The 72089-nt window shown below is 39.5% G+C and overlaps 1 protein-coding gene across 3 annotated transcripts; it reads right to left on the reverse strand.

The window, feature by feature from the left end:
• Positions 1 to 30036: 30036 nt before the first annotated feature.
• Positions 30037 to 58671, reverse strand: NREP (neuronal regeneration related protein). Of its 3 annotated transcripts, none has more exons than XM_031935442.1 (5): positions 58489 to 58671; positions 58065 to 58106; positions 56693 to 56753; positions 36170 to 36247; positions 30037 to 31779 (listed from the first exon to the last, which is right to left on the reverse strand). In XM_031935442.1, the coding sequence occupies exons 3-5, from the start codon at positions 56693 to 56695 to the stop codon at positions 31654 to 31656; spliced, it is 207 nt and encodes a 68-aa protein (XP_031791302.1). In that variant the 5' UTR covers positions 56696 to 56753; positions 58065 to 58106; positions 58489 to 58671; the 3' UTR covers positions 30037 to 31653. The 3 variants fall into 3 exon arrangements, with proteins under 3 accessions (XP_031791302.1, XP_031791303.1, XP_031791301.1); XM_031935443.1 differs by lacking the exon at positions 58489 to 58671 and adding an exon at positions 58247 to 58329; XM_031935441.1 differs by lacking the exon at positions 58489 to 58671 and having other exon boundaries at positions 58065 to 58208.
• Positions 58672 to 72089: the final 13418 nt, after the last annotated feature.

The raw sequence follows: 72089 nt of genomic DNA on the forward strand, positions 1-72089 counted from the left end.
TTGCTTATCTGTAAAGGATTTTATTTCTCCTTCACTTATGAAACTTAGTTTGGCTGGATAAGAAATTCTGGGTTGAAAATTCTTTCCTTTAAGAATGTTGAATATTGGCCCCCACTCTCTTCTGGCTTATAGAGTTTCTGCCGAGAGATCTGCTGTTAGTCTGATGGGCTTCCCTTTGCGGGTAACCCGACCTTTCTTTCTGGCTGCCCTTAAGATTTTTTCCTTCATTTCAACTTTGGTGAATCTGACAATTATGTGTCTTGGAGTTGCTCTTCTGGAGGAGTATCTTTGTGGCGTTCTCTGTATTTCCTGAATTTCAATGTTGGCCTGCCCTACTAGGTTGGGGAAGTTCTCCTGGATGATATCCTGAAGAGTGTTTTCCAACTTGTTTCCATTCTCCCCCTCACTTTCAGGCACCCCAATCAGACGTAGATTTGGTCTTTTTACATAATCCCATACTTTTTGCAGGCTTTGTTCATTTCTTTTTCTTCTTTTTTCTTTTGGTTTCTCTTCTCGCTTCATTTCATTCATTTGATCCTCAATCGCTGATACTCTTTCTTCCAGTTGATCGAGTCGGTTACTGAAGCTTGTGCATTTGTCACGTATTTCTCGTGTCATGGTTTTCATCTCTGTCATTTCGTTTATGACCTTCTCTGCATTAATTAGTCTAGCTGTCAATTCTTCCACTCTTTTTTCAAGATTTTTAGTTTCTTTGCGCTGGGTACGTAATTCCTCCTTTAGCTCTGAGAAGTTTGATGGACTGAAGCCTTCTTCTCTCATTTCGTCAAAGTCATTCTCTGACCAGCTTTGATCTGTTGCTGGCGATGAGCTGTGCTCCTTTGCAGGGGGAGATGCGCTCTTATTTTTTGAATTTCCAGCTTTTCTGCCCTGCTTCTTCCCCATCTTCGTGGTTTTATCTGCCTCTGGTCTTTGATGATGGTGACGTACTGATGGGGTTTTGGTATAGGTGTTCTTCCTGTTTGATAGTTTTCCTTCTAATAGTCAGGACCTTCAGCTATAGGTCTGTTGGAGATTGCTTGAGGTCCACTCCAGACCCTGTTTGCCTGGGTATCAGCAGCAGAGGTTGCAGAAGACAGAACATTGCTGAACAGCGAGTGCACCTGTCTGATTCTTGCTTTGGAAGCTTCCTCTCAGGGGTGTACTCCACCCTGTGAGGTGTGGGGTGTCAGACTGCCCCTAGTGGGGGATGTCTCCCAGTTAGGCTACTCAGGGGTCAGGGACCCACTTGAGCAAGCAGTCTGTCCCTTCTCAGATCTCAACCTCCGTGTTGGGAGATCCACTGCTCTCTTCAAAGCTGTCAGACAGAGTCGTTCGCATCTGCACAGGCCTCTGCTGCTTCCCCTGTTATTTTTTAGCTGTGCCCTGTCCCCAGAGGCGGAGTCTACAGAGACAGGCAGGTTTCCTTGAGCTGTTGTGAGCTCCACCCAGTTCGAGCTTCCCAGCGGCTTTATTTACCTACTTAAGCCTCAGCAATGGCGGGCGCCCCTCCCCCAGCCTCGCTGCTGCCTTGCGGTTAGATCGCGGCAGACTGCTGTGTTAGCAAGGAGGGAGGCTCCGTGGGCGTGGGACCCTCCCGGCCAGGTGTGGGGTATATTCTCCTGGTGTGCCCATTTGCTTACAGCGCAGTATTGGGGTGGGAGTTACCCGATTTTCCAGGTGTTGTGTGTCTCAGTTCGCCTGGCTAGGAAAAGAGATTCCCTTCCCCCTTGCGCTTCCCAGGTGAGGCGATGCCTTGCCCTGCTTCAGCTCTTGCTGGTCGGGCTGCAGCAGCTGACCAGCACCGATTGTCCGGCACTCCCTAGTGAGATGACCCCAGTACCTCCGTTGAAAATGCAGAAATCACCGGTCTTCTGTGTCGCTCGCGCTGGGAGTTGGAGACTGGAGCTGTTCCTATTCGGCCATCTTGCTCCGCCCCCTGTTTATCTTATTATAATCAATTGCTTTATATTTATTTTCATTTCCACCAAGTGACAGCAGTCACATAGAAATGTTTCTCAATGACGTTAGAATGTCAAGACTCCACTGCAGTCTGTGTCTACTCTTTTCAGATGCTTCTGCAGTTTGACAATAAACTTAAGGAAATCTTCTATAATTCCCAGGGTGAGGAGAAAAAAAAGTCTTTCTGTTATTGAAATGAATACAGAAATACAGTCATATTAAACAAAAGGATATCTTGAAAGTTTGGATTTAATTAGCTTGTTTATGGTTTAAATTTCCTTTTAGATGGTTTTATTTCTGAATTTAGGAAGGTTTCAAAATGACTTCTCTTTTCTCTTTAAGTCCCTGTATCCCATTTTTTGTTTTTCTATATTTCAGAAACTAATCAATTTAGAATTCTTCACACATGCCAATTCTTTCAATTGAGTTTGGCCTACAAAATAGTAAGATGCAATCAAACTTGTTTTTGTACATAAGATTTCATATGTTTAAAAGTCAACATGCAAATATATGCAGAAACTCTCAAATTTTTTTAATGAGAAAAACATCTCCCTGAATTTGAAATCAAGCCTTATGGGTGGTTCTGGTGCTATGAAGTTAGGTAGCTCACGTACACGTGTGGGTGACGGATGGTGGACACCGACCTCACTGTCTTCCTGAAGGTAGCTAAAAATCAAATATTCCAGGAGACCAAGAAGATGCAGTCAGTGGACTCTCAACAATAATTTTCTAATTGACAGGTTTTATAGATACTTTTTCTGTGAACATAGTTTCATTTACTTGAGTCAATAATACTCCCACAGGAATGAAAACCACAAAATTATACTTTTTTAGCTTGCCTGGCAATACGATGCTTCTATTACAGAATGATAAATCCTATTACCTGTTTATTCAGAATTTCAATTTAATTCAACATTCAGAAACACTGCTGGTTTGACTTTTTTTTTTTTTTTTCTCTGAGTCTCATTTCTGTCACTGGCCATCTTCTCTGCATACAATGTCTTCTATAATGAGGTAAGAATTTCAGTACCTCGCACAATTCTCATAGTAAGAATTTACAAAAACTTTGTTCCATTTACTTCTATTTAAAATGGCTTCCTTTTCTCCAGAATCATAGAAGTCTTATCAGCATGCTAAGCAAAGACTCCAAGCTTAAGGGAGAAAAAGAAAGAAGGGATTTAAGCAGTTGGATTATAAGATATAATGGACCAGAGAATTCTAATAGATTTGGAGTGCTACAGATATCTCCCTGGCCCTAGGCAGGCCCAGCCTTCCACAGTACTACCCAAAGTCCCACCCCCTACCCCCATACCCTCTCACCTTCCACCCATGCACCCTCCTTTCTCATCAACCTTCCCACCTCCTACCCTACTCACCTTCTTACTACCTGTCCACTCACCTAGAAAGGTGAGCTGATTGCAGATGATTCAGGATATGAATTGAGCTGTTCTGGAGATAAAATCTCAACTCACTACCTCTAGGCACATTCTAAGATATAAAGTGACCTTCCTCGGGGTAGAATGCAAACATCCCCTGTTCATCCCAGACATCAAATGGATTGAGTGATTATGTTTCTGAGGACTAAGACCTCCATACATTGGTGAAGTAAGGCCAGTTTTTTTGATGCTGAAGATTTAGGCTCCTGTTTAAACATAGTCAAGTCTCTTACTGGGCCATTAAGGTTTTTGTGAGAGAAAATAAAAAAGATTGAGCTTTTGGATAAAGCAGAAGTTGGAGTAAAGTTAGGGAGGCTGGAAAGAAAAGGAAGGGAGGGGAGAAGGGAACCCTGAACGAGGTGGAGGATCTGCCAGGAGCAGTGCAATCATCAAGGGATAACCAGGCAGGAGACCTTGAGAAGGACCTCTGTAAAGAGATAATCATTTCTTTTTCTTTTTCTTTTTTTTTTTTTTTTTTTTTTTTGAGACGGAGTCTTTCTGTCGCCCAGGCTGGAGTGTAGTGGCGCAATCTAGGCTCACTGCAAGCTCTGCCTCCCGGGTTCACACCATTCTCCTGCCTCAGCCTTCTGAGTAGCTGGGACTACAGGCACCCACCACCACACTTGGATAATTTTTTGTATTTTTAATAGAGACGGGGTTTCACCGTGTTAGCCAGGATGGTCTCGATCTCCTGACCTCGTGATCCACCTGCCTCAGCCTCCCAAAGTGCTGGGATTACAGGCATGAGCCACTGCACCCGGCCAAGAGATAATCATTTCTGTTGTTTTTGTAAAATATGTCAGCCTATACAGCTCCATGTGTGTTTGCAAATTAACCTTAATATATACTCTAGGGGTGTTAATTAGCATATGAAACACCCTAATCAGAAATCCACATATGAGCAATAGCTCCAAATATTGCTATCTAAATATGCACCAGAGAGTTTTTAATTAGGGCAAAGCATATTAGCAAATACTTTTTCTATATTGGAATTAGAGATTTTTCAAGATAGATGTTTGGTCAGGAAGATTTATGCAGATGTTTTTCCCCTGCATGAGTGAGTTATGGGAAACCTAGCAGCCCAACATCTTTGGGGATGGTGCCCTTGATCTGGAATGCTGTTTGGTCCTGTGTTCCCTGGACGCTTAGAAAATGATTCCCTTGCTTGATTCTACCTGAAGGCTCGCTGAGCCTCATCAACATTGTTACTTTTGACTCAGCACAAACCTTTCTTGTATAGTATGTGTTAAGAAACCAGAAAGAATGAAGAGTGAGGACTTTAGCAAGTTTAGAGAATGAATTGTCTTACTGTTTTGGTACCTCTTTGCTTACAAAGATTTGTAAGTGAGGGAGCACTGAGTCTGAGACTAAGTCACTATAATACATTTTAATTGTATTTATTATAATATAGACATAGGTAGAGAATTATTCAAAGAGGGCATATAGCTCTCACCTACTCTAGTAGTAGAAAGCTATGTTTACAAGAAAAACCTGACACCTGGAAAATGTCTGCTTGGCTGAACTGAAATCTCAAAAGAGGAAACTGCTGAAGAACCCAGCAGTGAAGTGAAAGTAAAGTCCTTGTCTGTCAACTACCAGGCTGTATGTGAAGGGGAACCTCATTTCACATTGCCAGCATGCACTGGACAAATGTGAGGCAAGGTGCACAGGAGTTCCTGCACCTCGACTTGGGGAGAGCTGCAAGAACTATCTTGATTCCTCTGCTGGCCCTTGGACACATACTATCTAGGACTGAAACTTCCATGATCCCCAGCCAATTTTGGTGCAGACCCTCTAGCTCTTAGGTCTCCTGGATCACTCTTCCTCCAAATCCAGGATGTGTATGCTCAGACATCTTGGACTGGCCAGTTATGTATGAATGGTCAGTTAAGTGGGGATTGGGAAAAGATAGTTTCTTAAGAGGTGATGTTCTGGTGACAGTATTTTTCATAAGATAAAATGCATTTCTATTATGAATGTTTAGATTAGAATGATTGGAAAAAGAGGGTATCAGGAATAGGCAGTGTGGGGGAAAAAAAAAAGGCCAAGTTTGTGGGAATACCAAACAAAATAAGAACACAAAGAGCACAGTAGCCATTATCAACCATAAGTGCAGAAAGATCATTTTGTCAATGAAGTATTCAGATGAAAACCAGACAAGTTGTTTTTTGCATATTGAAGACAACTAGTGTTATTGATTGGAAGCCTAATTTGTGCATCTTTATGCTGGAATTCTCTTTGATATGGCTTTATTAGTTTTAAAATATATAACTATTTAGTGTTTGTTTCCCCAGGTCTGGAAAACTTACATTTGTGGGTTAGAGAAAGCTGACAATAAGATCACTAATCCACCACAGATAATTGTTGAGAAACCAACCATGAAGACCAGGGACAATACTAGAGGATGTGGTAGAGGAGGAGGATAGCACGAAGGGAGGAAATGACTTAACTTTATAAGAAAATAAGGCAGATATTGAAGACTAGTGAATGAATTTAACGTTGATCTCTGGGGATTCTCCTGAGCACATGGTGAGATAGGGGATGATCTTTTAGAATCTGTCTGCACTATAAGGAGAAGTAATGCTAGACTGTTATTTCTTCTAAGGCTGTGGTTAATCAACAGGTGGATGGGGGTACTGTAGACCTAGTGAGTCTGGACTTACAGCACTGGATAATGTCTAAGTTCTGTCCTTGGTCAAGACAGAGAAACAGAGGCAGCAGCTTTGAAAGCTGGTCTTTGGACTAATGCCAAAACAGCTGCTTAAGAGTCACCTACGGATGTTGTTAAATAGTTCAAGATGCCTGTGCTACAACCCTTTAGGCTAAAGAGTGAAGTCCAAAAGTTGAGTTTTAGTAAGCTGTCCAAATAAGTTCCATGTACAGGCAGGTATGACATCCCTGAAGGGAGCTGATTTATGGACCAAAGACAAACTGAAGAGAGTCTTCCCAAAGTGCCATATGGGGTTCTGTTTCAGTCAACATTCTTATCAATACCTTAGATAACAATGACAAGTTTATCAAATTCAAGGATGACATGAAACTGGAGAAGAGAGCAGAGTTAGGATCCAAAATGATTTCATACTAAGTCAGATAAAAACCAAAGATTAGGTTAAAAACAAGTCTGTCAGTAAAATTTCCATATCAACTATGACTTCCAGTCACATAGGAAACATCCAAAATTCATTTTAATATTTGTAATATTAGAAACTCAATGAAAAAGAATGCAGGGATGTAGCCATGGTCAAAGATCTTTAGGACTGGGCAGGAAGTTCATTTCATATATTGAGAGACAAAGAGTCAATCATGTGATCATTTTGGCAGGAACAAGAGAGTTGTAGATTTCTGTGAATAGACTAAGGAAGAAATAGGTAATGTATATGGCTTAAATCCAAAGACGTAGGCCATGTGCCACACCTTCCTTGAATTTATGGAATCAAATATAAATGAGATTTATTGCATCCCATTAGGGCCCAAGCCAAAAATTCTGGTCATTAGTACCTACTTTAGGATGGTTCTATCCCTCCTTAAGAGATAAGCATCTTTCAATCTCAGAATTGCAAATTAAGTAGAGAAATATTTTAGAAAATTAAAACCCAGCAATATTAATACTTTTGAATTATGGAAATAATCAATTTTTATTGTAATGTTTAGAAATTGCATTTGAGTGATAGCATTGTAACTTCAATTTAAAATGTCTAATTAAGTAATTAATTCAGACTTCTGGCTTGCAGTGAAATTCTTACTAACTATATGTATAATATAATAATGTAGTACTTAAGAGAACTCAGAGTTCACGATATTTATAAGCTTAATTTATTAGATTTATATAGATTATTTAGTCCTTGGGAAAGTTTGCCAATTGGGCAATTGAATTACTCTAAAGAGAAATAAAATGCATTAAACTTATAAATGCAGTATAAAATATGTGAAAGTATTTAACTAGTTTTTTAATGGGATCAAGTATTGTTCAAAGGCAATTAGAGTGATTGCTAAAAGTGCTAGGCATAACTGGAATAACAGGATTTATAAATTGAACTTAAAGCTTAAGGAAGAATGAGGTTATTAAAAATTGGTGACTTTAATAAAGTGAATATCAGTTTTTCAAAATAAAATAAATGACTGAATAGTCTTTTCTAGATAGAAAAGCTATCTTTGGGTGAAACAAAAAAACTCCCAGCAGTTTACCCAGGGTGGAGATGGAACTTCAACAAGTATGAAAGTGGCCTGGATGGAGGTCGAGTCCTCAAGGCTCCATTGGTGATTACAGAATGCTGAACCTGCCAAGAGCTGCTGCAGTCTTAGGCTATGAGGAGAGGAGAGGGTGCAGAGAGAGGAAGCTGATTGCCTGCCTCCATTCTACACTAATTTGATCGCTTAGTCTATTATGATCACTCCTGGAAAAAAAAAAAAAAACCTGACTTTAAGACCAGCTGTTGCTAATTACCCTGAGCCAGCGTGATCATTCACTGACTCTGAGGTTCTTTGTTTATTTTTGTGGATAATGGTGGGTACTTTGGTAGATAATAGTTCGTGGTGAGTGGGTTAGTGATATTAGTTACCTTCTCACAAAATCCCTACCAGGTTATAACAAAAGCAGGTCTCCAACCAAATTCTGCCACACATCTCCCACCAAATTCTGCCACACATCTCCCAGACAATTATGAAACAAACATCTATTGATAAGCAGACCCCAAACAGTTCACACGATCTGAAATCCCAGCTCTCTGTTCTTTTATGTAATCTGGCCATACTTTTTCATAAAGAAATCACTAGAACCAGATGTGACAATATATTTCAGTGGCAGAAATCTATAAGTCTTATGGAACAGCTGGCTTCCAAAATTTAACTCTCGCAAGGACACAGGATTAGACTTGTAAGGCAGTTTAGCAGAACCTAACAAAATCTCAAGAGAAAAGAGCCTGAGACACAGACAGAGACACAAGTCTTGGTTCAAATATTGGTTGTCACTATGCACTGACTGGGGAATATTACACAATTTCTTTTGCTTTCCATTTCTTTACAGGGAAGGTAGGGATAATAAAAACTACCTATTTTGAATGTTGTGGGAACTAAAAAATATAGTATACATACAGTCACATAGTCAGAACTTTTTAAATATAAAGGTATTATTGCCATTATTTCATGTAGTTCCAGAGGGAGAGCTATTGATAGCATTTATGAAGGAGAACAGAAATGAGTCAATTCAAAGTGCGAATTTTCTGGAAATCATAGTATTATAAAACAGATTAGGTTATCTTTGCTGAAACAAATTTCTATCAAGGGTAGAACATAAGGAGAATCTATTCAAGGTCTTAACAGAAACAAATGTTTCAGAAGAGATTTATGCTGAGGGCAGAGAATTAGAGATCTCTCTACTGCTGTCCAACATAGAGATTCTGGGATATTGGCCTATTTTCATTCCTTGTAGGTATAATTTAGATCCTGTTCATCCATGTGTATTCACGGGAGGGCTCTCTAATCTTGCAGTTTTATAGACTGAGAACTTAGTGTATAGAAATCACTTTTTCTTCTTCTAACTTTATACCCTCTTTCTTAAGCACAGTCAGCATTTCTTCAGCACCTTCATTCCTAAGCAGTGTAAGTTCTCTGCTTTTATTCACCAATGAAAGTGCATACACATTCACCAATCTCACATTTTGCATGTCCCAACCTACAACATAATCACAAATGTCTTCAAACAACCACCCCACTGCCGTATTTGTTTTAAAGGCTACATCTCTACTGAAACACTAAAGCCTTGTTTCTGGAATTAAAACTGTGCCCTGGGGTTGCCTCTCTAGCTTTCTGCCATTTGTAATTTTATGTTATTTGATTCTTGCACAATTTTTGTATATTTACCTGCATCCCTGATCCTTCTTTCCACCAGAAAAGGCTACACTCAGCTCTTGGCTTACAAGATTCCTGTTATAATATTGCTATCTATGAATAAATCACTTCCTGACCACCCCCATCAGGCCTTGTCTGGACCCCACCTCTGACTTTGCGTTAGTGTACTGTTCATCTTTTTGACTTCTTGGTTATATTTCACTTTAGGATTCCCCTGACACTCAAACCTGTTTGTTAGTTTCATGGTAACTTTTAACAAATTATAACCAATTTTAACCAGCTCATAGTGTCTTCTGTGCCCACTGCTTCATGCATGAAGAGCCAGAGGAATCCCTTGGTCCTTGATGAATAGACTAATCATAAAATCATACGAATGATTTAAAAACATTTAAAGATTGTCAGCATCAATAACAAATAAGCCCAGAGGCAACAGAGTACTATTTTCCACCTATAAATATTTAGCAGAAATTAAAAACCAGTTGTGCACTCCACACCTGATGAAGGTGTTCTGGGACAGGCATCCATACCTACTCTATTGATAAAGAGTTTAACATGGTATATACTTTTGGAAAAGCAGTTTGCAAAACTATAAAAGAAAAATGACAAATGCATATAAGAAATCATACAGCATATAACTTTGGAGATTGGCATGTTTTCACTCAGCAGAATTCCCTGGAGATTGATTCAAGTTGTTGCATGTATTGACAGTTCATTCCTTTTTATTGCTGAGTAGTATTCCACGGCATAAGTGTACCCAATTTAGCCCATTAGAAGACATCTGGATTGTTTCCAGTTTAGGGCTATTATGACTCAAGCTGCTTAATGTATAGACTTTTACATGAATGAAACAGCAGGAGTACAACTGCTGGGCCATAGGCTGTTTGTACATTTAGTTCTTAAAGAAACTGCCAATCTGTTTTCCAGAGGGGTTGTCCCATTTGGACAACCCCTCTGGTTGCTGGTTGTCCCATTCCCACCAGCAATGAATGAGCGATCCAGTTTTTCCTCATCCTCATCAGCAGTTGATGTCACTATTTCTTATTTTAGTTATTCTGATAGGTGTGTAGTAATAGCTCATTGTGGTTTTTACTTGCTTTTCCCTAATAGCTAATAATGTTGAACATTTTCATGTACATATTTGCCATCTGCATATTATCTTTGGTGAAATCTCATTTGAATTTTGCTGATTTAGGATTGAATTGTTTGCTTTGTTTATTGTTTAACTTTTAAAAATTGATATATAATTAGTACATCATAAAACTCTCCCTTTAAAAATATATGTTAGTAGTTTTAGCATATTCAAAAGGTTGTGTAACCATCACATACTCTATAATTTCAGAACAAGTTAATCAGCTCCAAAAGAAACTCCATTTCCATGAGCAATCACTTCCCATTTCTGCCTCCCTCATACCTGAACAACGTCAAAGCTATGTTCTATCTCTATAGATTTGCCTATCCCATGCATTAAATATATATGGGATCATGCAATATGTGGCCTTTTGAGACTACCTTCTCTTACATGGCTTATATTTTCAAGATTTGTCCATGATGTAGCATGTATCGGTACTTCCTTCCTTTTTATTGCTGAATAATATTGCATTGTATAGATACACCGCATTTAGTATATCTGTTGATAATTCAAATAGTTTCCACTTTGGGATTATTATAAATAATGCTGCTATGAGCATTTATATATAAGTTTGTGTGTGCACATATTTCATTTCTGTTGGGCATATATTCAGGAGTTAAATGCTGTGTCATATGATAGCTCTATGTTTAATTTTTGGAAAAATGCCAAACTGCTCACCAAAGCTATTTCACCACTTTACATTCCTACCAGCAATTGTGTGAGCATATAGGTGAGCTTTTAGAGTTCCTTATATATTCCACATACTATTTCTTTTCAAATGTGGTTGGAAAATATTTTTACTCAGTTTATATCTTATTTTTTCAACCTTTTAATAGGGTCTTTGACAGAAGACTTTAATTTTGATGAAATTCAATTTATAATTTTTTCCTTTTATGGGCCATGCTTTTATGGTCAAGTTTTAGAATTCCTTGCCTAGCCGTAGATTTTGAATATTTCCTCTATGTGTTTTTCAGAAATTTTTAGTTTTGTATTTTACATTTAAGTTTGTGATCCATTTTGAATTAATATACATATAAGTTGTCTGACAGGTAGAGTTTCATTCTTTTTCCATATGGATGTCCAATCTCTTCAGCACAGCACCTTTTCTTGTAAAGGCTGTCTTTCCTAGTCTATTGAAATGTTTTTCCATCTTTAGCAAACATCAGCCAGGAAAATATATATAAGTTTCTTTGGGGTTCTCTAGTCTGTTCCATTGATCTACAAATGTATCCCCTTGTGAATGCTACACAGTCTTGTAGTTATATAAGTGAAATTTCAGAGCCTCATTCCTTCTTTATTATTTTTCAAAATTCTTTTAGCTATTCCATTTCCTTTGCCTTAACATATAATTTTATGATACTCTTGTCTATATCTAAAAATAGTCTTGCTGATACTATTTGCCTATTTTTGGTAGAAGTTGTGTTAAAGCTATTTATCAATTTGAAAAGAATTGACATCTTTACTATGTTGAATCATCCAATCTATGAAAATGGTGTGTCTCTAAGTTTATAATATTCTCTGATTTTTTTCATCAGAATTTTGTAGTTTTCATTACACAAGTCCTGCACATATTTTGTTAGATTTGCATCAAAATATTTTCTTTTATTTTGGGTGATTATAAATGGTATTTTATTTTTAATTTTGGGTCCATGGACTCACTGATGGTATATAAAAATAAAATTGATTTTGTTTATCTCATATCTGTCAGCATTGCTGAACTCGCTTATTAGCTGTAGAAATTTTTTGTGAAGATTCCTTGGAATTTTCCACATAGACCATTGTGATATATGCAAATCAGAACAATTTTATTTCCTCCTTTTCAGTCTGCCTTTTATTGTATCTTCTTACCTTATTTCACCAGCTAGCACTCCACTGAATTAGAGGAGTAAGAGCAGATATCCTTACTTTGTTCCTAATCTTAAGGGTACAGCATTCAGTTTTTTACTGTTTTATTTTTATTTTTTATTATACTTTAAGTTCTGGGGTACATGTGCAGAATGTGCAGGTTTGTTACATAGGTATATACATGTGCCATGGTGGTTTGCTGCACCCATCAACCCATCATCTACATTAGGTATTTCTCCTAATGCTATCCTCCCGTAGCTCCCCACCCACTGATGAGTCCTGGTGTGTGATGTACCCCTCCCTGTGTCCATGTGCTCTCATTGTTCAACTCCCCCTTATGAGTGAAAACGTGTGGTGTTTGGTTTTCTGTTCTTGTGTTAGTTTGCTGAGAATGATGGTTTCCAGCTTCATCCATGTCCCTGCAAAGGACATGAACTCATCCTTTTTATGGCTGCATAGTATTCCATGGTGTGTATGTGCCACATTATCCAGTCTATCACTGATGGGCATTTGGGTTGGTTCCAAGTCTTTGCTATTGTGAACAGTGCCACAATAAACATACATATGCATGTGTCTTTATAGTAGCATGATATATATGATATATAATCCTTTGCATATATACCGAATAATGGGATCACTGGGTCAAATGGTATTTCTAGTTCTACATCCTTGAGGAATCACCACACTGTCTTCCACAATGGTTGAACTAATTTACACTCCCAGCAACAGTGTACAAGGGTTCCTATTTCTCCACATCCTCTCCAGCATCTGTTGTTTCCTGAGTTTTTAATGATCGCCATTCTAACTGGCATGAGATGGTATTTCATTGTGGTTTTCATTTGCATTTCTCTAATGACCACTGATGATGAGCTTTTTTTCATGTTTGTTGGCTGCGTAAATGTCTTTGTTTGAAAAGTGTCTCTTCATATCCTTCACCCACTTTTTGATGGAGTTGTTTTTTTCTTGTAAGTTCGTTTAAGTTCTTTGCAGATTCTAGATATTAGGCCTCTGTCAGATGGCTAGATTGCAAAAAGTTTTCTCACATTCTGTAGGTTGCCTGTTCACTCTAATGATAGTTTCTTTTGCTGTGCAGAAGCTTTTAGTTTAATTAGATCCTATTTGTCAATTTTGGCTTGTGTTGTCATTGCTTTTGGTGTTTTAGTCATGAAGTCTTTCCCCAAGCCTATGTCGTGAATGATATTGCCTAGGTTTTGTTCTTCAGTTTTTATGGTTTTAGGTCTTACATTTAAGTCTTTAATCCATCTTGAGTTAATATTTGTAGAAGGTGTAAGGAAGGGGTCCAGTTTCAGTTTTCTGCGTATGGATAGCCAGTTTTCCCAACACCATTTATTAAATAGGGAATCCTTTCCCCATTGCTTGTTTTTGTCAGGTTTGTCAAAGGTCAGATGGTTACAGATGTGTGGTGGTATTTCTGAGGCCTCTTTTCTATTCCATCGGTCTATATATCTGTTTTGGTACCAGTACCATGCTGTTTTGGTTACTATAGCGTTGTAATATAGTTTGAAGTCAGATAGTGTGATGCCTCCAGCTTTGTTCTTTTTGCTTAGGATTGTTTTGGCTATGTGGGCTCTTTTTTGGTTCCATATGAAATTTAAATTATTTTTTCTAATTCTGTGAAGAAAGGCGATGGTAGCTTGATGGGGACAGCATTGAATCTACAAATTACTTTGGGCAGTATGGCCATTTTCATGATATTGATTCTTCCTATTCATGAGTATGGAATGTTTTTCCATTTGTTTCTGTCCTCTCTTATTTCCTTGAAGAGTTGTTTGTAGTTCTCCTTGATGAGGTCCTTCACATCCCTTGTAAGTTGCATTCCTAGGTATTTTATTCTCTTAGTAGCAATTGTGAATGGGAGTTCACTCATGATTTGGCTGTCTGTCTCTTTCCGGTGTATAGGAATGCTTGTGATTTTTGCACATTGATTTTGTATCCTGAAACTTTGCTGAAGTTGCTTATCAGCTTGAGGAGATTTTGGGCTGAGATGATGGGGTTTTCTAAATATACAATCATGTCATCTGCAAACAGAGACAATTTGACTTCTTCTTTTCCTATTTGAATACCCTTTATTTCTTTCTCTTGCCTGATTTCTCTGGCCAGAACTTCCAATACAATGTTGAATAGGAGTGGTGAGAGAGGGCATCCTTGTCTTTTGCCAGTTTTCAAAGGGAATGCTTCCATCTTTTGTCCATTAAGTGTGATATTGGCTGTGGGTTTGTTATAAATAGCTCTTATTATTTTGAGATTTGTTCCATCAATACCTAGTTTATTGAGAGGTTTTAGCATGAAGGGCTGTTGAATTTTGTCAAAGGCCTTTTCTGCATCTATTGAGATAATCATGTGGTTTTTGTCATTGGTTCTATTTATGTGATGGATTACATTTATTGATTTGCATATGTTGAACCAGCCTTGCATCCCAAAGATGAAGCCGATTTGATTGTGGTGGATAAGCTTTTTGATGTGCTGCTGGATTTGGTTTGCCAGTATTTTATTGAGGATTTTTGCATAGATGTTCACCAGAGATATTGGCCTGAAATTTTCTGGTTTTGTTGTGTCTCTGTCAGGTTTTGATATCAGATGATGCTGGCCTCATGAAATGAGTTAGGGAGGATTCTCTCTTTTTATATTATTCAGAATCGTTTGAGAAGGAATGGTACCAGCTCCTCTTTGTACCTTTGGTAGAATTCGGCTGTGAATCCATCTGGTCCTGGACTTTTTTTGGTTGGTAGGCTATTAATTGCTGCCTCAATTTCAGAACTTGTTATTGTTCTATTGGGGCATTTGACTTCTTCCTGGGGTAGACTTGGGAGGGTATATTATTCAGGAATGTATCCATTTCTTCTAGATTTTCTTGTTTATTTGCATAGAGGTGTTTATAATATTCTCTGATAATAGTTTGTATTTCTGTGGAATCAGTGGTGATACCTTCTTTATCATTTTTTATTGCATCTATTTGATTCTTCTCTCATTTCTTCTTTATTAGACTTGCTAGCAGTCTATCAATTCTGTTGATCTTTTCAAAAAACCTGCTCCTGGATTCATTGATTTTTTTCGAAGGGTTTTCTGTGTCTCTATCTCCTTCAGTTCTGCTCTGATCTTAGTTATTTCTTGTCTTCTGCTAGCTTTTGAATTTGCTTGCTCTTGCATCTCTAGTTCTTTTAATTGTGATGTTAGTGTGTCAATTTTAGGTCTTTCCTGCTTTCTCTTGTGGGCATTTAATGCTATAAATTTTCCTCTATCCATTGCTTTAAATGTGTCCCAGAGATTCTGCTACATTGTGTCTTTGTTCTCACTGGTTTCAAATAACTTATTTATTTCTGCCTTAGTTTTGTTATTTACCCAGGAGTCATTCAGGAGCAGGTTGTTCAGTTTCCATGTAGTTATGTGGTTTTGAGTGAATTTCTTAATCCTGAGTTCGTATTTGATTTCACTGTGGTCTGAGAGACTGACTATTATGATTTCCATTATTTTGCATACTGCGGAGTGTTTTACTTCCAATTATGTGGTCAATTTTAGAATAAAAGTGCAAGGTGGTGCTGAGAAGATTGTATATTCTGTAGATTTGGGGTGGAGAAGTCTGTAGATGTTTATTAGGTCAACTTGGTCCAGAGCTGAGTTCAAGTCCTGAATATCCTTGTTAATTTTCTGTCTCATTGATCTGTCTAATATTGACAGTGGGATGTTAAAGTCTCCCACCATGATTGTGTGGGAGTCTAAGTCTCTTGGTAGGTCTCTAAGAACTTGCTTTATGAATCTGGGTGCTCCTGTATTGGGTGCATATATTTTAGGATAGTTCGCTCTTCTTGTTGCATTGATCCCTTTACCATTATGTTATGCCCTTCTTTGTCTCTTTTGATCTTTGTTGGTTTAAGAGATGTTTTGTCTGAGACTAGGATTGCAACCCCAGCTTTTTTTTTTGCTTTCCATTTGCTTGGTAAATATTCCTTCATCCGTTTATTTTCAGCCTACGTGTGTCTTTGCACATGAGATGGATCTCCTGAATATAGCACACTGATGGGTCTTGACTCTATATCCAATTTGCCAGTCTGTGTCTTTTAATTGGGGCATTTAGCCCGTTTACATTTAATATTGTTATATGTGAGTTTGATCCTGTCATTATGATGCTAGCTGGTTATTTTGCCCATTAGTTGATGCAGTTTCTTCATAGTGTCAATGATCTTTACCATTTGGTATGTTTTTGCAGCGGCTCGTACCAGTTGTTCCTTTCCATGTTTAGTGCTTCCTTCAGGAGCTCTTGTAAGGCAGGTCTGGTGTTGACAAAATCTCTCAGCATTTGCTTGTCCATAAAGGATTTTATTTCTCCTTCACTTATGAAGCCTAGTTTGGCTGGATATGAATTTCTGGGTTGAAAATTCTTTTAAGAATGTTGAATATTGGCCCCCACTCTCTTCTGGCTTTTAGGGTTTTTGCTGAGATAGTCTGATGGTCTTCCCTTTGTTGGTAACCCAACCTTTCTCTCTGGCTGCCCTTAACATTTATTCCTTCACTTCAACCTTGGTGAATCTGATGATTATGTATCTTGGGCTTGCTCTTCTCGAGGAGTATCTTTGTGGTGTTCTCTGTATTTCCTGAATTTGAATGTTGGCCTGTCATGTTAGGTTGGGGAATTTCTCCTGGATAATATCCTGAAAAGTGTTTTCCAACTTGGTTCCGTTCTCCCCATCACTTTCAGGTACACCAATCAAATATATATGTGGTCTTTTCACATAGTCCCATATTTCTTGGAAGCTTTGTTCATTCTTTTTCATTCGCTTTTCTCTAACCTTGTCTTCATGTTTTATTTCATTAAGTTGATCTTCAGTCTCTGATATCCTTTCTTCCACTTGATTGATTTGGCTATTGATATTTGTGTGTGCTTCACGAAGTTCTCGTGCTGTGTTTTTCAGCTCCATCGGGTCATTTACGTTCTTTTCTAAACTGATTATTCTAGTTAGAAATTTGTCCAACTTTTTTTCAAGGTTCTTAGCTTCCTTGCATTGGGTTATAACATGCTCCTTTAGATTGGAGAAGTTTGTTATTACCCACCTTCTGAAGTCTACTTCTGTCAATTCATCAAACTCACTTCCAATTTTGTTCCCTTGCTGGTGAGGAGCTGTGATCCTTTGGAGAAGAGGCGTTCTGGTTTTTGAAATTTTCAGGCTTTTTGTGCTGGTTTCTTCCCATCTTCGTGGATTTATCTACCTTTAGTCTTTGATGTTGGTGACCTTCGGAAGGGGTCTCTGAGTGGATGTCCTTTTTGTTGATGTTGGTGTTATTGCTTTCTGTTTGTTAGTTTTCCTTCTAATAGTCAGGCCTCTCTGCTGCAGGTCTGCTGGAGTTTGCTGGAGGTCCACTCCAGACCCTGTTTGCCTGGGTATCACCAGTGGAGGCTGCAGAACAGCAAAGACTGCTGCCTGTTCTTTCCTCTGGAAGCTTCATCCCAGAGGGGCACCCACCAGATGCCAGCCAAAGCTCTCCACTATAAGCTGTCTGTCAACACCTGCTGGGATGTGTCCCCCAGTCAGGAGACACAGGGGTCAGGGATCCGCTTGAAGAGACAGTCTGACCCTTAGCAGAGTTCAAACGCTGTGCTGGGGGATCTGCTGCTGTCTTCAGAGCTGTCAGGCAGGGATGTTTAAGTCTGCTGAAGCTGTACCTACAACCATCCCTTCCCCCAGGTTCTCTGTCCCAGGATGATGTGGGTTTTATCTATGAGCCCCTGACTGGGGCTCTGCCTTTTTTAAGAGATGCCCTGCCCAGAGAGGAAGAATCTAGAGAGGCAGTCTGGCTACAGTGGCTTTGCTGAACTTCAGAGGGCTCTGCCCAGTTGGAACTTCCCAGCAGCGTTGTTTACACTGTGAGGGTAAAACCGCCTACTGAAGCCACAGTAAGGGTAGATGCCCCCCATCCCACACACACCAAGCTTGAGCAGCCCAGGTCAACTTCAGACTGCTGTGTTGACAGCAAGAATTTCAATGCAGTGGATCTTAGCTTGCTGGGCTCCCTGGGGGTGGGATCCACTGAGTTAGACCACTCGGGTCCCTGGCTTCAGACCCCTTTCCAGAGGAGTGAACGATTTTGGCTTGCTGGCATTCCTGGCGCCACTGGGGTATGGAAAAAAAAAAAAACAAAAAACAAAAAACTCCTGCAGCTAGCTTGGTGTCTGCCCAAATGGCCACCTAGTTTTGTGCTTGAAATCCAGGGCCCTAATGACGTAGGCACCAGAGGGAATCTCCTGGTCTACATTGTGAAGACTGTGGGAAAAGCCTAGTATCTGGACCGGAGTGCAGCGTTCCTCATAGCACAGCCCCTCATCACTTCCCGTGGCTAGGAGAGGGAGTTCCTCAACCCCTTGTGCCTCCCAGGTGAGGTGACACCCCACCCTGCTTCTGCTCACCTTCCATGGCCTGTACCTACTGTCTAACCAGTCCCAATGAGATGAACAGGGTACCAGCTGGAAACGCAGAAATCACCCACCTTCTGTGTTGATCTCGCTGGGAGCTGCAGACCAGAGCTATTCCTATTTGGCCATCTTGCCAGCAATACCCTCAGTCTTTTATTATTAAGTATAATTTTGTAGCTTTTTATAGATGCTTTATATCCAGTTGAGAAAATTCACATCTATTTCTATTTTTCTTAGAATTTTTTTTTCATGGATGAGTTTTGCATTCCATTAAATGATTTTTCTGCACTGATCAATATGATCCTGTAACTTTTCCTCTGCCCTTTCTAAAGCCGAGCACAGGTTCTCATTTTCCTTTTTTCTTCCTGACATCCTCTGCCTGATATTCTACCTGCTACAACTGTTGCTAGGGCACTTGCATCCTTTCCTACTCATTCCAAGTTGGCTTCTTCCCAAAATAAGAGCTTGGTTTACTCCCTGATATGGCTGATATTTCCCAGCTCTTTTCTTTAACAGGAGCCACCTTCTAATTATGGATTTATTGTTCATCTTCTTGTGAATATTCTGTCTTTATTGAGGTTTATTTTTCTGCACATATCACCTTTACTCCTTATCTATCTCCTTCTGCCGTAAGTCCTTTTAGTGCCTCTGCTTCTTTTATCATCCCAGGTAGTTTCTTTGTATTCTGGGTACAGGTACCCTGCTCAGCTCCAGTCCTCCTTTTATGACAAGTTCTTAAAAATGCCAGCCATCCCAGCTGCCCTGTTACTGTGCCATGATCTTTAGCACTTGGAATACACTCCTCATGACTGAAATTGCATACATTTTTTTTTTTTTTTTTTTTTTTTTACCAAAGACTATCTCCCAAGAAGATGGTTTATCTGTGATGATTAAAGTTTTCTGCATTCATCATCCCACTCCTGAAGCTTTGATTTAAATAGGTTTAGTTGTTCCTTTCATTCTGGTCCTGTTTCTCCCGCTAATGCTCAAAGTGAACTTGGCATTTCTACTTATGTGAGACCCTCCTCAAATTTTCTGTTTATAGGAATAAGATGGCAAAACATAGCCCCCAGGGCTCATCAAATTGTGCAATGGCCAGGCTTTCCACATCACACTTCTGTGGGCCATCATACTGACATGCACCTACTCTGGAATAGGAAAGATCTTCCTGCCATTTACTTCCTCACTCCACACACTCCCAGCCCATGGAAGCTGCCTGTGTTCTTGGCCTTCTATCTCTATTTTTCCATGTACTTACAAGAACAAAATTGGAGGCAGGTTGTAGATTTGTTTTTATTTTCTCCTCTCCTCATCTGCCAAAGGACTTTCTGCAGTTGACACACAATGTCACCTGCTTGAAGTTTTGTTTTGTTTTGTTTTCTGACTTCTTTCCTGTTCCTGCCTCTGCCAGTTCTACCATCTTGACCTTTCCAATATTCAGTCTCCTAGGCTGTCTACCTGGATGATTGCCACAGGCCTGCCACCCTTTCCTATATCCGTCCTTCATTCCTTCACCTCTCATTTAGTGGTCAAGAAAAATGCACAACCCACACACCCACCACTCTGGGAACACGCCTTCCATTCTCATAGCATACATTTCCAATAGACAGGCAGGTATTATTCTTCCTATACAACAAATGAGGAAAAAGTCTTGTCAAGATAAAAGAGCAGCTGGTTAAGAGCAGGGCCAGGCTGGGCGCAGTGGCTCAAGCCTGCAATCCCAGCACTTTGGGAGGCCGAGACAGGTGGATCACGAGGTCAGGAGATCAAGACCATCCTGGCTAACACGGTGAAACCTCGTCTCTACTAAAAAATACAAAAATCTAGCTGGGCGAGGTGGCGGGCGCCTGTAGTCCCAGCTACTTGGGAGGCTGAGGCAGGAGAATGGGGCGTAAACCTGGGAGGCGGAGCTTGTAGTGAGCTGAGATCTGGCCACTGCACTCCAGCCTGGGCGACAGAGCGAGACTCTGTCTCAAAAAAGAAAAAAAAAAAAAAGAGCAGGGCCAACGCTGCTTCTGACTTCTAGCTAAATCATGTAGGACTGCAGAAAGCAGAAAATCCCTCCCACATCAGTCTCCATTTTTCTGCTCAGGTAGTGACTTATGCCTTATCTAATCAGATACCTTCTACATAAACATCATTGGCTGGCCCAATGTTATCATCGTTAACTTCCTTAACATAATCATGGATGGATGAAAGACTGGTAATTCTCAGAATCACTATATATAATGCTTTCTGTTCTTGATAGTTCACTAATAGAAAGAGAAGTGTCAGGAATACCCATTGGCCTGAGATTATGAAGATGACTGAGGTGGGAGTTGTAGCACTGATGCCTGTATCAGAAGAAAGTCTTAAGTTAACTAGCAGGACAAAGTCCCTCTCCCCACTTCACCATAAGAACAAGGAAGATGCAGACTGACTAAAGAGGATAGAACCCACATAACACCGTATCAGAGATGGAGTCAGGTGTGAGCTTTGATAATAGCTGCTTCTGGCATGCCTGCAGTTTTGGGACAAACACTGTCTCTTTTTATGCCTTACAAAGGCATAGTATGGGATGTGGAAGAACAAAAAGTTGTCACTTCAATTCCCTCCTTCAAAAAGTAAAAGATTATTTGTTTTTGTCCACTATTAGATTTTCAACAAAACAAGCCAGAGAAGTTTCTCTGTGTGTAGCTGATAGGTGTCCTTGACCAGGGAGTGGCCTTCTTGGTCAAATTGCCACACCACTTTGGGAGGAAGCTGTGTGGAGTAGTGAGGGAGAATGGGGACAGCCACCTAACCAGCCAGATTAGTTGAATTAGCCCTGCAGATCAGCACAGTGACAGATGTCCCAACCAGATGGTGCACACATCCACTTCATAAATACACCGTAGAAGTCTGGAATCTAGGGGAAAAAGCTTTTCTGCCGTGAGGGCTCCTGCCCAAGAACAATTGGCTGACACCACTCTACTGAAAGTCAGGCTCGGAGAAGACCACAGCTTCTCTGCCATGTACGTAGGGGTGAAAATCCTGCCCCATGTTTCTCAATTCCCATCTTTGATGCCTGAAATCTCACCATTAGCACCCTATTCTTTGGTTTAAGGATTTCTGCTATACAAATACATTTGTAAAAACCAAGACAAGTGTTTTCAGTTCTTATGTCGAAAGAATTACAGATACTTTTCGAGAGCAAGTTTACATGTGAGGGAAGTGTGGCGGTTAACTTTATGTGTAAACTTGACTGGACCCAGATGTCTGATTAAACATTCTTTTCAGGTGTGTCTGTGAGAGTGTTTCCGGAAGAGATTAGCATTTGAATTGGTAAACTGAATAAGACAGATGGCCCTCCCCAGTGTGAGTGGCATTATCCTATCCATTGATAGCTGAATAGAACAAAAAAGCAGAGGAATTTGGAATCACCCTTCCTTCTACCTGACAGAGCTAGTACATTAATCTTCTGTCATTGGTACTCATGGTTCTCAGGCCTTCAGACCTGGACTGAAATCTACATCATTGGTTCTCAGGCTTTCAAACACCAACACTAGCTTTCCTGAGTCTCCAGCTTGAAGATGGCAGATCATGGGACTTCTCATCTTCCGTAATTGTGTGTGCCAGTACCTTATAATAAATCTTATTGGATCTGTTTTTCTGGAGACTACTTTTTTTAAGTTTCTAATATTTCTTCTAATACCGTAAGAAAGGTCATGAAAAGGTGGAAGTTTGAATGGCAAGGTTAGGTTTCCTAAGTGGTACTGTGGAAAAGGTGAAGATTAGCTCTGCCATCCTGGATAAGATATTTCACTCTGAGCAATTAATCATCCCTCAACTGAGACAATCATGGTGACCTCACAGTGTTGTGGAAGGCCCATATGTGAAATGATAGATATGACAACCCCTCAAGTGTCCTGCACGTGCAATAAAAGGAAGCAGCTATTTTTCACACCCTTCCTGGGTGCTGCTGTCACACTTTTTAAAATATCCCTCTGAGCTAACTGTCCTCCTCAAGAACTCCCATCGAATACCCCTCATTATCACATCCGACAAAGCAAACCCTAGCTATTAAAGACAAATTGGAATGTTCCAGTTACCTCTCTGTCCTAGAAAGCAGCACTCCTCCGCTCTGTGGGGAACATTTGCTTTTCAGAAACTAGCCCTGGGATTTTAAGGAATGAGCCAGTGAGACAGTCCCTAAGTAGGCCTGATGTTCTTTGCCTACTCCCTTCTCCCAGATACCCGGTTGCATTGTCACAAAACCCAGGGAAAAGAGAAAACAGGAGGTGGTCTGTGGCCCCCAAGAAAAGAAGTGACTGTCTCTCCTTTTCTCAGGGTGCCATGGGACCAACACTATAGTAAGGGGCTGATATGGTTTGGCTCTCTGTCCCTACCCAAATCTCATGTGGAATTGTAATCCCAATGTGTTAAAGGTGGAGTCTGGTGGGAGATGATTGGATCATGGGGGTAATTTTTAATGGTTTATCACCATCACCATCCTTCTAGTGCTGTCTCGTGATAGAGTTCTCACAAGACCTGATGGTTTAAAAGTGTGTGGCACTCCCCTGCTTCACTCTTTCTCTCTCGTCACCATGTGAAGAAGGTCTTTGCTTCCCCTTTGCCTTCTACCATAATTGTAAGTTTCCTGAGGCCTCTCAGTCATGTTTCCTGTCAAGCCTGCAGAACTGTGAGTCAAAGCATATGAAGAAAATGCTTTTCTTCATAAATTACCTAATCTCAGGTAGTTCCTTATAGCAGTGTTTAAACAGTAGAGACCTGGCTCAGGATTGGGACTGTCCAAAGTGATAGGTGGAACACAGCACCTGGGGCTCTCCAGCAGCTGTTTAGACATTAATAGGACTCATAACTCTCTTCTACCTAGTTATGTCTTAGAACCCCCCTAACAACCACAGCACCATACAGCGTGTTCCTCCAGTGGATGCCTCTGTCATTGATTCCTTCCAGGCCTCAGCTATCATTTTTAAAAGGAAGCTGGGTCAGTCGCAAACAAGAGTTTGTGTAAGAGGGCAATAGTGGTGGTGAAAGTCCCAGAAAACCAGTCACAGAAAAACTGCCTAAAGGAACTGAGGTTGCTAAAAGGACAAGGGGAACAGGATGTGAAAAGTTGTTGCATTGGAGAAAGAGCCAGCTCATTCTGTGCAGCCCTGCACTCAGCTGGGACCAATGTGTTGGTGGAAATTAATAGCAGCATTGGGCTCAGAAAGGTTGCAGCTGATAAATAAAGCTGCTCAACTTGAAATCAGCAAATTAATGCATTCTTAGAATTCTCCACTACACTTGATCTTAGCCAAAAAAGATTACAAGCGATTAGAATTCTCTTTCTATGAGGCTTTCACATAGCCACATGGACCTCCTGGTTATAGCTAAGCCATGCATTAATGGCACCATGTACTGTGCAAGGGGATAGATTAATTTCATATTCCTTCTACAAAGTTATGTTCAGAAGGAAGCCTAATGGAGACATGCCGTAAAAGAAAAGATGACCCTCTTTTTCCTGCCCTGATTCATGAGCTGCTTGCTGCTGTATAGGCTTTTCTTAGGGGTACTGGGATCTCAAGTACTACAGGGTTGCGACCTGAGGTATATCCCACTTCTCTCAGTGACTTGTGCCCCCTTCTCCTACGGGAGGAATCATTGACTCAGCCCTTTTGAATATGCTGGATAGAGATATGGTGAAGAATCTGGAGAAATAAAAAAAAAAGTAGCAGTAGAAAGATTTGTGTCAAGGAGGAATGATGTAAAGGCTCTAAGAAGAGCTGCTGATCTGTTATACACTCACTGAACTTGCAGCCCAGAAAGACATCTTCTCTGGGACCCTCTTTGATCACTCCCCTGTGTGGTCAGTGCCTCCAAGCCATCTAGCCTGTCCTGCTTGACCACTGACAGGGAGTCTGGATCTTTCTTTCCCTTCCCTATCAAAATTCACTGGTGCTGTTTCCTCAGGTCTTGGTCCCTGCAGTATAGTAAATTAATAGCCAGTGCCCTTCAAGGCTTCTATCAAAAAGAATTAATGGGAGAAATTTTCAGGCATTGAGACTAGATGGGAAGTATTTCTGTCCAGGAGTGACTTCCTCAAAACCTAGCACCTAGGTTTCTTTCCTAGCTCAGAGGTTTTCAAACTCTTTTGCTTTTATATCCCCTATAAGAATTGTATTAAAGTATGTACCGTCATGTAACTTTTATGAATAGTAATGTCTTTCATCATAAATTTAAACACTTTAAAGGATGTAATTTGGGGCATATTATAAATGTTTTCATGTTAAAATGAAAGTTGAATTTCTCCTATAATGTATACAGTTGAATCTAAACACCATGACAATGGATAACCCACCATCATTCCATTTTTAAAAACAAATACTTCCATAACTTTTAGAAATTTGACTTTCCTTTTCTACTCGAACTTAAATTTTTATTCAATTTCCTCCAAAGAACTTTACCTTAATGTAACATAATTTTGTTTGAAAATACTACTTACATCATCACATTTATCTGCCTAAATTCAAGTTTTTACTTTTATTTTGTTACCATAAAGCTCTGAACATTAAAAAAATCTATGCAATTATTATCAATACACTACTGATTAAACATACGTATTATTAAACACAAAAAGTAAAATTATATTGCAAATGCATCCTTTCATGAGATGATAAACTTTTTTCAGTTAGTTCATTTATCTGTAGATGAACATTACTTACTGCTGAAATAAGGGGTATCAGTTATATTTCTTTTTTGTTTTGTTTTTATAGATGTAAGTTGAAGGAATTGAGAGTGTTTTATTACAGCAATGTAATTCAGTTCTTTGAATTCCTTCTATGTTATATGTCACCATTTATATAATGGCGTATTAGAAAATATTTTTAATCTTCAGTCACATGACAATTTGATAAAGTCCTTCTTCATTTCTTTTAAACAGTGAACTAGGAAGCACCTGACTAGCAAAGAGATTTGTTCTCCAGCAATTTGAATAATTTACTTTCTCAATTTCTGGGAAGTACACCAAGAGAGCTTTACTAAGATTTATCAAATTATTGTTAATTGTGCTGTAACACTTGTACTTAGGCCCACCTTCTAAAAGCCGTATCACCAGAAATGGCAGGAAAAACAAATTTTTAGTTTTATTACATGTTTGCCAAAACAATGCTTTTTCATAAAATGCTTTGATCTTATTTCTTGTTTTAAATGTATTGCCACTAATTTGGAGTTGCATATTTAACTCATTTATGAAAAATATCTGTCATAAAACCTCACTGGCAGGGCCAATCTTCACTGTCAAACCGGTATGCCAAATCAGATACACTTTCTGTCAGAAAAAGTTTTTCATTTTTCAATTCAAATAGCTATTTTGAGCAATATTATAAAAATCAATGAGAACTAAAAGTATGTCTTGTGAAAGTGATCACTAAAAACAATTAAGATAAAGACCTAATATAATTGGTTTTTCCATGTTTAAGTTATAAAAACAAGATGACCAATACACTATTTCTCATATAAAGTAAGAAAATGATAAAAGGCATGGTATATCTCTAGTAAAAATTATGTACAGGTATTGAATGCTGCTGACTGGCTTTGGAGAATGATTAAACAAGAAATATGTTATAAGATAAAATGGTAGAAACAACTATAGTTTGAATGTATTCCCCAAGTTTTATATGTTGAAAAATTAATCCTCAAATTCATATGTTGATGGGGTAGACCCCATGATGGGACCCAAGGCTTTATAAGAGGAGAGACCTGAGTTGAAATGCACTTTTTGCCCTTCCACCCTTCTATCACAATTTGAGGCAGCAAGAAGGCCCTCACCAGATGTTGAGCAAATTCCAGTGCCAGGTTCTTGGACTTCCCAGTCTCCAGAACCATGAGCCGAATGTTTCTTTCTTGAAATAAATTATCCAGTCTGGTGTTTTGTTACAGCAACAGAAAACAGACTAAGACAAGAATATAATTGAATAAATGTTTCATGTTATGGTTTGATACAGTGGGTTCTGACAACTTTATTAATGAATGCACATCAAATCTGAAAGAATCATGTGCAACTTTTTATCCTTGGGTTCTATCTACTGCATCTTCTAAAAATTTGGCATTCCCAGAGGGCATTCTGGTTACATTTAAAATAATCAGCATGGCAAATCTATAGTGCTTTACCTCTTCCAAGTTACTTTTTTTTTCCTAGTCAAGATAAATCCTATGGAAGGACACTGACAATAGTGGAAATAGTTGCTTACAATTATATGAAGAGGGCTTTTTTTGGCATTCAGTGCCTTCTACTAATTTTCTTTATTTCACTCTCCCATGGCTCTCCCTCAAGAGCAAGAAATTCTTTGACAAGAGTCAGGAAGAGAAAAAGAAAAAGCTGTAAAAAAAAAATAAAAATGTCATTATTACCATTACTCCACTTTATCATATATCTGAATTCCGAAAATCTATTTTTGAGTCCAAACCCCCAATTTCTATGTTATCTAACATCATAGCTTCAACATGTGTATAAGAGGTGAAAGCCCAAGGCTCTATGGTTTTATGATTAATCATCAAAGAAACCTTTCGTCTGTTTGCTACATCTGAGGTTTTTGGTGTCATATTAAGAACAATGTATTATATTAAGATCTGGGATGGATAGCCCTGTATCTTTTTTTCATGTGGGAAAAGAAACAGTATGAACAAAGACTCATTCTCAGCAGATCAATTTAAGGGAAGAGTGTATATAGAGGATCTGGAAATTAATTTCCTGAAAACTGTCCTGAGCATGCAATCTGTGAAAAGCCATCACACACCTTTAGGTACACATATCTGTTTGAAAATTATGAATCTATCATACCTGTATATAAATTAACCTGACCCAATCCAAGATTGTTTATCATGTGATCTCAATCCCTGGAGGAAGATAATCAAAGGATTCTAAAGAGGGCCCAGAGAGGTAGAGTTGGAATTGCAGCAGAGAAGTTTTGAGTAGCATTGAGGAAATTCTGATTCCAGTCTGGTGTTCATCATCCTGCAAGTGTTCCTGCTATCAAACAATGAGTACAAAAGGTGCCCTGGGCCTTTGTTGGTGAAAATAAGTGCAGTACCATCCTCCCCAAACCAGAAGATTAGTGTTGCTAACTGCCATACCAACAGAGGCAAGCAGATGATATAAATCAATCAAGCAGACAGGATATAAGAAAAGAGGTGATGAGAGTTTGATAAGAGAGAGGACGTGCCTCATCCACAGGTGGAGGCAGCTATTCACCTCTAATCCCACTTTTCTACCTGGATTTTCATGTAAAATCACCTGATTTGTAAATGTAGGCAATTAAATCAACATTGTTATACAACACATTGCAAAACAAATCTCCAGGTTATGTCAGCTCAATGGCTGTTAGCCGTCTCCTCCGAAAGGCAACATGGTCATATGTTTGCCTCTGGTGAGAGAACAAAGCAGTCTTGAATCAAAGTCTGGGTCTTCTGAAGTGAGCCCAGCTCTCTCTCCAGTTCTTATAACCCTTCACAAAACATTGCTGGATCCTCACACGAGTTTTTCAAGTTTAAAGTGCAGAGTCAATTATTACTTTAAGCTTTATGGAGGCTGAGGAATTGTCATCAGCAAACCCCACAATCCATAGAGTTGGATGGAACTTTAAACATCATTTATTCCAGTTCCCCTGTTTTTACAGCTTCTCATAACATTCTCTCAATATTAGTATTGGGTCTAATCGAACACGGATTAACCAATGGAGGCTATGCAATCCCAGTATTATAGTTCCTAGACGCTGTCCTCATATGCTGCTTCCAAGGACTGTAAAAAATTTTCAATAGAAAGAAGTAGCTGTGATGCTACTTTCAGCCCTTCTTAGTTCCAGACTCTGACCTATAATTACCCTGAGCTCTTCAACTTCAGATCATGTGCTAATTTAAAAACATGTCCATAAATTCTTTGGTATTCCTCCTTTCAGGAGGTAGAAACTAATTTCCTTCATCCTTGAGTGTGGGCTATACTTAGCGACTTGCTTCTAATGAACAGAATATGACAGATGATGGTGACTTCTGAGAATAGATCATAGCATTTTAGCTTGCTCTCAGCTTTCTCTTGAATTACTTGCTCTTCAGGAAGCCAGAAGTTATGTGGACACTCAAGCAGCACTAGGGAGAAGCTCATGAGTAGAAGAACTGAGGCAACCTGCAAACCGCCATGGACTAACCTGTATCGGGAGCAGATTCTCCAGCCCCACGTAAGTCTTCAGATGATGGTTTTTTTTTTTTTTAGTAAAAAATTTTTAAAAAAAGAAAGGTAATTAAATTGAAGGAGAACTTCCCTTATATGCAGAGGTTAATACTCAAAATGGTGGTGGTATGTCATTTTTAAGAATTTTCCTTCAGAATGAACAAATTCTAACAAACAATCTGGTAAGCAGCTAGAATTTGGTTCTGCCCTAAGGCTCCTTTCTCTTAATAAAAGTTGAGGGTAAATAGGAAACTTAACCAAAATCTGAGATGTGCATTAATTTCAAATTAAGCTCAGTAACCCCCAAATGTAAAAGTCCTTCCTGATGTAACACACATATTAAGACCCAAGATTTCTCAGAGAGAATCTGATGCCCACTCTCCAGAAGCTGAGCTCCCACTGCAGGGGAAATGTTCCCTTTGGCTGTTTTTTCTCTCTCTGCTTTTATCTCAGAGGTCTGTTCCTTGGTCTCTGTTGAGGTGAAACTCCAATGTCATCTGAACCCAACCAGCCAAATAAATAAGCAACTTGTGTACAAGCCAAGTTAAAAAGTTTCACTCCCAGAATGGATGAGGAGAAACCAGAAGACATTTCTCATGCACAGAGAGTACATGAATCCCCTGAACTGCCAGGTTTCAGGGTCACATGAGACCTCTAGAAGGCTCTGCTCACCATCACCTTATCATCTGCTAGGTTCCAGGTATCTGGGTACACATGAATTAAGTCTTAATGACTTTAAATTCTGTCTCAAATTTTTATCCTCTTACAAGTTTAAGATTTTTGTCTGAGGAAAAGTGCAAATAAATAGTCCATGAAGAAGTGAGGTCAGATCTCTTTTGGCAGGGATAAAGAATACCACAGAGTGGGTCTTAATGGCAAGGAGTGAGAAAGAGTAAGTAAGTTCTGAAGTGTATGGGAATGCCTTGGAAGGGAGAAAAAGTGTAGAAATAAAAGGATCTTGGTCTAATTCTCCTTTGTCCTGAGGCAGCTCTGCAAATACCATCTTAATGAGCCACTGCCTAGCCCCTAATCTCATAAAATCCTCAAAAGGGAAAACGCATGAAAGGCAGAGCTGATTCTCTCTCTTTTGATATTTGCCCTTGGGTTTGCTGGCCTGACTTCTGGGGCTCTGGGAACACACGAATTAGCAAGAACCAGAGAAGGCATTCAAAACTAGGCCTCTTCAATGATGAGCCAAATCAGACAGTTACCTTACAGCTTGCATATTTATTGAACAAATACTACTAAAATAGCTAAAATACATTGGGTACTTGTCATGAGTGCATCAGTAAAGATCACATTGTTACAAAAGCCTGCATTTTCAGCAGTACACAACTGCAACTCTACATAAATGCCACAGATGCAGAATACTGTTTTCTTGCTCTATTTACACAGCTGATATACCTATTCTAACGAAGGAGGGAGAGGAGGAATGCACAAGAAACTCAGGCCAATGGGGGAGCAAGAAGAAAACGAAGAAGTGCAGTGCATGCGTCATCGGTGTTTTAACAGTCAGAAGCGAAACAGTTCAGAACAAGGCCTGCCCTGTCAAAAGAAGAGCTAAAAGACAGTTATATAAAAATTAAGGTGGGCTTTCAGACTGGCTAACACAACAACATTCCATGAGTAGATGGTATTTTATTTTTGTTTATCCATTTCGTTGGGAGCAAGGACAAAAATGTAAATCTACACCTTGCTTATCAAAATTGCCAAAAACAGAGTGCTCTGCCTTTTAAAAAAGCATTGTGATTTTGTAAAGACATTGTTTTCCAATTTAATATTTGGAAAAGGTGTCATTTTCATATTCCTACTCAGATGCCAGTGTTTGGGGTTTTTTTCAGGGGAATTTATTTAAAAAGGTTTTGCTCTTTTTTTCCACAAGTATCCTTTCAAACAGAAAGAACCCAAAGAGACACCTCAAAATGCCTGTAAAATTATTGCTTTTCTTTCTCTAAGTCAGGCAGGCGAGGCTACGGAAAGGAAGAGATTTGGTAAGTAAATTACAGTTTTGTGATTGCTCCCGCTACCGTGACTGCATGTCCGTGAGTGCCAGTCAACGAGACAATCGTCTCTCACACTCTGGTAGCATTCGCTCAACCTACAACACTGAGGAAGAAAGCCACACTGAAGACACAAGGAATACAAGTCAATCCAGTCTAGAGAACAACATTCAGGGAAACAGAGTACCAACACCTTCTTAGAACATGGAAATAAAAAATAACTCCATCAGAGCTACCTCGCCAAGGAGCATGTTGAAAGTCCAAAATAGCACCATTCATCAGTGTCTCAGGTCCTGTGGCAGCATCTCGGTCACTTACCACAAGGAAACAATGAGTTTCAAACTACTTCTATACATCAAAAGAGTACATGGATAAAATATAGAGATATACAGACAATTGATGAACATAAACTACTAGGTTTGTTACATCTAAATGAAAAAAAAAAGGGGGGGACTCTCAGCCTCTGCAAGAAGCAGTCGGGAGCTGTGTGAGTGAAAAGGCAGGAGTGGACCGGTTGTGTGAGCGCGGTGGGAGTTTGAGTTGTGGAAGACATTGTTGTAGCGAACCAGGCCTGAAGGCCCACCTGTAAGGGTTGTAAACGTGGATTCACAGTGTGAAATTCTGAGCGTTTTCACTTGAGTCAGAATGATTAAAAACTGGTTTGATGATACCTATTTGTCCACTGTAAATTCTCTAAAGCAAGGCTCAGAGTCCCATAGTTTCTTCTTATACTTGATGATTTACACAGAAAAAAATCCCATATATGATACCATGACCTCATCAATACCCATACACCATATGTAATACAAATGGAGGTGTTGCGATTAAAAAAAGTGGAGGTAACTGATTCTTGGGGAGCGGAGTTCACTGCTGCCCAGTGGAGTCAGGGAGGCAGCGTTTGTCTCATCGTTCTTCTTGCGGTTCACTTCCTTTGGGACAGGAAGTCTTCCCTGCAAAGCAGGCAGACCCACACACAGACACACACACACACACACACACACACACACACATAAAAGACAAAATTAGTCATGCTTCTGAAACCATTTTTTAAAATTTTGCTTTTCCTGCCCAGCCCACATTTTACCCTTGAACTCTTGCCGTTTTGCAAAACAGAGTTTACATATTAAACACAGTTCACCTGAATGTAAATATTAGGTCTGTGAGGAAATAAAGTAATTAAACACTAGCCACCTTTGCTTCAGTAGAATGAAGTGCTTCTGTCATGGCGGTGCCAGCCATGTGTGAGGCAGCATTCGCCAGTGTCAGGTTTCTTGGGACAGTTTCTAGTATCAGATGGGGCCCAACCTTAGACTGGGTGATAGATACTCACAGGAGGGTCAGTCGATAATTGGAAAAAAAAAAAAAAAAAAAAGTCCAGAGGGTGTGATGAAGAAGTGTAATAGTCTATTTTCGAATATGTAATAAAAATATTTAAAAACTTATCCAACTTGCATAAATCTTATCTATGTATGGCTTATTCTACATGCAATTGGTACATGCCAGAAGTGGGTACCAAAGATGGGAAGTGTCTGGGAGAGAAATAACGTGAGGGTGCCCAGACAGCGGAAGTAGGAGAGAGGGGGCTAGTGGGAAACCAAGGCCAGAACTGACTGGGGCTAGTCTAAGTCTCCCCTCACAATCCTGATGAGTAAGGTTGTTGTGTTTCTGACTAGAATAACTCAATCTCAGTGTGACTGCTGATCCGCCGCCATGTGGCTTCCCGGATACACTGCTGCAGCGCCAACCGTGGAGAGGAGCTCTCCATCACAACCAGACAGCAGAAGCACAGCACGGTGAAGCCCACCTGCCCACATGATGCATAATAAAGGTAACAACTTACAACAGATGGATTTTATGCCCGTACAGGTATGAACATAGTGAAGATTTGATGATAGTCTCTCATTTTAGCTGAACTCTGGAGTTTTAATTACTGACATTTTCTTGGAAAAAAATATCCTTTGTGGTTTTAAAAGATGTGTGGGTTTTCTTTTTTTGTTTTTGTTTTTTTGCTCAAGTGACATGTTCTAACAAGACAGTTTTAATAAGCCAATTTGACCAGATGTAAAGTACTTGGATTAAAGTGATCATCTTACTTTGTGACCTATAAATTAACACATCTAAATTTCTTTTTAAGAATTCAGAAGCCAGTAACTTCCAAACAACTTGAAATTGAATAAATATTTTCAGCAACCCAGGGGTGAACTAAATGCAACAGATAATTCAACTTTAAAAAGTCTTACTTACTGTATAATTTTCCGTATTTAAACATCTGGTATGCCTCAATTTTTTGCTTAAAAGTCTCAGACTTTGAGAGCACACAACAGTTTTTGGACATATATAACCATTATGTACTTTAATACTCCAATCTTAGGTTGTGATTTTAGAGGTTGTTTTGGTATCATTAAATACCAATGGGACCAAACCAGAAAATTAAATAAAAATATAATTCACCATTCACACACCCTTAAGAGTCTAGATTAAATTTCCAAAAGCATAATATTGGGTAGTTACTTGCATTTCTGAAAAGAATTTCAATCTTGGAATCTTGGTACACAATCCCAAAATTTAAAAAAAAAAAAGGAAATCCACTGTCATACCAGTGTCTTTAAAATAATGCTGCCAGCCCAACCCCATCTCACCCCACAGCCAACCAGTTACCATGGTTCAGGATAGGACAAACTTAGGTTTTGGACAAATGAAGAGTTCAATGGCTGTTAATTGTCACAGGCAAGAAAAGGAAAACCAAAAGTTGATAAATGTTAACTCAACAATTATACTCTTTACACAGCTTGCCTTAAAACTGCTCCTGTTCAGACTTACTCTGTTCAAAAGTGAATATACAGAACGTTAGTGTATCTCTCTATTTAAATCTTAGTCTCAGTACTAATCTTCTACCTCCATGAAACATACACAACAAAACAAAAGGAAGAACAAAGGATTTGGGAAGAGGCACCTCCAGAAAAAAAGAAAGTGAAGATTATTTCAGATTTGAATTTACCATTTTTACTATTTTTTTCTGTTTCAAGGTGCCAGATAATATACATTTCTTTGTTCACTTTCATGTTCTGAGTGCCTACTATGGCTGGAGTACTCTATTCGATTTTAAGCTTAGAGATTGAAACAGAAACAAAAACAGTCCCTGCCCATCTCACCCTTCATTAACTTGCTGTGTGGAAGACAGGCATACAGACTGGACCCTGACGAGGCAATGGTACTAGGGCCCACAGGGAGGTGTGCTACTGCAGCAACCTGAGGGCCCAGAGCCCAACATGTCCGTGGGGAGAGGTGCTCCTGAGGTGCACAGAGTTCTGTGCATCCTCCTTATGGAGTCCAGGATTTACTAGATTTCAACCCTCTTCTCCCAACTGATTTCAATCCACACACCCTCCCACTATTTAAAAAATAATAAATAATAGGCTTTCTGCCTCCACTAAAGAAATTTTAGGCTTCTGCAACAACTGGAGGAGGCATTTTGAAGATGGGACACAAAGAAGTCTTCTTTCTCCAGATCCAGAAGTCAGGCTTTATAAGAATTTAAGCCAAAAAAAAGTCCATCCATGGAAAAAACAGTTGTTCTATCATCCAGCACATATTTGTGCCAACAGAACTGAGGGACTTGAGTAATTCAAGAGGCTAGGGGTTGGGGGGCAGATGTGTCCAGTGGCTCCCACAGCCCCGCCGTCCTGGAAGTCATGCCAGTTAATGTGCCTCGGGGCGGATCAGCCCTCCCGACAGATGACTACTAGGAAATTAATCCCCAGTTAATAATGTGCTTTGGACCAAGTAAGTCAAGATTATTTTTCCCACAATTATGCAAAGATATGCTTTTCCAGAAGGGAACTTCTGGAAAAAGAACAAATACACTATGCTGAAACTATTATTCACATATTTAGAGAAGAAAGAATTGAAAATAGCAGAAGACCTGAATACCATGATCCACTGTGCCCACCCCTGGGAGCATGTCTTTGTGTAGGACAAGACCTAGCACACCAGGGCTGGCTTTCTAAGAGCAGGGGGAGGCACCACTGAGCTTATCAAGGAATGTGCCTAGTCTTGCCCCTCTGGTTTATGTCACCAGTATCAAAGAGAGGACCTTTGGATGCCTGAATGAGGCAAGAATTAATGCGAAGGCTATACTTTGCTTTGTTTGCACATCTTGCCCTCAGCTGCCTTAAGAGAATTATGCCCTGATCTGGCACAGTGATGAATGTCTACAGTTATACTGCTGCTGCCGCTGGTGTGCTGTTGGTGAGGTGGTGGGGTGTGGGTGTGTTTTAAGGAAAGCGCTACTATTTTAGCTCTCTTCCACTCCAGCTCTACAAATCAGTGCAAGTCTAGTTCAGGCAGGGCCAAACCATTTTGTTCACCTACTTTTCTGCCAGTGATTTCAACCTTGACCTTCAAAAATGCTCTGCAAGATTAAAAGTGATTTAAGATTGTTTTCTTTCAGTGCAAACTGCCAGTTGATACAACCTCTTCAGTTTCTGCTTGCCAGTATAAGATAGGGAATTGTTGAGACTATTGAGTGTAAATAAAATAATTTCTTAAACATTGAAATACAAGTAATAGCTGGGGGAGGCCTCACCATTAGTCAATTATTACACTTATGAAACTTTCAAATAGAAATGTTATTTTCAGTGGATTCTGTTTTTCTTTATTAACTGCAAAATCAGTAAGTCATTTTAAAGTACACTCTTCCTGCTTGAGGTCAAATAAGTATTTACCCTAAGAGGCAAAGTTCAGTATCTACAGTAAAAACTGGTAAGTAGTTGTTGTTTCAGAAATTATGCTAAAATCTAAAATAGAAATTTTACAAATTTTGAGGCAGAGAACTGCCATACCTAAGATGTCAGAACAATGAAACCATGTTTATAAAAAATGGTTTTTAGGCTTAAAAATTAGAAGAAAGACATGGAACAGTTTTTTGTCTTCCCTTTTGCTTCATGGATAATCTTATCAGACCTTCAGACTTCATTAGCAGGCAATTATGTCATCATCTTACACTTTTAAGAAATCTTTTAGTTTGATCATTGTATTTGAGTTTGTCTAACCAGGAATGGAACAGATTTAAAACCTGTAAATTGTACATTTGGTAAACTAATTCCATGTTTTAAATGAACATTTTTTATTTATGAAGAAAGGAAGATAATGTGAACTTTAAGTCAGAGGACTTTATGATATTTTTTAAAAGTACATTATTTCCAAGGTCATCATAGTATCAGATTGATGGATTCTTATAGCAGCCTATAATGGGTATTAAAATGAAAAGGCTCTGATATTTTAAAACAATTATTTCAACATTGAAAATAGTGTTAACAAAATGGCATCTAGGGATCTTACCTTAGGAAGCCTTCCCTCCATGTTCTTGTTTGGAAATGGTTCTTGACTGACCCAGACAAAGAGTTCTGGGTAACAAACCTATAGAGACACAAAAGCATACACATTCAGATTAAAAACAGGATCCACTCTGAAACTACATGGGATAACCTTAATGAGCTCAATTCTCCTCAATGGTCACTTATTCCCAACTGCACCTTAGAGCACTGGGGAAACCATTAACTCTTTCAAACTCTTAGTGTGCTTCTGAACACACACTGCACTCAGGAGAGTTTCAGCTCAATGTCTGCCAAGATTAAGTCCAATAAATCAGAGATATCAATCAATGTTATTTCTAGCAGGCAAAGTAGCAGCTTAATGGTATGTCTGGCTGAGTGCACTAAGTCACCAGGGAGGTCTAACTTTCAAAGGATTCTATGATAAGTATCCTTGCAAAACTCCATCAAACACTGTTAAGGGTTATTCTGATCATTTATTAGAAGGCCAAAGATTATGAACAAAATAAAAGAGGAAAGAAAGCAGCAGCCCAGATTCTCTCCAAGTCCATGTGGCCAGTGACAACACATTCTGCCCAGCTGCCTGAAACAGCCAAGTGTCTGAGGGAGGGGCGGGAGATAGGTGTCATCACCATGAATGATTCAGAGAATACTAGTTGATGAATTCGGTGGTGGGAGGGGGTGGAGCGAGGGAGTGGAACTGAGTAACTCTTCTTTAAATATACAAAGGATGATTAGCATAAGGTTGCGGACCAGCTGTTCTCCATCTTCAGTAATGACAGGAGAGGGGAAAGGACTTAAAATTACAACTAAGATTTGGGTCAGCTCTGAGGAAGAACTCAGCATAAGAATTGTTAAATTACTAAAAGAAATTAGAGAAAAACTGTGAAATCTTCTTTACAAAATTTAGAAACAGAATCCAGCAACCATCTTTCAGAGCTAATTCACATTTAATATAGTCCTGATTGAAAGCAGAGTGAAATTAGGTAAGATTCCCTCCAGATCTGATTCTCCACATTCTGCAATAAATAAGCTTCACATTTAATAAGCAACAATTAAGAGTCACACCTCATTAACAGATTAACAAACAGACTTAGATGTCTGTTTAGATTTTGGTTTTGGAAGCCCTAATTGAGGTAACCTAATTATTGAGTTGACTGTAATACTTGGTATACCCCAATCAATCCATTTTGTCAGGAGATCTAGGGTAGGACATATGGATGGTTAACAGTGTTCACTCTTCGGAATAATTGAACAGTAACTATCTTTGATCTACACCAGTGACATTTAGAGCACATCCTAGCTTACAAAGCAATTCTGCATACATTACTTAATTTGTCCTGATGATAAGCCTATAATATTGGTCTTATCATTAAACAAATGAAGACATTGAAACTCAAAAAGGTCAACGACTTGCCCAAAGTCACACAGGCAGTGTAGGGTAGGACTGAAACTCACACTAGGTTTCCAGATTCTAAACTTCAGTTCCTTCCACTATCCTGCTGCCCTCACATTATCCCAGAATGCAAATCGCCTGCCACCACTCCCTCAAAATTACACCAGTCCACAGCCACCACCCACGTTTGGGTCTTAAAGAGAGCTCATTCTGCAAGAGCTGGAACTATTTTCTTTTTGGACTGGGTCTAGTTTTCTGAGCCATGTGGTTCCCCCCACCCCAACCACCTTACTTTTCCACATATTTCCTCTCCTCTGCCCAGCTCCTTCAGAAAGTATTCCACCATCTGCCTTGTTTGGGACAAGCAGCCACTTCTGACATTTCCTTTATCCAGGAATGGGTGAAGAAAACAAAATAATCTCAAATACACAAGCTTTTTTCAAGACTTATAACCAAGTCACAGCACACAAAAGCCCAGTTTCGGCTTAACTTGAGGGGACCCTAAGTTTGAATCTACTGTTAAATTCACTTCATATAAATGGATATAAAGTGATTACATTTCTATATTGCCACTTTAAAAATCATATTTTAAGCACAGTCTTAAAATATTAGTGAGAAATTAAGTTACACTGGAAACCAAAAATGTTGATAAAAATACATGTAAAAACTTTGTCGGCATAGGAAGCAATGAAAAGCAAGGTCAGGTAAGTATTGTCATTCCTGTGTTCTTGTGCTTTTCTGGGATATTCCATTTTAACGAAATGACACTGCTTTAACATTTAACTTCTAAGCGTCAATACTAAAAGCACCCAAGTCTAATTTGTAGGGGAAAAATAGCTTGCCTTTCAGAAATTATTACACCTATTTTAACAATCTGTTGTTCCAAGAACTGTCCATTTGCTTAATAAATTAAAAAAAAAAAAAAAAAAAAAGCCAACAACTTTTGCCAAAGAACTTGGGAACATGAATGTCCAACAGCAAAACACACATGACTAAGGAAACTTTCTCCCTCACTTCATATCTGTTACATTGACCAAGGCATTTTTTTTTTTACTATTAGGCATTTTTAGCACATCAGGCATTTTTTAGTATTTGAATCATAATCATTGTATACTTTTAGAAAAATGAACGTTGCTTTGGCCTTGTGGTAGTCTTCCAATCTGCTTCAAAGTCAGAACCTTAAGCCAAAAATGGCAGGGACAGGAGTCTCAGTTACACTCTTAAAACCTGCTTGGCTGGTGTCTAAGAACTCAGCATATGCCTAGACACAGTATCTAAAGGAGATATTTAAACTTTTCATTTTTTTTAAGCACAGTAGTTTTGAGAAACAGTCGTAAATTACTGGAAACAAATACGATCTATCTGCATTACAACATTGTTCTTTCTTATACCTGCAGTATTTTCAGACTCTAAAGTGAAGAGCTTAAGAGAAAAGATCTATTGACAATCACTAATTACCTTTGCTCTCAAATGATTCAGACCTGACCTTTGGTATTCCACAAGGGCCTCAACTTCCATTCCTTTCCCAGAGCTGGATATGGAGAATGGGTGTCCAAACAACAGCCATTTGTCTTTCTGTCAAAAGCTGTCTCGGTTTAAATGTACTGTATTTTCTCTGCCGCTTCTTCTCATCGGAACATATTCTAGTCTACTCACCAGGTTCTACTTCTGGCAGTCAGAAATAGTGCCACTTTTCAACTTCATGTCTCTTACCAACCTTTGTGCATTTATGCCGCAAGAGTTCATGAAATAGCTGCAAAGTGCTGGACACTGTTAGGTTCTGGGGATTGCAAGAGAAATAGAGTTCCTGCCTTCTATATGCTCAAGTCTGGGGGTGAGGAAGGTACAGCAGGGGTGATCAATCCACAAAAATCTACTTTTAAAAATGTGTGTTATGGGCTGACTTGTATCACCTCAAAATTCATATGGGGAAGTCCTAACCACCAATACCTCAGAATGTGATTGTATTTGGAAACAGGATCTTTATAGAGGCAATTAAGTTAAAATGAGGACATCAGGGTGGGCCCTAATCTGAAGTGACCCATGCATGTTGTTCTAAGAAGAGATTAGGACACAGACACACAGAGGAAAGACCGTATGAAGACACAGGGAAAAAGACAGCCATCTACAAGCCAAGGAGGGAGGCCTCAGAAGAAACCAACTCTGCCAACATCTTGATCTCAGACTTGGAGCCTCCAGACTGTTAGAAAATAAATTTCTGTTGTTGAAGCTGCCCAGTCTGTGGCACTTCGTTATGGCAGCCCTCACAAACTAAACACAATGTGCTTTTTAAGGGCAACAACAACAAAAATAAATACATAGGTTATGTCAAATGTAATAGCTGCTGGAACATGTATCAACAGACTAAACAACAAACAAAACCAACATTTAGCGTAATATCCAGTAGTGCTGTCAACAAAGGAAATGGGGGTGGCAGTGAGTGCATCTGGGAGGGCATTTGATGGCTGTCAGAATCAGCCAAGGAAGATGGAAGGGTGAGGGATAAGTGCATAATGAACTCCGTGCAGGCAGGTGGCCCTGTGGCCAGGAGGTCTCCCTGCAGCTCCCAGGGGCCACAACAGTAACAAGACCCACATGAACCCATGAGTTTCCTAACTAGTTCAGAATATTAGGAAGTGACAATGACCCTATGACTGAAGCTTTTGAGCGCTGATAATATGAGGATCAGAAAACTGGTAAGCTGATCCATCTTTCTAGAGTCCATCTGTGCTTGCTCAACTGTAAAGTTGCCCCTTCTTCTTGGTGCTCATCAACTGACACTCCAAACATGGGCACGTGGCTGATACTGCATTCCATTCATTCATTGTCTGAATTCAAGTTTGTGTTTTTCATGAAGACCAATTAACTTTCTTGTTGACACTTCATTGAATTCTCTATTGTCGTTTCGGTGGTTTGCATCTCGAAAATTTAAGCGTTCTGGGTATGGGAATACCTCAAAACTGTTGTTTTATTAAACAAACCAAAGTTTGCATTAATCTTCACAAAAAGTATGTCTTCTTTTAAAACTGGTTTTTCCATGTATACAATAAACAATTGTTTTTGCCCAAATAAAATCCTCAAAACCCTCTAGAATACTATTCTTCCAGAAGTCAATTAGAACATCAGAAAAGCAAATCGTACCTTCAACAGTTGAGAAAACAAAATGCTAGTTTAAAAAAAAAAAAAGGTAGGGGGAAGGAAAATTTTGTTACTTTAATTTGAAGAACATGCAACGGTTTTGTTTGAATTCTGGGAAAGTTTGAGTGTTTACACTTGTCACTGAATACATTGGTTAATGCATCTTTTTCTGCAATGCTATATTTATCTCACTGACAATTAGGCTGAAAAACAACGGAACGTCATAAAGAACCACAGTGGTTTAAAATACACTAATCATGACGTGTATTTAGATATCCTTGAGCAATTCTTAGAAAAAACCAATTTTATGCTTTCGAGTATAATTAATATACTTAAACCCACTATATATTTAAATATTACTTACAGCGAAATGTGCTATTTCTTACTTATTCTCTTAAATGTATTGATAGGTAAGTTACAATACTCTATCACAGCATACAAACTGGAAATCAAATACTCAGGGTTTTGTCCCTCATTTCCTTCCTTCCTTCCTCCCTTCCTTCTTTCCTTCCTTTCTTTTGAGGCTTGTTTTACTCTTTGGACAGTGCATCATGAAAAATAACTGCATTTTTTAAAGTCTATAAAGTAATTAGCTTACCAGTGATTATTGCTTAGCATAAACTATTATTAATAGCAGACAACTAGTGCTCCAAATTAGAAAAATAAAAAGTAGGAAAAATCAGAGACCAGTCCTCCAAGGTCCTACAAAATATGCAAACTAGATTATTGCTTAAATTATTTTTCAAACACTTTTTAAGCTTTTCATTTTCAAAATCTGCTATTTATTTTTCAATGGCATGGTCCACATACAGAATCAATCTAAAAGTTCTCTGACATGTTTCCTATCACTTCTACTACACTGCAGGTAAAATTTGAATCATATCTACTTATTACCTGTTTCTAAGTTTGTATTTTCCTCTGTTCATTTACTGTCTTTATCAATATTTCTTTGGGGGAGACTGTTCTATGAGAATGATACTTAAAGGCAGGGTTATATCTTTTTGCAGAGGCTAAATACACGACACACATAAATGCTACTTACTTCATTAGTTAACATACATTTTCAGAAGTCTGCCATGAAGATATGTTGCATGGTTTGGTTGTTAAGGACCATAACTGTAATATTATTCTTTATCCTTGATGGGGTCCTATAGGGTTAAAGAATGCACACACGGGTCCTGTATAACTTAACAGGATGGGTATCTATCTCCTGCAAGTAGGAAAGCCAACTAGGGCAACAGGAGTCCAACCTGCATAATCAATCCTTTCTGCAGCAAAGGGGTATATTTCATAATCTTCCTGCCAATTAAATAGTATGTGTCTGTATGTGTACATGTTTTATTCTGCCTAATTGGTCAGGAGGTTGTGAAACCTAGTACTGTAATTCAAGGAGAATTCATGTGCATATACATACACTTCCTTTCTGCAAAAACCCTTTGAAGTGGTGCTATAAAGAATCTCCCTCAAAAGCCACTCTGCTCCCAGGTGTTACTGGTCATATGAGAGGGCCAAATGTAAACTGAAACCATAAATGAACTACAAGGACCATTTTCTCTCAACAACATTACATCAAAGATTTGATGGTGCCAAAAGATGATGCACTGTGCTGTCTCTCTAGAGATGTAGTCTTAGAAATCTGCCTAACCTTGTGAATGCTGCTTGAAGAAGAAGCACACAGCGGGGGAAACACGTTGCCACTGGAAGACAAAAAGATAAACCTGTAGAACACCGGGCCCTTCAAATGATGTATGTAACCTCTGCACATTCTGGAAAGCAGAATAAAAGTGTTGGGGCTTAGGTTGGCAAGTATTCTGGCTTGGGAGCTAAATGAAACATGCACTGACCTAATTTAAACACACACACACACAGACACATATATACACTGGAGCTGGCTGTGGTAACAATGGGTAATTACAGAGTATGCATTATGAACACCCAACTACTGCACTCTATAGTCATAAATGCCCTCCTGCTAGAAAGGAAAGGCAGGCCTTTGTGGCTCCTGCTGACACTTCTTGAGTTTCATTGCCTGCTAAGTCCTTAACATGCACAAATAGAGGTTGGGGGAGGCAACGTGTTTCAATAAAGGAAGACAATGATGGCTCACTAATTGGTCAAACCCAATGGCATTAGCTTCGCTTCGGGTGCATATTCCCACTACGGGCACAGAAAATGTTCATGTTTTATTGATATTATGCCACAGATTATGTTACTGTCCAACATTACATGTCAGGAAGGCAAAAGATTTACAATTCTTGATTTTGTGAGTTGGGGTGTCTGAAACAAGCTTTGCAGACTTTAATAGTGGAATTCTCTAAATTCACTCTGCTCATTGTGAAGCCATCTTGAGAGGCCACTGATGAATATGTGGGAACCTGACAGCTGTGGAATTTTATTTCTAGACTTTAACTAGGCAGAGAAGGGAAAAGGAAATCTCCTTGCTGGCAACAAAATGAAAAGTGTTTACATGTGAAATTAATCGTCAGCACAAAGAGCTTTCACAGTCACTCTGTTCCACAATGTAATATTCTGCTTGTTTGGCTGCTGAATCTTTTAAAATTTTATTTCTAAGAATAATAGCAAAGACTTTCAAGGGGGGCAAAAAATCAAGTCAGGAGCCAGCCACAAAGGTTAACAGAATTACCCGACTTTTCTTTTTCACCACTACTTAAAACCATTCATTACGTGAGTTTTCTGGGCTTTGAGGGGACGTGGTTCAAGGCCAGGTGCAGCAACGGCCAGCTAATTCAAGCATAGTGAACACGGAGGTCAGCTGCAAACATTTATGTTGTGCAACGTCGTGTTCCTCTCATTCCAGCCCCATTCCTTTCCAATAAGAGCACATTTAGCACAAAGCAATCCACCTAAAGACTCCATAAATCCAAAAAAGGGAGTCACTGATCGAGGAATTCTCAGATTTCTGCCAAGGCACCCTCCCTTGGACTGGAGGTCAGCCTGGTACAGTAATCAGAGCCAAACTGTGGACTGGACTCAAGGAATTAAGTTCAGCACTTCAAATCTTGACTTTTAATGGGCACTTTTTCTTTTCAGCAATGAAGAGAAAACAAAGTGCAAATGGCTGGTAACAGCCCAAAGTAAACCAGGAGAAAAAGTAAAAGAATAAAGCTTGGATACAAATCTTATAATACCTAAGAAGCGTCTTTCCAAACAATGTGAAAAAAATAAAGCAACCTTTTTAAAACTTGGTTTGAGATTACGCAGTTGTGAGTGAACAATAAGAAAACAAAGGCCACAATACAAGATAGTTCCTCTCTTTAGCTAAGAAAAAAAAAAATCAGCCTTTGTTAGCTTGCAGCAAAAAGGCCCCTCAGGCATTTAAGCACAGCATAAGCTTTTCTTTGCCCCCGTGACCTCAAGAAATATGTTAATTCAAGAAATATGTTAATAAAATCTTTTACCTCCCTGGAGTGGAACCAGAATAAATATTTACTTAACACATCTTGAGTTCTAAGTCTGGACCACCTTATTCCATTATATAAATTGGTTTTAATTTGTAACCAAGAAATCAGGACTATGACATCTTGTGATGTTTCTCCTACTTTTAAGATATATTAAGAATTAAGAAAGAAAGAAAAATTTGAATCCTAATTCTGTATTTTGCCCCAGCACACCAAACTGCACTTGTGAATTTTAGAACGATATTATTCACCACAATTGAGAGTAAAAGCTGTTGATATGCTTTCTAATACTAGACATCTGGAGTAACAGTGCTTTTTCCAAGCACATTCCAAGGTTAATAGGAAACATCTACACTTGCTTTTATTAGCTGGTTTGAATAATTTTTAAGTATGCTATGCCGAGTTTCACCTTCAAGTAACTATATGAAGTTAAATTTCCAGTCCCCAAGAATGCTATTTTTTTCTTTCCTTCTGTCCAAAAATTACTGTGCTATCCATTAAAATCTCATGAAAATTTTCCCCCAACAACATGAAAGAATAATTGTTCAAAAACACGATTTCTTTTGTTAAAGCCTTCAGTGAAGGGCTGATAGTTATTTATTTAGACGTAGAACTTTGGATTTTTCTTGGTCTGGGTGGATGAGATAGCTAGTTGCTTTGAAGAGTCTGAAGATATTTCAAAGCATTCCTCTTGCTGACATGTGCAAGACAGAGCTTTCCAGAAAGTCTGCATTTTCTCCCGAAGTGCTCATTCCAAAAGAAATTATTCACTCTTTCCATCAATGTACCCTCTTCTACTGGTAACTGCAAACCCTTCAGTATTCAGCTAAAGTTATTTCACAGTTCAGTGCTTGTCTCGCACTGTCCTGGTCATTTAAAAACCGGTATCTCTTCAATAGCAAATAGCATCATAACAGATCACTAAATTTGGAGGGAAAGTGGTTTCTATTGCAGAAGAATGTAATTAAAATTGGTGTAAATCACCGGGTACAGAATTCTTATCTGGTAAGAATTCTGACTTTTTTTGAAAGAAGAAAAAATATATCCAGATCTGTATCAACATGCTATTTAAATGCTCAGGACAAAAAGAGGCCACTAAGAGGCTTCCAAGAAAACTGTCAGAAAACTAAAAGTACAAGAGGACTAGAATGGATATGCTTAGAATGGATATGCCCCTGCACATCACCTGGGTTTTCAACCCCTCCGGGTGGAGCCAAGTCTGATTAAGTAGAGGGCTTCTCTCTGATGAGGGATTCGGTCAGGCAGCACCATGTGAGGCAGAGAAGACTGAAGGGAGGCGCTCCCAACCTAAACAGATGTGTTTCAGGGCTAGTTGTCACCAAAGAGACACAGGCTTCAAGAGTTGTGAAAATACCTGCAAAAAGAATGCCAAACTAGAGGCTTAAGTTCCCTAGTAAAAGAATCATCGGTAGTTTAATATGAAAAAGGTAGCAGTGGAAGCTCAGGCCTTCTTTCCAAATTCTGACTCTATTCTACAACAAAAGACCTCAACCACATATTTTTCCCCTCAGTCTTTCTTCCATTGTAAACCAAACACCACAACTATACTTCTCCAAAAGAAGGGAACTATGAGCAACAAACAGGAGTAGTCGGAACCCACAGAGGCAGAGCATGTAAATTTGGGAACCCACAGTTTTCTGTAGAAATGCATAATACAGTCCACTATAATGTTTTGTTAACTTTAGGCATGTTTTCCATTTTCCAGGTGCACTCTTTTAATCTTCACAATGTTACCGCATATATAAACCAATATATATATAAAGCACCGGCAACAGGATCGGGCACATAAGCAGATCTGTGTTAGCTTCCATTATCATCATCGTCACCATTTTACAGATGAGAATACTGAGGGAGAATAGTCAGGGAACCTGCCCAAGGTCTCCAGTGTTCACGTGTTGCTACAGTTGTGGAGGAAAGACCAGTCTTAGAGTAACAACTTTGACTTGGCTACATTAAGACTTTGGATCTAATTAAACCCAAGCAAAGTAGGAATCAGTTTTTTTTCTTTTTTCAATGTTCCCTGGAAGGAAATGTCCAGCACAACATAAATATGTAGCATCATTGCAGCTAATAACAGAACGCATTTGCTGAGAAACCAAGTTGTTTTATATGACCCCCAAATGAACTCTCAAACAGTTTCTTCTTAGATGGCTACCAATGGAAAATCTAATTCAGTATAGAATTCTTGACTGTCTACACTGGCACAATCAATTCATTCTTTCATCAAATGCATTTGAAATCCTGTTCACTGTAACTTTGCTTTTTAAAATGTTAACTCAATTTAAAAACAAACTAATTAGTTAAAAACTATTTTATCAATGATCTGCAGACACACAAACCATATACTGCATAAAAATATGAAGTATTTTTCTTCCTTTCAATTGAGAAGAAAATAAACACTTATCAGACAAGAGAGACAGGTTAAATTCAGAAAGAAAAATAAATGTAACCAGACTCCACTTGGAAACCTTTAATTAATGTATTAGAAATCCAGACAGTTCTAAAGATGGACAAATGGAAAGATGGAGATGGGGCAACAACTAATTATTAACATCCTAAAGGTATCAAATAGCAAATAATTAGATATGCTGTATTTGATCCTCATATTGCAGGTAGAGTACTCTATTCAATCACAGTCAAAGATGTGGTGACCCTCGGACTTCATCTACACAACATAATAGCTGATCAATTTAGTAAAAATTCACAATGATTATCAGATGAATTGTTTCTATGATGCAAAGAACAAATTTAATTGTATTTCTGATTGAATTGATTGTGCCAGTGTAGACAGGCAAGCCTCATATAATAAAGTTCAAAAAGTGGTTCTCATTTTTTTTAAAAAAAGGAAAAATAGGCTTAATAAAGATTAAATGAAAAGATGTGGAGACTTGTCTCCCAGACTTTGATAACAAGATCAGAACAATTTATGATTCTATTATCAAGAAGTGAGAAAAATATGCAAGGCCAGGGCATTTCATGACATATAATTAGACTCAAGACTCCACAGGGCAGTAAGAAATGGAGACTCAGTTCTGGTCCACAGCATCCAGGTTTTGGAAAAGCTAAATCTAAATAATAAAGGACTAAAATTGTGAAGATAAGGGCTCAGAGATATGGACAGAATTTCTGATCCTATATTAACTAAATTGGCTAGGTATATAATCTGAATTATCTGGTCAATTAATAAAGAAATATTTACTAAGTATTTTCTGCAGGCATTGAATATTTCGTAGGCAGTTTTTAATCCTATACAATTAGCATCTTGTGAAAAAGTAAGTCCCATTAGTTTGGGCTGGAAATACCAAAGTAGCAAAGAAAATAAATTTTTTTTTTTTCCAAAAAGATTTTTTCTTTTTTTTTTTTTCGCTCTGTCGCCCAGGCTGAAGTGCAGTGGCCAGATCTCAGCTCACTGCAAGCTCCGCCTCCCAGGTTTAAGGCCATTCTCCTGCCTCAGCCTCCCGAGTGGCTGGGACTACAGGCGCCCCCACGTCGCCCGGCTAGTTTTTGTAGTTTTTAGTAGAGACGGGGTTTCACCGTGTTAGCCAGGATAGTCTCAATCTCCTGACCTCGTGATCTGCAAATCCCGGGAAGTCTATTCAGGAAAGGAGTGGGCTAGTTAATATGATGTATCTATTCAAATTCTAATTCTGTTAACACCACAACTGGAATTCCGATATTGCATGCTTTTAAACAGTGGGTACATTCCCTGAACAGCATTCATTCTTTAAGCTAGTATTAACTGAGTTTCTCCAATGCAGAAGGCACTAGGTTAAGTGTTCAGCCATGTGCTGCCTAACCCACAGGACACACTGATCTACTGACACTCAACAACATCTGTCAAATGAGCACAAGAACAGACTTTGACATCATGGTCCCAATGAGCCTTTTGGGTGGCTTTCACTAGGATGACTGAGTGGGAGGCATGAAACAGTACTTCGTGGAGGAAACAGTTAATATCAAACCCTTACTTGGGTCATGTTTATAAGCACCTTAGTCAACAAGTTTTATCCATATAAATACTGACTAGCTTTCCCTTGATGCTCTGAAAGTTGGCTGGCAAAGCAGTATCTTCTCCTAATTTCTACTCTTTCCTGTCCAAGAATAAATTCTATATCAGACACCAACTTTATCCAATAAAAGTGTCCTCAAAATGCCTGGACCCATTTTAAACAAAACAACTTTTGTAGATTTCTCCTTGTTCGGCCACTGGACTGTAGTACTTTTCCCTGCTGGAATTGTATCAAACTCAATTCAGCAGGAAGGCTGTTACCTGCCCCAGTAATCAAAGGACATGGTGTGTGATGGTGATCTGAGTAAGAGCTGGGATGGAGGAGAGAAGAGCTGGAGCTGGCAGCCACAGCAAAACTTCTGTGCACATTATGAGTCTCCCTGTTCTTTTAATTACCTATTGGTGAGTCTTTGGCTCGGCATTTTTATTGGCAACAACTACTTGGCGATTCCCCCTTCCTTTCCAATCAATGGCTCTGGTTCCCAAATTTCAGTGAAAAGGGGCAAACAGACCTTCCTTTCATGCCACATTCTCTCTTTACTCCTTCTCCTTCTTGAATATGTTATATTTGTATTTTGCTCCATGAAAATGAGGAACATTGAACCAAGCAGTCTAAAATCGGAGATTTTAAAATATCTTCAGCTAGATTATCATAACACTTTCAAGGCAAAAAGCTTGGATTAGGAACCATTCTAAGGTAGTAATGGGCAACAATTTTACTTTAAAAGATTTCATTACCCTGTGAAACCAGGGCAGATTTGCTCTACTGTCATGACTGCCTCAGTCAGATTACTGGGACAAACTGGGCTGCCCGCTGGAAAAGCACCATTAATACCCTCATGCATAATGGCGCCCCACAGCCAATATTCTGGATAAGATGTGTGGCACTACTCTAAAGTGAGATTCCTCTTTCAGCAGACCATACCAATCTAGCTTTCTGGACTCTCAGGACCTCCTCTGCCTAAAGGAGTGCAAAAGAAAGGAACACAGAATTTAGGAGTTGTTTTTGTAGTGTGCTTAGATCTCACTTAACTCTTCCTCCTTACTTCCCAAACATTTGAGCCTTCTAAAATGTTCAGTGAGAGGCTCTTTTCGGTAGGAAATTGTTCATCAGTGTATGTTCATTTCATTTCCTGGACTGCCTTATAACTGAGCTATCACAGCAGTGCAGTGTCTGGCCATAACTCATTGTAGACACCAAAGTGGGCCACCTGGTCCTGCCCAGAAATAGCAGATCGTCATGTATCCATGACCACTGACTCATTCATTTATTCCACAGACAGTTGTTGATCACTGAGGATGTGCCAGATCCTAGTTAGGTATGGGAGCACAGATCAGACTGGTTCATGGTGTAGGATCTACTCCAAGGTCTCATTAGGAAATGTCAGTGAAAGTTCGAGTTTCCTTTCACTTTGTAGAAAGAGAACACCAATTTCTCTATGATTTCGTTACTGAGAGTTCTCTCTCAGTAATGAAACGTCTCTACATCTGAATTCACCATCCCACTGATAGAGGAAATGGAAAAAAAAGAGGCATCACAGTCTCAACTGCTACCAAAAAGGGAAAGGTGTTGCTCAGTTACTAAGTGGTCAATATTCTTGTATCAAGTATACAAACTTGGAGGGTAGAAAAACATGCAGAAATAAGCCAGCTGCAAGAAGAAAGTTAAACGTGTGATAAGTATACAGAGGAACATAAGAAGATTCCTGCTGGATGTACTATGGTGAGTTTCAGAGAGGAGTTGTCATTCTAATTCAGTTTTGAAGGATGGCTTTATTTTGTCAGGAGGTACATTCCTTCTAGAAACAAGTTAAGCAAAGGCACAGAAGGAGGGAATCCTGGGGCAGGTTTAGAATAAGTGGCCTGGTCCCTCTAAGAAAATATAATCCACTATACCTAGAAATAAATGATTAATTAATATAGTTCCTAGCATATCTATCAAGCCACAGAAATAAAACTTAGGAAGTTCTAAACATAGCAGGTAAAAAAAAAAAAAAATTACTTGAAGGTATGAGGTGGAGAAGGCATAAAGAATTCAAGGAGCAATGCTTACCTACGTCACTTTTACTGAGAGATTTACAGACAAGTACCACCTCATCAGAAGGGGTTAAAAGAGCTAGTCACATCATTTCATGTTGAAAATCTTGCAGCTGATGTATTCTAAGGCAACCATTCTGTGCTGTTAATGAGATTGCAGGAAAAAAAAGTCCCTCTTGGACTTGGCTTTCCTCGATTTTCATGTATCATGTGATGAGATTCCCTTTGGTTGATCACCAGACTACTGACTACATTAGTAACAGCATGTAGGCCTCAAATTGTAAACAATTTTTATTGTGATGACATAAGTGTTGGCTTACATTTTGAATAAGTATGGTTAATCGAGAAGAAATGGAAAGAGAAAAGCAGCTGGGTACATGGGGGTGCAACTGATTAGCACATGCCAGCACCCAGTCAGTCTCACAGGAGGGAAGCATGATCCTTCTATAGGGGAGCTTGCAAGTCAGCAACATCCTCTCTGCCAAGCAGACACTGCTGAACTTGCTGGGATTTGCCAATGAAAGTGCTGCCACCTTCTCAAGAAAAAGAAGATAAGCATGCTCCCTTTTCCCTTCCCAGTTCCTTCTAGCTAGAGACCTTTCTTCTCTCCACCACTCCACTCCAGCCTAAGGCGAGTGAGAGGGAGCAATAAAGTAAGCTGTACCTTTAACCAGAAAGTGTAAGTGAGTGAGTGTGTGTGTTCTTTCCTGTTAAGCACAATCAAAAGGCAAAGAACCTGAGACAGGTTGGTAACCTGAGTGAGAGAGCCCTGGGCCATCTCTAAGATGCCTGCTCAGTGGCTTCTTATTGCTTAGCACATCAAGTCTTTGACTTCTAGGTCTAGTTTTTGAGGTCTGTCCTTGACAGCACAGAGGTCCTAAACAGGGAGGAAGATCTCCCCTACAACAGTAAAAAGGTATTATCCCCTCTTGCAAGCCTAACTCTCTAATGCACTCCTTTTATCTGGAATACTACTCACTCTCATCTAAATCTACCCAAATATTCTTAATTCTTCACTCACTCAATATAAGGACTGGTCCTAAGTCCCAGAAACAAAAAGCTTAATAAAGCATAGTACTTACTCTCAAGGAGCAGATAGTCCACTTCTAGGTTTCAAATTTTGTGCCAACTCCAATCAATTGTTAATGGCATCCTGGAACACCGTATTGAAGATTTTGAAATCATACTCAAGCTGAATAATAATGAGTGTCAAGGTTGATTAGCAATGTCTCCCACAGGTATAAAAGTTAGTGATGGAGATAGCCATATATTTGCTATTTCTGGCTCCAGCTTAATTTCTACCTTCTTAATAAAAGTTAATTTTAACTCCAGCTTAATTTCTACCTTCTTAATATAAGTTTTCCACTATCCCCAATCCCCAGTCCTCACTAACATCACTCATACCATTTAGCACTAGATTATATTGTTTTACATTGTTAAGTATGCTGCACCTCACAGAATCACAGAAACAGATTCTACTGAAATAAGTGAAGGCTAGAAAGTTCCAATACTGGGAGTAAAGCTCCTCTTGGGTCCAGGCTGCAGGAAAGACTGCAGGAAAAGCTGCTGTGAGCTTTAAATACCACAGCTGGATCCAACCCAGAGAGACGGCATCGCACCACATTGCCAGAGTGTGGCTCTGGAAGCTGGGAAAGGTTAGCCATTGCAAGCCAGGTAATTTTGGCAAGTGCCACACCTTATGGTTTCACTGCATTTTGTTTGATCCTGTTAATAATGGAAAATAAGTTTCTGTGTAAACTAAAATTGCATTCACTTCGGCTTCCTACCTCTTTCAAAATAGAGGTTACGGATACAAATTACTTCTAGTTCACAAAAACTAAACATAATTAAATCATTAAGAATGAATTTTAAAAATCCAACTTAATAGATGTTAATATGCATAGATCAAATATTTATTGAGCTTCTACCATATATTTGATACTTTACCAAGCACAATATGAAGTTTATAAACCCTCTGGGAGCCTATAATTTAGTTGAGCAAGGAAAGAAATGCATATGATCCAACTAACAAATAATGCCATCCTGGTTAATACCATGATATTACTACTAATAACTGAATTGATATTTAGAATTTAGCTGAAAGCCATGTTAATGAGTAAGTCCCAAACCATTAGGGCTGTTAATACTTTTGCACTAATGGATCAATATCAGGATCACTGCTATTTTTTACACCACTGAGATGAACTATTCCTGAAGCTCTTCCTAGGTACAAAATATGTTCTAGAAATATTCATTTCAAATAAATTTACACCCAATAAATATTTTTAGCAATCATAATTCCCACAGATGTGGAATAAGAATTTATGATTAAGCTGCTATCCAGTACAAAGTAGAAGAGTCCTTTAAAATTGATATATTGTAATATATCTTTATCAACCAAGATGACACAATCCAAGTACATTCAATACATTTGCCTCTGGTATATTCAAATTGGATTTGCTGGTAAGATTTCGTTATCCCTAGTTTTTTCTTGTATAACACAGGAATTATACAGATAATTCAGGCAAATCCTTCCCACTCCTACATCACTCCAGCAACATTTTGAATTACCAAGATGAATCAGACAAAATCAATTTTTTGAGCATAATATTATTTCAACCCTCCATTTCACTTTGGCTATGAGGATATGGTCTTAAAAGACTTTCCATCCAGGAACAGCACTAATTTTTTAAAAATGTAGGACCAAGGAAGTTACACTAAGGATCCCTAGTCAGCCCAGTGTATCTGAATGCCACACCAGGTCTTTAACTGACCAGGTAAATTAATACTTCAAAGTATAAAATTCAGTAATAGCCAAGTATAAATTTGGGTATTGCTCATTTGGTTTAGCAGAGTATTCGTATTTTAGAATTATATTTTCCTGTTTTAGAAGTATTCATCTCAGGACTCAAAAAGTGAATTTCTTCAGTGTATTTATGATGATCTGATTTACATCTTTTAAGAACTGTATCAGGTTAAAATGGAATGATACTCGGAATAGCTGTTTATTCTAAGATTGCTGCTCAAATACCTTTTCCTACCTGAAATATCTCTATAGCTCAAGAGGAAGCTGGACTGGGCTTAATCCAAATAGACTATCCCTACTGTCCTAATTGCTCAAACGATTCCCAATTCTCCCCCTCACTGTTCACTGGAAACTGTGGTGAAAAAGACAGTACCAAATAAAATTACTCTCTTAGGTACTCCTCAGCATCTCCACCATCAAGAGTCCCTGAGCAATTGGTATATTTACATTCTAAGCCCAATGGCACAAGCTATGAATAGGACCACATCCCTCCCCAATCTTTGTCTTTTTCTTTACACAAGGAAACCTTATGTTAATGGAGAGATTATTGAAAGAGTCTTCTTGTAAGCCCATGAATGCCACTTCACAAACTGTACAGAAAGCAGAGCTCTATGAATGGTACAATGGAGTCAACTCATCTGTTTTAAAAGCTCAGCATCAGTCTTAAAGAGAACTTATATTGTTCTAATGTCTAGGTCTCTGTTAAAACATAATGAGCCCATGCTTATGTCACTGTGAGTCCATGGCACACACACACACTGAGAGGCAAGTTTACTGTGTAGAAGGCAATCATGTTGAAAACCAGGACTTAACCTTGACATTGGATTAAATAATTTTTTTTCAAACTAGTCAGTAGGATCATCTACTCATTCTGAATTGTTTTCTTCTCATTAACTTATCCAAAGCAAGTACCTTTAAAATAGAATACCTAAATAAATAGTAAGAACTCATGTAAAATACAATCATAGCAATTTAAATTTAGCAAAAAGCCAAATGTAAATTAAAGAAGTGCTGAAGACTTAATATCCTACTAATTTAAAAAAAAAAAAAAGTGAGGGTGGGAGAGGCATGGGAGAGGCATATTTACTAGAAAACAAAAAGTTGGAGAATGACTTATAGAAAAAAATGTTCCGTTCAACTAAGATACAGCAAACTATACTCAAAATTGACACTTTTAACAGTACTCTTGAGTTGCACAACCCCAGGTGCCACTACGTACAACTTTATATAAATAGCATTCCCTGCAGTGGTGCTCAAGGAGGCCCATACACAGAACACAATGTGATTGGTGCCTCCTAGAGCTGCACGATTTTATATATATAAATTATATGATAGAGAAGGCACTCGAGAATCCTTAAGTGTCTCCACATTATTGTAAAACATTATCATTTTAGGTATGTAACAAGTCTAGATATTGAATCACTGTGTTATGAATTCTGGAATCTATTAGATAATTTCTTACGCTAAAATGAGCTGATTACAAATTTGTATTTGAAATAAGCCCTTTACTAAATAGGTTAAATATACTGAAATTAGATCTTCTTTAGCATTTTAAATTATGTAACTGGAAATGCAAGTTTAACAGGAAAGCCATGCTTATGTATTTTTCTAGAGGTGTCAGGAGTTAAATCTACTGCTTCACTGGAAGCAGTTTCTATTGTATGTGGGCTAAGTCTTCACTCTAAGTAAGCCAGTTACAGAGGTCCACAAAGTAATTCCAGTTTTAATAAAGGAAAGAAAACTAACTTGATTTTTCCAAAAGGGAGAAAGAGGAGATACAAGACACCTCTAATATCACTTCTTTAAAAAAAAAAAAAAAAAAAAAAGTGAAACTTTTTTTTACATTAATATGTGCAAAGACTTTTAAGATCTAGACTTTCCGGAAAAAGAGAATTGCTAGAAAGTTACTTGGAATCACCCACAGACAATAACTGTCAGTGGTTTCATTTCAGGCAATGGGCTTGTGCCAAAAGGGACTGACATCTTGATGAAAGGATCAACTTTTTCTTACAAAAAGTTGTAAGAATTTTTTCATGAGTAAAAATCCTTCCTGGAGCAACAAATTGTGATTTTCCATTCTGCCACCATACATAAACGATAACTGCAAAAAAATTAACATGTAATAATAATTTCCATTTGCTTTTCTGCATTCAAATGGTTCCAACTTCCACTCTCAGCTTTGGCAGGCATGCTTACCTTCCACAAAGCTCATTCTACTTACTACTACAGAACCATGATATCTTAGTCTTTGAGTTTGATCTATAGAGTTAGTTTTGGCAGGGTCAGTAGTCATATTTATGTTTAAACTGGTCACCTGACATATTGCAACATACATGAACCTTTGTGATCTATTTATGGTCACAGAAAGTAGGTACGGTTCTGCGATAAAGAGCTTGGAGGAGGCAAGATGATGTGGACAGTTACAGTAAAAAAGTAAGTAAACACAAATACTTTACAGCAGTTGATTTTATTACCATCCTATTATTCTATGACAACAGCTAATTAAGAATTTAATATGAATTTAGGAACCATTTGCACAAAATCCATTGATTAGCTTAATTTTATGTTCACTTCTTTTGTCTTTCTACCTCAAGTTCCTTAATTTGATCATTTTCAAACAAGGTCCGTGTGGTGCTTTGATACCCACTTGTTGAAATGGCAAGTGAGGCATACACAAAAAATAAAACACTTGTTAATAAAAATCAAAGTGAACTCATTTCACTGCCTGATTCACTTTCCTCCTTGGAAGCTTATACTTGGGTTGTTCTCAAAGAAAACATCAAAGATATCAGATTAAATTTTGATTCATTAAATTCCACCCTCATTTCAAGGAAAAAAAAAACTAAAACTAAATTTGGATATCACACATTCTAAGTGACAAAGAGGTGTTTTAAAGAGTATAAACATCTGCAGTAGGACACGCTGTACTTCACTAAAAAGTTTTATGACATTTCTATTATTTTTTTTAGTTCATCTTATTTCCAAAGAGGAAATTTTTCATAGATGATTAATACACTTATTCAGCTGCTTTTAACGTGTATTCCTTCTGTTTCTTTAATCAGTAATCAAACATTAAACTGCATTCTCTGTGGATCATAAGCTTTGTCAGAAATAGTTCTACTTTTATTTAGAGGTTAACATGCTTGACTTCTAAAATTGAGTACATGTCTCTCATAAATGAAGTTATAAATCAAGAAAAATAACAGTATATTTAAATAGATGAGGTACATAAATATAAAAATTCATCCTTTTCATCTCTATTGCTTTAAAGGATAGCATATACAGTAGCTGTTTGATCAGGGGGACAGACTCCTCAGTTTTGGATAAGTTCGGGCTAGCTCTAAGACCCAAGGCTTTGTTTGAGCCCTACTGCTGTCACCACCTCCTTGCGTGTCACAACACATCACTCTTCTTAAAGAACCGAATAGTTTCTGTTGTTCAAATTAAATAAATCCTCACTTCTGAAAGAGGAATTTTAGTTTTCTATTCAAAAAAACTGCACGTCAAAAGAACTAATTTGCCACATCCAATTCACATAAATTGCTGTACTGCAACGCTCCCAGGAGCTGGAGATAGAACCTTTTAAAGGTCAGATGGGGTATAGAACAATGAAGGGTTGAGGCAAATGAAGATGGGTGGTTGACATTTATATGTAATAGATTGGTAAGAAGTACTGAGAATCTCCTCTGATGACCAAGTCTTACCATTTTGAGAATCTTAGTCTTGGGCTTCTATTCTCCCTCTCTTCAGTCCAGGGAGACCAACCTGCAAAATATGGTTAAATACAGTAGACACATCGCCTCACCACAGGTCAGCAAACCAAAAATGCCTCTTTAGAGGCTACAGACGAATAACCATTTCCTGTGGTTAAGTTATATGCAAATTATTGTTAACTACTGGGATTTCTAAAAGAGCTTTCCAAGTGGCCTATAGGCTTAACTAGGGGACAAAGGAATCCCTGGTACTTGGCTTTGCAGAGTCCTGGGCTATTCTTAGTGTTTGGTTCATCTTTAAATTGCATGAGTTCAAAAGGTTTAGCAACTTAAAAGTAGAACCAAGTGATAAAAATAGATTGTTTTCTGGCTGCTCTTTGTTCCCAGACATACTACTGGCAGTATATTTGCAATCAAGACGACAGAATAGGAATCAGCCTTCCACCGTGTAGTGTAATGCCTCAGAGTGGATATTTTTGGAAATGGCACTGCATTACATAACCTTCCGTGTTTAAAAAAAAAAAAAAAAAAAACCCTACGGGGGGGGGGGGGGGGGGGGAGTCAGGAATATACACCATTTGTCCTTCTCCCTAAACCAAATAAACATTAATGTACATACTGCTGCAGTGATTTACCCTCAACCTTTAGGTTATCACAAGGCAGCTCTTTTGTTAACACAGTTATGACAAAAATTAAGATGAATGGAGAAACTAAAAGTTCTCAAAAAGGGTATCATTCGCTCTTAAGAGTTTTCCTATAACGTTATTATAGATACACATAAATGCAAATCAGATTATTACCATCACCAAGAAGAAAACAGTCATTTATTTTTAAGGCCCTCCCCCCCAAAGTTCAACTGCTTTATAAGAAAATGCAGAAAAAAGTGCTGCAAGATCGAATGCCTAAGAAGACCCTCGGAAGCAGCAGCATTGAAAGAGTAATCGAGTGTAAGGACGGAGGGGCACAAATTCATTTTATAAAAGGGTTGGAAAAGCTTGCATGCACCAAAGTGCATTTAATGCAAAGAAACACAACAGTTTCTAACAATGCTTTAGGAGCAAGAAGAACAAAATTAACCATACCAACAAGCACAAAACCCCACCCCTTCCCAAAAGAATTCATTTCTCCCTCTAAACTTGTGCATTTTAGAAAAAAAAAAAAACCCAAGTCAAATTCCAGCCTGAATGCAGCACGACCAAAATGCCAGAATTTCTCCAAGGTACACGCTTCAGGTCTTTAAAATTTACAGGGAAGAAGCATGAACTCTGCAGGGTTGAAGGGTCCAGCTAAGAGCAACGGCAAGGAATCGACACAAAAGAGAAAGCAGCGCTCCCAGCCGGGGATAGGAATGGCATATACTTACAGACAAAAGCCCCGCTCCCTGTTCACTCTCTCCTCTCTACACCTGAAACACAAATGTGGTTGAAAAAGGGCAACATGCTAGAAAGACAGCTTGGGGGGGAGGGGGAATTGGGGGAGGGAGGGGGGAGGGGAAAGGGGTGGAGGAAGAGGAGGGAGGAGGGGGAAGGGAAACAAAACCCAAACCGGCTTCACTTCCAAGAAGTGCAGCCTTGGAAAGAGGAGGAGGAGATGATCTCCCTGCCTCGCGCTCTCTCTCCAAGAGTGTGTGTGTGTCTCTTTCTTTCTCTAACAGTCTCTCTCTCCCTTTCCCTCTCTCTCCCGCTAGTGTGCTAGTGAACAATGAGCTAATTCTGATGGAGCTGGCGCGGAGCCAGCGCCCCAGCCTTGCTGCCACTGTGCAGCCGCCTAGGAGCCAGACTGCTTACTCGGCAGGAATCGGCGGCTCGGGGCCCCGTCGGCGAGCGGCCAAGAGGCGCGCGCGCGCCCCGACACCCTGCACCCGCGCCCCAGGCGCCCCGCTCGCCGCGCTGCCCCCACTGCGCCGCACAGCGCCCAGGGGAGACAAAGCGAACCCGCAGCACTGCGCTCCGGCCCCGCCCAGGGAGCACGGCGCGCGCAAACCCCCGGCCTGCCTCCCCACCCCCGGCCAGCCTCTCCGCCTCGACGTGCGGTTGCTTTTCAGACAAATAAGGAGGCGGAGGAGGCGGTTTGGGGGCGCGCCAGGCGTGAAGGCGGCCAGGGTGCTGCACAGTCCGGCGGCCCGCCAGGGCCGTGGGGAGAGGCGGCGCGGCCCGTACTGTAATAATAAACCTGCAGCAGAGGGCATCTGAGGAAAAGAGGACGGCGACGGGCGGCAGCCGCCTTCCTTTTATGTGCCTGTCCTGAGCGAAGCAGAAAATGGTGCCCGCGGCGGCGCGGAGCCGCACGCAGACACACAAAGAGCCCGCGAAGCATGCATTTGCACACGGCCCAGGTCGGACCCTGCCCCTGGGCAGGGTACGCGCGCCCCACTCCCTTCCGCGGGGAAGCCCGGGGCGGGGAGCGCCCCCGAAGGCCAGGCCCAGAGGTCCTGTGGCTGCGCGTGCACACACACACGTGCACACAGTCACACGCGCACAGCCAGCCAGAGCTGCGGCCTGGCATAATCGGCCCAAGACATACTCCCCTGTGGCTTCCTTCTCCTTCCCTACACGCTCCCCCACTGCCTGCCCCTCTGAAATTGTACTTTTTAAAATCGAGGATTGCTTTGAAAACCAAAGTGCTTTGCCATTTCTGATTTTTGTGAACTCGTCTTTCTTATTTAAAATCTGTATTTTCATAGTAATGTAATAGCTCAAATTTTGCAACAAACTCAAATAAACTGGTTCTGTTGCCAACAAAGCAGGATATCATTTTATGGTAACTGTCAGATGTTAAAGGAGAAGATTATTTCCTAATTAAATTGCCTTGCCAAGAAAAAGAGATAAAGGATCATAGTGTCTTCTAAATTTGCTAACCACTTTTCTCCCTAATCACTGAAGCAATGTCTTCCATTGTAACAAAGAAAATAAGGCAAATTTACGAAACTCAATTTTTAAACATGTGTTTACAGAATGTCTTGATGTTTTGGATTTAACATACTGGGTACCGAAATAGCAAACCTTAAAAAGCAATACTTTACACTCACAATTCTAAAAGAATGCATTGAATTCTCTATGCTTGTTGCTGGGACTATAGGTCGCCTTACAAACTACAAAGCCATTGCCACAACAAATGCCTATTAGACTGCACTGGGTGTGATGTTTAAGGAGCACACTGAAAGCTTCTCTGAATTAATCTAAAACTTCACAGTCATTTTCCTGCAAAAATAAGATTATTTGGCAGCCACAGCCAGGAACAAAGGGAAGAAATATAAAATTTGGCCGGGCGCGGTGGCTCAAGCCTGTAATCCCAGCACTTTGGGAGGCCGAGACGGGCTGATCACGAGGTCAGGAGATCGAGACCATCCTGGCTAACACGGTGAAACCCCATCTCTACTAAAAACTACAAAAAACTAGCCGGGCGACATGGCGGGCGCCTGTAGTCCCAGCTACCCGGGAGGCTGAGGCAGGAGAATGGCGTAAACCTGGGAGGCGGAGCTTGCAGTGAGCTGAGATCCGGCCACAGCACTCCAGCCTGGGTGACAGAGCGAGACTCCGTCTCAGAAAAAAAAAAAAAAAAAAAAAAGAAATATAAAATTCAACAAATTCCCTTGACCCCTTCAGGTTCAGTTCACCAGCCAGGGAAGTACTGGAAGGAAGGTGTAAGGCATAGGCTGGGTGGTGGGAGAGGGGAGAGGCCTGGGGCCTGCTCTGCAAGTCTGGAATCCCAACACACTGCTCAAGGGCACCTCAACATTGAGATCTTGGGCATTCACCTCAGGGTCAGGCCAGAAAAGAACCCCAAGGGCACATCGTCAAATCAAAGACTACCAAAAATCTATCCCAGTAATATTTATTCAAAAGCTGCATCTACAAGGAAACATACATGCACATGCATACATATACAGGGACTTTAATGTTTATGTAAAACTTCCCCAAGATGTTCTTTCAAAACACAGAGTAATGTTAATTTTTTCTCTTTCTTTCTTTCCTTTCTGTTTTTTTTTTTTTTTTTTTTTTTCTTCTTTTTTTTTTAGAAATAAGTCTCACCAAGTTACCATGTTGCCTGGTCTCAAACTCCTGGATTCAGGCAATCCTCACTATGGCCTCCGAAAGTGCTAGGATTACAGGCACAAGTCACCTCTCTTGGCCAATTTTTCTTCGTTGTTACCCTAGACATTCAGTGACAGATTTTTAAGTATTAAGAACACTGTGTCGGGCGTGTTGGCTCACGCCTGTAATCCCAGCACTTTGGGAGGCTGAGGCGGGTGGATCACATGGTCAGGAGATTGAGACCATCCTGGCTAATACGGTGAAACCCTGTCTCTACTAAAAATAAAAAAAATTAGCCGGGTGTAGGGGTGGGCGCGTGTAGTCCCAGCTACTCAGGAGGCTGAGGCAGGAGAATGGCGTGGACCCGGGAGGCAGAGTTTGCAGTGAGCTGAGATCGTGCCACTGCACTCCAGAGCGAGACTCCGTCTCAAAAACAAACAAACAAAACAAAACAAACGAAAAAGAACACTGGGTCAGATTCATAGCTTATTTATCTGCTGTGTTCCAGAAAACGGTTGTCATCCAACTATCCAAGAAACATTCTTGAGTCTCCTCTAGGTGTAGGGGGCTGTGCTAATCACTTAAGGATATAAAAGAAACTCATGCCATGTCACCTCACCCAAACTGTAGCTATAGCTGTCTCACAGTCCTAGCTGCCATGTTCTGCCCCCTTCCATCTATCCTGTAGGTGGTATGGTAGACCCACTCTTCTAACATTTCTTTTTAATCATGGTATCCCCTGCTCCATTACAGGATAAAGGCCATATTTTGCCACAATGTGACTACGGTCTGACTTTCTAACCTTTTCGTCTATCTATCAATCATAGAATATCAGTCCTTCACTTCACTGTGATTGATCATTTAGGGCACATAATTATCCCTAAACCATTACCAGTCAGGAAGCAAAGTCACACAAAGACTGACTTCAGCTAAGATGTCTCAACCGTTCAGTTATATTGACATTTGGGGCCAGGTAGTTCTTTAACGGGGGGAGGATGGAGGGTGAGGCTGTCCTCTGCATAGTATGATGTTTAACAACATCTCTGGCCTCTACCCATCAGATGCCTGTAGGAAACACCAGTTGTCACAACGAGATATGTATCCAGACCCTGTCAAATGTTCTAAGGGGTAAGGGAGACTCATCCTTGATTGAAAACCACTGGCTCTAATAATCAGATCCATTTCCTGAGGTGGAAAGAGGTAGCCTCCCTTGAGTTATGTGTGCTTCCTTCGAAGAGGGACAGAGACCTGACCCAAATCAGGATTTTCACAGGGAGGAGGAAGGGGAAGTAGGCAATGTCCTTATCTTCGTGGAATTTGTCATTTGGGGTGAAGGGGTAGAGAGACAGCCAAAGCCAGTTAAGGTACAGTATCATAAGGATGATTGTAGAGTTCTGCACAGGGTTCACTGTGGATGCAAGGTTTCCTTTCTAAATCATACCAGTAGTTCGAAGAAAGTTTCCTAAGGGAGGTGAGGCCTAAACTGAATTTGTGAAGAATGAGAAAGAGTCAGCAAGTTGAAGGAGGAAAGGGGCCTTCTGAGCAGAGGCAGAGGCAGATCATGAGCTAGGAAATTTGACTGATGACTGATGACTGATGACATCCAGATGGTATAAGAAAATAAAAACCCTGGGTCAGAACCTGATTCTTGGGTTCTGTCCCTGGCAAGTATGCCAAAGCATAGTCCCTCAGAGGATTTGCTCAGTAGAAGAGGATGTACCTTAGACATAGGATTTTTCTTCTCCCTCAGCTATTTCATTTTCAAGTATTTCCTGAATATAGCTAAATGTATCTCAAATCTATATATTCCTGCAACTTCATCAATTTTTGGTCAGTGTCACTGCTTGGGGTAACCAGTTCCATGAGTTTGAATTCCAGGTAAAAGGTTAGTAGAAAAGTGGTTAGAGCCAGCTCTATGTGGCCTTGGATAAGTCATTTAACCTTTAAGTCTGTTTCTTCATCTTTCAATAGGAGTTTATACCATAGTGCCAAATTGTTGTATTATGTGAGACTGTGTAGAGTGTTTAGCATATAAGTTAACACTACATATATAGTAGCAATAGGTATTATAGACTGCTTTATAGGACAAAACTTATATGATGTTTCCTGATGGACCCCGCCTCTCCTTCTGGCCTCATCTCTTGTCCTCTCTGGTCAGACTGAATGAGGGCACTTCTGCAGTGAGTTACACTGTTGCACAACCCTTGAGCCTTTCCACATGCTATTCCTCCTGCTGGAAGGTCCCTTTCCCACTTCTTCAATATGCTAACTCCTGCTCCTTCTTCTCAAATTCAGTTTAGGCATCACCATCCTTTTAAGAAACTTTCTTTGAACTGTTGATCTCATTTAGAAAGGAGTCTTTGTGGTCACAGTGCACCAAGTACAGAACTCTACACTTGTCCTTATCACTCTACACCTGAACTTGAACTTTATTTTTCTGTCTTCACCACTAGACTATAAATTCCATGAAGGAACAGATTGCAGTATACATTGTTCATCGCATATATAACAACCATTATCCCTTTCCTTCTCCTTAACGAAATCTTGATTTTTGTCCTCATCTCCATCCATCCCCATACAGCCTGCTAGATCCAGGGATGGTGACCCCGAGGAGTAGATTCTAATTATCTTAGCGAATCAGTGTATTGAATTACTTGGATCTGATAATGGGCTAATAAGCAGGTGACCTAAGTTCAACCAATCAGACTGAAGGGAAAGATTTGTACTTCATGCTTAAGAAATTTGAATGCTATTATTAAAGTAATACAAAACTGTTGAAGAAATGTAATCTGAAAGTGATATGACAAGATTTTTTTTTTTCCAGGGAAGGTTATTCTGAGAGTAATTTGGAGGATGGATTTGAGCATGGAGAAGGGGCAGAATTGAGGAAATTAGTTCAATTTAGGAGAATATTGGAGCAATTCAAGTGAGTAATTATGAATGGCCCAAATTAAGATAGAGGCCATGGGAAAGGAAGAGAGGGAAGGAGTCAAGTTGCATTATGGAGGTAGAATTGCAGGATTCACTATGAGTTCACAAAGCATGGCAGATTAGCTCGAGAAAAGAACCTAAGATGATTCCAGATTCTGGCTTTGTGACTGCTTGGATGATGATGGGATTTCCTAAAACAGAAAATACAGGAAGAAAAGTGCCTATGGGAGGATCAGTGGGTGACACTGAGTTCAATTTTATACCTGTTGAGTATATAGCCCACATATTCAATGATGTTCCAGTAGCTATCTTTGAGTAATTCTCTTATCACCAGCTCCCTTTTCATCATGCTTTCTTCCTGTTATGGGCTGAATTGTGTACCCTCCTCCCACACACCACCCCCAAAATGTACATGCTGAAATCTGAACTCTCAGTACCTCAGACTGTGACTGCATTTGGAGATAGGGTCTTTAAAGAGATAATTAAGGTAAAATGAGGTCATATGGTCGGGCTCTAATCTGAAGTGACTAGTGTCTTTCTAAGAAGAGATTAGGACACAGACACATACAGAGGGAAGACCACATGAAGACATGGGAAGAAAGACATCTAACACCAAGGAAACCAACCCTAGCAACAACTTAGATCTCAGACTTCTAGTCTCTAGAACTGTAAAGAAATAAATGCCTGTTGTTTAAGTCCCCCGGTCTGTGGTACTTTCTTATGGCAACCCTGGGAAGCTAATAGACCGCCCTTGCAGCAAACATGTGGAAGTGTAAAGGATTTGTAATATTTGCATTTGTCATAAGGTTTCGGATATGACCTCATTTTACCTTAATTATCTCTTTAAAGACCCTATCTCCAAATGCAGTCACAGTCTGAGGTACTGAGAGTTCAGAATTCAGCATGTACATTTTGGGGGTGGTGTGTGGTAGGAGGGTACACAATTCATCCCATAACAGGAAGAAAGCATGATGAAAAGGGAGCTGGTGATAAGAGAATTACTCAAAGATAGCTACTGGAACATCATTGAATATGTGGGTTATATACTCAACAGGTATAAAATTGAACTCAGTGTCACCCACTGATACTCCCATAGGCACTTTTCCTGTATTTTCTGTTTTCTACAAAACAAAGTCTGAGGAAGAGCCTGAAGCTAAGGAAGTTATATGTCCAGGGCTTTACCCAAACCCAGAAGGTCGCTTACATATATATATAAAAGTTGAAGTCAGGAGGGCTCAATTCAAATTCACGGCTCGTTTTTCTCAGAACAGCATTCCAAAACACATAAGGGAAAGGAAACCGATTTACAATTGACCCTGTCCACTTTCAAGTTTCCAGCTGTATTTACACAGCTGCTGAAGGCAGCACAGATGAGAGATTCTCCCCTTCACCACTGAGAAACCCACACCAAGAGTATGTTCAGCACCTTCGTATTAGAGAATTCAGTAAGTCTCAGGGAGGAACACAAAATATCAAGAACTCAGCCATTGACATTGGGGATGCTGACAATGAGAGGAGGAAAAATAGATGTAAATTTAGCAAACTGAAATATGAATGCAAAAGCAAATACAGGAGGACTTACAAGCCACATAACTCTAAAATATGATGAACAGTGCATTTAAGATAAAGGACAAATGTAAGAGGTGAGGAACGTTTGAAAATTATGGTGCTCTCAATCTTGTATTTTACTCAACATCTGGAAATAATTGTAAATCCCTGGAAAAGTAAAGTTTGTCCTCCTGGAGGCGAAGAACAAGGAGGTTGCTGCAGAAACAAAAAGATAAATGAAAGGAATGTCTCAAAGGAAGATTTATCCAGATTATCCTACCATGCAAAACAGACCATATGAAACATATTTTAAAATTATCCTTCTGCTTGCCTTAAAACTGATCTGCATCGTGGTACAAAATTGTAAAAATAATACTGGTAGTTAATGCTGTTCTAAAACAAGAAAAAGACATTATTTTAAAAACCCAGTACGTCTGTGCGTGTATGTGTGTGTTTGTGTGAGTGTGTGTGCACACGCACATGCTTATTTATGTTTACGAATTTGCTTTAACAAAGTAGAATGTTTGTTTCCCCCGGAAGAATTTTGAATTTTACAATTACAAATGGGTATTTTCTGTAACACTGGGGAAATGCAGAAACATGCTCTAAGAAGCTGATAACATATATACTGTTTGGTTATAGACAAGGTAGTGCTTGTCTTACCAACCCAGAGGTGGATTAACAAAAAGTACTTCTAGATTTACATATCCCCTGATATGATGCCATGGTTAAAACAAATTCCATACATACTAAATATAATTTTGAAGTTAACTCAAGCATCTTGACAGCTAAGCAAAATACTATCCTGTTCCATTGACCTTAGCCTCAGATTTTAGGATTCAATAGGGCCTGCAGCATCCAGGGTTATGGTTTCAGGCACTCCATTTAGGCACCTTCTTCAGCTGACCACTAGTTGTGAAGTTGCTTCAGTTCAGAGGCAGAGATGGTAGGAGGAGGTTGATCCAAAAAGAAAGGGCTGATTGAAGGCTGTATTAGTCTGTTTTCATGCTGTTGATAAAGACATATCTGAGACTGGGCAATTTACAAAAGAAAGAGAGGTTTAATGGACTTACAGTTCCATGTGGCTGGGGAGGCCTCACAATCATGGCAGAAGGCAAGGAGGAGCAAGTCGCATCTTGCTTGGATGGCAGCAGGCAAAGAGAGAGCTTGTGCATGGAAACTCTACTTTATAAAACCATCAGATCTTGTGAGACTTATTCACTGTCACGAGAAAGACTTGCCCCCATGATTCAATTATCTCCCACCAGGTCCCTCCCACAACATGTGGGAATTCAAGATGAGATTTGGATGGGGACACAACCAAACTATATCAAAGGCAAAAAATATTTCCCTTTAGAATGAGGTTCTTAAAAAAATAATAATGAGGTTTTTCTTTTCACATGTTAGGGTAACATTTTTATTCTTGTAATGATACTCAAGAAGGTAAACCCCTGCCAGAAACTTCAGACATTAGATGGTATGGTCCCCTGGAATTCACAGAAGTACACACATAAGGAATTATGAAGGTGTTTCATTTTAACAATAATTTCATATGTTTGTTGCACTTTCTAACTTATAAAAATATTTCAATATGTATCTCACAAGCTATGAGAACCTGATTTTATTGTTCCTATTTCACAGATGAGGAAGCAGAGGTAGAAAAAAATGAAGGGATTTACATAGGATCACAGCTCTAGTTAATAACACTGATTGGACTGTCTAAATCAGCAGTCTTCAACCTTTTTGGCACCAAGGACTGATTTCCTGAAAGACAATTTTTCCATGGAAGGTTGGGGGTATGGTTTTGGGAGAAAACCGTTCCACCCCAGATCACCAGGCATTTGGTTCTCATAAGAAATGCACAAGCTAGATTCCTCATTTGTGCAGTTCACAGTAGGGTTTGCACTACTATGAGAATCTAATGCCACCACTAATCTGACAGGAGGCAGTGCTTAGGCAGTAACGCTTGCTCACCTACCACTTACTTCCCACTGTATAGCCTGGTTCCTAATAAGCCATAGACCAGTACCAGTCTGCACCTTAAGGTTGGAGACCCCAGGTCTAAATCATGACTAGACTGCATAAGCCCTCATTTCTCATAAAGTTGCATTTAAAGCAGTCATCCTCCATGTACAGGCACTGTTAGCTCAAGAACTATATAGCCCGTGTGTCAATTCTGTGACATAGGTATCGTCAGTATCCTTACGTCACAAATGAGAAACTGAGGTGGAGAAAGGTTAAGCCAACCCATTACTTAACACAGTGTAAGCAGTGGAGCTGGAATGTGAACCCAGCTCCACTGGAGAAGTTTGGCTCCAGAATTCTGTCTATTAACCGTCATGCTCACCTTCATTGCTGTGCCTAGAAGCCTAGAAATTTGCAGTTCCAGTGGACATGATTAGGGCTTCATCCTTGATGTCTCTTTATTTCTTGGCTTCACTTGGTTCCCTTGGTTTCTTCTTTGACCTCTCCTTCTTGGTTTTTTTTGCTGACTCATCTTCATTTTATTATCCATGAAATTCTAGCATTTTCCAGGTATGAAATGGTTCTTCAGGCAGAACAATTTGTAAAAATGGCACCTACACTTCCTAAATCAGCCTGTGATTTTTTTTAGGTGATTAATTTATTTCACAACTGGTTTTGAACCACACCATTTGCCATTTACTCCACCACATACTGATAATGAAATATTGTTAGAAAACAGAACTAAAAAACTGAGGTTCCTTCTCCCCACTTCACACATATATGATTATTTACATATTATTACAGTTCCTTTTAAAAGTGCACTTCATAACTTCAAGTTCATCTTGATTTCAGGGTTGCATCTAGCCTTTTCATTCTAAATTACACAAATTGCTGGAGTCAAAATGTGTCCTAGTCATTGTTTTAAAAACATTGTAAAGTTTTACTTTGGTTGATCCTCAAAGGCATCATAATAAAACAGTAAGAATTTGACTCTGTGATTAGGAAGACCTAAGAGAATTCTGAGACTGTTCATATTAAAAGTTGAAATCAGGACAGTTCCAAGAAAAATTGTCAAGTTTCCATTTGCATGGATTTGCCTCATTTTGCACCAAAATGTCAGTGTCTTAAAACTTCCAGCTATAATCCCTTAACTGTGCCCTGAAGAGTTGAAAGGGTAATGAAAGGCCTCTGCTATTCATTAGAGAGACAAATCTTATGGTTAGAGAACCAAGAACACAAGCGTGAAGGGAAGGGCAATGTTCTCCCTCTTATCCACCTTCGGGTGCTTCCCACATTCTGAGTCTACTTCAGGTAGATATCCAAAAATCTCTTTTCTTGAGTCCCCTGCTCCCTTTGTCAACTAGGCCATCCTAACCCTCTGTCTCTTCCCTCTTTCTCCTGCCATCCCCTAGAGTTCTGCTGTTTCTTCCCCAAAATCTCAGGTTCAAACTGTCAGTTCACTGATATCTCCTCCATGGAACTGGGTTTCCTTCTGGTTCTGGCGAGGGAGAAGGGCCAAAGGCCCAAGAAAGGGTGGGGGAGTGAATTTTCCTCAGAAGGGCTTGGCAAGGAAAGCATTTTTTCTTGGTCATAAATCATATGGGTGGTAATTCTTCATTGGTTGCTAAGTTCTGAAACTTCTTCATTCCTTCTGTCAACAAATTTACTTTGTACAGTTATACAGTTTTAAATGTCCTGAATTCTTTTTGTCTACTTTTCATAAACTGCAATTTACTTTAACACTCCTCCCACCCTAAGAATTTGAATGCACACGTGAAGAAAGCCTCAACGGGTAACACATAAACACATCTTCAGGAATCTAAGCAGTCAAAAATTTTGATTTCAACTTGAGTTAGGCTGATCTGAGGTTAGACAGAATATGAAGGAAGATTTTTATGAAAGAAATTAGCGAGATAAACTGGATTTAAGCTTTTAAAAGTTTACTTTCATGTTTTAAAGTCTGAGCACACTTTCAGTAATGTTCACAAAACGTACCATAAATTACCCCTCCCCACCAAAAAAAAATCTTATTTGTAGTTCCTGAAGAATCTATGCACAGATGTAGTTCACTGGCAGCTCTCCCGAGTGGCTTAACAGCAGCAGAAATCTCTTTAATACATACATCTTTCCCTTTGTCTAATTGTCCACAGCACATTTCTACCTGAAGGACCCATAGGTATCATAAACTCAGTGATTCCAGAACTGGTTACCATCTCCCTTGGATAGCTGGGACTATTTTCTGTTCTCTATTTATGCAAATGGTCTCACACCCATGTACTCCATCAAGGTGAAAACCTTCAACTCCCTCTTCCACTTGTCCCCAATTTGTGCTAATGCTGTGTGTTTTTTAAAAAAATTATGGCTGCTTTTTGGTTGTTTGTTTTTTGTTTTGAGACACAGTCTTGCTCTGTAGCCCAGGCAAGAGTGCAGTGGCACAATCACAGCTCACTGCAGACTCCACCTCCCAGTCTCAAGTGATCCTCCCACCTCAGCCTCCTGAGTAGATGGAACCACAGGCTTGTGCCACCCTGCCTGGCTTATATTTTAATTTTTTTTAAAGATGGGTCTCCCTGTTTTTCTTGGGCTGGTCTCAACTCCTGGGCTCAAGTGATCCTCCTGCCTCGGCCTCCTAAAGTGCTGGGATTATAAGTGTGGTCCATGGTGCCTAGCCTGTGGTACATGTTTAATATGAAATATAATGCACCTATTTAAAATTCTACTTAGAACTATATCTATTGTCTTGGAGGATGTCCACAAGGATGTCCTTTTGTCAAGAGGGAAAAGAAATCTATAGGATAATATGCATATTACAAATCAGACTTTGTAAGATGGTATTAACAACAGTTTAAAGCAAAGAAACAAAAAGAAGCTGCCCCTCTCTGTATGTCTGTGAGCTGAAATTGGTGAGAGCGTCGAGAACCAGGTGGAATGACATACCAGGGGCTCAACAGTGGTAGCCTCAAGAAAATAGGAGCAGAAGGAGATTACAGATTTTACTTTGTGCCTTTTTGGTTTGTTTGATTTGTTTTGGAAGCACATCTTGCTTTTGTTGTTTGCTCTTATTATAATTTCAATTTTTATTTAGATTCAGGGGATACATGTGCAGGTTTGGTTATATTGCATGGTATTGAGGTTTGAGATATGAATGATCCCGCCACCCAGGTCATGAGCACAGTACATTAAAGTTAGTTTTTCAACCCTTTCTCCCCTCTCTCTGCTCCCTCTAGTAGTCCCTAGTGTCTATTTTTGCCATCTTTATGTCCATGAGTACTGAATGTTTAGTTTCCACCTATAAATGAGAAGGTGTGGTATTTGAATCTCTGTTACTGCATTAATTTGCTTAGGATAATGGCCTCCAGCTGCATCTAGGTTGCTGCAAAGAACATGATTTCATTTTTATGGCTGTGCAGTATTCTGTGGTTTATATGTACCATGTTTTCTTTATTCAGTCTACCGTTGATGACCACGTAGGTTGAGTTGCATATCTTTCTACTGTGAATGGTGCTGCAATTAACATACAAGTGTATGTATCTGTCTTGTAGAACCATTTGTTTCTTTTCAGATCTATACCCAATAACGGGATTGCTGGTTTGAATGGTAGTTCTGTTTTAAGTTCTTTGAGAAATCGCCAAACTGCTTTCCACAGTGGCTACACTAATTTGTTTTCCCATCAACAGTGTAAAAGCATTTTTCTCTGCAACCTTGCCAACATCTGTTGTTTTTTGACTTTTAATAACAGGCAGTCTGACTGGTGTGAGATGACACCTCATTGTGGTTTTGATTGGCATTTCTTTGATGTTAATCCTATATCTTAAATGGGATCCATCAAGCATTGGTGTAAGCATTACCGTGAAGCTTCCCCGATGGCCGTGGTTACTCCCCACAGAACTGTTCCTTCATCTTCAATAAATATTTATTGAGCATCTGCTTGCTATTTGCAAGGCAAAATGCTAGGCACCAGTGTTAGAGCAGTGGACAAGATAGACCCCCGCACTGTCCTAATGGAACTGAATTCTATAATTACAATCACAAATCCAAGGCACAAGAAAGAAATTAGTAAGCAAGGCATTTTCAGATAAAGAAAATTAACGACGACAACAACAACAAAATGACCTGGCAAAGAATGCCTGGGGGGACGGTGAGGAAAGGGGTATTTAGGCAAGGCCTCTTTGAGGCAGCACTTGAGCTAGGACCTGAATAAGAAGCAAAAGTTGAAAGATATTGGGGGAGTAGGGTGTATTCATCTGTCCTCATACTGCTATAAAGACATACCTGAGACTGGGAAAATTATGAAGAAAAGAGGTTTAATTGGCACACAGTTCTGCAGGCTGCACAGGAAGCATGGCTGGGAGGCCTCAGGAAACTTACAATATGACAGCAGGCAAAGAGGAAGCAAGCATGTCTTACTATGGTGGAGCAGGAGAAAGAGAGTAAAGGGGGAAGTGCTACACATTTTTAAACCTCCAGATGTTGAGAGAACTCACTCACTATCATGAGAACAGCAAGGGGGAGATCTACGCCCATGATCCCATCACCTTCTACCAGGTCTATTCCTCAACACTGGGAATTACAATTTGACTGAGATCTGGGTGGGGACACAGAGCCAAACGCCAAACCATATCAGTGAGTATTCCTATCAGAGGGAGAAAGTAAGTGCCAAGGTACTCACACACGAATGCCTGAAGATGTTCAAGAGATAGGGAGGTTGTGATTGAAATAATGTGACTGGACTATAGTGAGCAAGAGGAAAGAACAAACAATATAAGATCAGAAAATCAGACATTCTAGTTTAGCATTTATCATGTCTATTATAAACCTTCTGCTGGCTTTGCTTATCTTATCACTAGACTTCAGGAGTATTTTTCAATTTTTATAACCCTAATGTCTGACACAGAATCTGTATATAAGTA

This window comes from Piliocolobus tephrosceles, chromosome 4, assembly GCF_002776525.5.
Source record: "Piliocolobus tephrosceles isolate RC106 chromosome 4, ASM277652v3, whole genome shotgun sequence".
NCBI classification, from domain to species: domain Eukaryota; kingdom Metazoa; phylum Chordata; class Mammalia; order Primates; family Cercopithecidae; genus Piliocolobus; species Piliocolobus tephrosceles.

Coding starts and splice junctions, on each gene's coding strand:
- NREP (XM_031935442.1), bottom strand. Junction 31,780..36,169: donor TGGAGGGAAGGCTTCCTAAG/GTAAGATCCCTA, acceptor CCTGCTTTGCAG/GGAAGACTTCCTGTCCCAAA.